We start from the raw sequence: 72089 nt of genomic DNA on the forward strand, positions 1-72089 counted from the left end.
CAAATGATATTGTATCAATTATATTTATAGTTTACTAAAGACAAAATAAATAATATAATTTATAATTTTAATAAATTAAAAGAATTAAATTGAAGTATTTAATGATAGTAATGATATTTTATAATATTTAATATTTAAGATACTCTCTTCTTTAAAAAATATAAGGCATTTTTAATCTTTTAAGATGTAATGATTGTCTTTTTTTTTTCAAAAGTGTCCCTATTGATGAATGACTTTATATTTATTATAAGGTGTTTAATAGAGATAAATATAGGAAGATAAAGTTAGTTTAAAAATAAGTAATTAACTACTTTATCGGGGGTGAGATTTGGTTAAAAATGTCTTGCATTGTTTAGCGGAGTATATGCGTGTTTGCATAGTTTAGTTTTATATATATATATATATATTTAATTATGTAATAATAAATTGCAAGTTCATTCCAGTTTAGTGGCAAAAATGATGAGACGTAAAAGGAGGAGGTCATGGGTTCAAACCTCAGAGAAGGCAACTTGTAAAATGAAAATATAAATTAGTGACATGATGACACGTGACCTAAGGTGATAGGGACGACACATAAAGGGTGAAATAGCACCACGTGGCGTGAGGTAGGGATGACACGAGTAGGGTGACATGGCGCCATGTAGAGATGACATGGCTCCATATGGATAGGTAAACCAGCATTACTTTTTAGTGGTGACAAAAAAGTCGCTGCTGATTAGTAGTTTTTACAGTGACAAATGTCATCATTGATACTTAACATTCAACGGCGACCAAATAGTCACCATTAATGTGTGCTTTCTATAGTGACATTTGTCACCATCAATTCTTAACTTTTAGCAGTGGCTATCTTTTTGAACCTCTAGCATAGGCTCATCCTCAATTGAACACCTTGACACTCGATTATTACATTAATCTCGAGTACCTCTTCTTTTCATTTTCTCTCCTCCTAAGGATGAAAGGAAAAGAAAGATAAGAAAAGGGAAAAGAATGGTCTAATGAACAATATATAAGTTTCCAAGTGCTAAGATGAATGCAACAAACAGATCTTGAAACTTGAGAAACTGATACCAACTATCTGTAATGCCTTTACTGACATTACTATACAATCCTCCTAACCATCTAGTAATAAATTTCAAATCATATAATTTGAAAACTTTGGGATCCCAAGAAAAAATTTTCAAAATCATATAATAATAAATCCGGATAATAAAATAATACACAACAGAAGCATTGTGCAATTGCACTTTAAGGTTAACAAGAAAACATGTGTATTTCACATTAATCAAGTCAAATTTGGGACCATGTGCTGCGGCTTGTGCCATATACTCTGTGACATGTGACACAGAGACCATAGCGTGACTCTCTATGCTGTGCACCTCGACATGTGGGTACATGTGCTATGGCACACACACTTGAATTTGTTGTCATATTGCAAATTCTAGTGCAAACTTTGGATGTGTGTCGTTTTTTCATCTGATGTCTAAATGAGGTGGTTCAAGTGCCCACACAAAGCTTGTCTCATAATCTAACTAATAACACTAGTTTTCGTTTCAATTTAATGTTTTGTTTAAAAATTAGACACTTAAATGCATTTTGATTGTTTTATGTCAAAATTCACCACTTAAGTACCACCAATTGAAACTATATGTCATTAGTTGCTTATAGGGCCTTGACCACATATAAAAGGACAATGCACACCTGATTGACCATTTATATAAACAATATAGCATATATACATTCAATTGGCCTATAAACTGTCCATATCACACATTAGGCCAAATCACATTTCTTCTTTCCAATCTCATACAAGGCTATATACCCACATACACATCGAGTACACCTCATATCCATACATATTCACATTCATTCACTAGCCCACTCTATCATTTCATCATTCAAACATGTACACAGGGCTAGGGAATCAAAATCACGAAACATACCACAATTACAACTTTATGCACATGTATTGAATCCTATGGCAACTTATACACAAACTCATAACTAATAATCAACAAATTCATTACACCAAATTCTTACAAAGGCCTCAATGAGAGATATCTACTCAGCCAATGTCTTTCCCTTTTGAACTACTAGTGTCTGAACCTGAAAAATATAAACAACCACAGTTGAGATAAAAATCTCAGTAACCAAAATAATTCATTTAATGTCTATTAACACAAATAACCATGTCAAAGTAACAAAAATAGAGTAATATCAAATATATATCAAAATATGAAGGAATTTCCTCTTTTTAAAGTATTTCCACATAAACACAAACTAGCATGATCATCTAACTACCAAACCTCCAATACTCCCCGACATGAAATCATAGGCTCTATTGGATCAACTACTCTACGACCTGAGCACACTATCGATGATAGAAATATCTAGCCAAAGGTAATTTATCCTACCTATGGACTATGATTTTCCTCATTTCACACGCTTGTGATAGAGATTTCGTTGACTCCTAACCACACCCAACAAGCACTATAGAATTGTTAGACTGTATGGATGTCCAATTGTAATAATCCTAACATGTCTTTACCGAATTACTAATGGTATTAGCCTATAATATATTGCACCGAATGTCCTGTGGTACTAGCCCAACCACATGAATTTTTCACTCACATCTCTACACACACCTCTATATATCCTGGGTGAACTCTCACCTCCTATGATCATGCTTTTTCACATAAGTTTGACTACTCATTCACATTTTCACATCACACACTTTAATACATAACATGTATATACCAATCAAAACTAATAACCTTTCAAAATTTCATTTCACAAGTCGATTTTTATGCTAAAACCATTTACAATATCAAACCATACATAAAAACTCGTAAAACAAGAAATTCACCATTTCATATTTACTTCTTCACAATTATAATAGTTAATAAACATAATAAACTCTATGGTTACCTTAACCCTTCTGTTTACTAGAAAGGATTACTCGTATTCTAACAACCCTATTCAAGGTCCTTCTTGTAATTCACATGTCACATGCTAGAATCTATACAATTTAGGCACCCAGAGTCAATGACTTTATTGATAAAAAGTGCTATTTACCACAACTAAACCTCAAATCACTATCATTTCCTCTATTCATATTCATTCATATGCATTACTGCTAATCACTGCTTACATCATGCATTAATTTCCTTATAAGATTAGGGCAAATTGTGCCTATAGTTTCAAAGCTTCATTGTTTCGACTTAAACCAGTCACAAAATACTACTTTAGTTTCGGAGAACCTTTCTATTACTATAGGGTAAGAGATCATCCCCTTAAAACTTTTGAATTCAATTTCTCACTAGTTAAAACAAAGAGAAAACAAGGTAGAATTAGAGATTAAGGCAGTATGAGACTTACTCGATAAGTAATAGGTCGAAAATATCATCCTTTCTTTTAGAATCACTTGCCCTAATAGAGAATGGCTCCTCCCCCACATCTAACCCCTTTAACTCTATTTCTCCTTCTGTTTCACAAGCTATTCCATGAAGCCACTTATCAAAGTTTTGCACTATGTGCCACGACACATGACATAGTGAGGGGAAATCCTTACTATACTCATATGCTTTGCTTTAGGACTCCACTCTTTCATTCACATCTATTCATATAACACCCTAAAGAGTTAATATAACACTTTACTATCTAAAACCCTAACCCTACATTAAATCAGTAATTTAATCCCTAATCAGCATTAATGCAGGAATAAAAATTCAGGATGTTACAATTTCTCTTCTTCTTGATTAAGAGTTGCCTTTTGAGTCTCAACAATACTTATATTTAGGGTAGGAGCAAAAGCTTCAATATAATTTGACTAGACTTCTTTAATTTCTATGTCGTAACATGCCTTAATCTCAAAATCAGCAATGATATTACTTTCTAGCACCATTAATATTGGTACATGGTCTTGATTAGGCATATTATCTCCTTCAGAAGTTAAAATAGTAGAGTCTTTATATTTTAAGATACTATCAACAGGATTAGGAGTTATTTCCTTTTGATATAGCTTCTCTTTTTCAACTTGATAGTAATGCCTTTCTTTTAATGTAGATAGAATGGAGCTTTGAAGTTCATCAATTTTATCTTTTGTGAGTTCAAGGCGTGAATATATGAAATCTAAGCCTGATTGATTAACCAAATCATATTAATAGTGACATCAATGATGATTGACATAATCATAGTAATGATGATCATCATAATCATATTGATCATGATAATTATATTGATGATGCTCAATATAAACATATCAACAATTAAATGAGGCCATAACATCACAATTGAATGTGATTTTTTTTTTGTGAATGTAAGCAATGGAAGGTGAGATTTTTTTTTTATGGGCTAGAGGGCTCTAATATCTTATTTGAGAAAAGGTTTTCAAGTTGCCCTCACCTAAAAAGTGAAGACCCTATTTAGCTAGTCTAACCCTCCAAGAACTTAAAAGGATCAAACATGCCAAATAAGTAACAACCTGAGTAAAGCCTTCACAATGACTTCTGGGGGCTTGGAAACCTCTCAAGAAAATTGATAGAAACTTTGACTAGCTTAAGGTAGATTTTTACCCAGGTATAGGGCCAAACTATTTATAAAGTGGATTTTTTTAGGATTAAATTGAAGGAAAAATTGAATGAGTGAATGAAGGGAAGGAAAAATGTAATAATAATTAAAGGAAGAAAGGAAGGAAACAAAATATGAAAAACAAAATAACATCAAAAAGAAGGAAATATGGTAGAATGGCTTGAAGTGAAGAAAAGTGGATACAAACAAGAATATTAAGAAAAAAGGAATTAGGAAAAGAGAAAAATAGAAAGGGAACTAGAATTTAGGATTGAAGAATCTTACCGAGAAACTTAAGGAGCCTTAAGTTATAAACTCATCTCCCAAAGCCTTTTTTCATGATGATTCTTAGTACTAAGAAGGGGTTTGGTAATAGAAGCAGAATGAGAACCTTAGCTCTGATGCTAATTGATGTAGAACGGGGAAGGAGAAAGGGGAGAGAATATAGCAAAGAGAGAAAGGGATCAATAGAGAAAATAGTGAAACGAGAAAACTCAGAGAAGAGGTAAGATAATAATTATTATTCAATCAAATGTGCATCTGCAAAGCAAATGAGCAAATGAGCTAAGGTGTTATTTATAGGCCTCAACCTTAACCCTAGAATTAAATGCGAGGAATTCTTAAAATCTTAAAATTAAATGAAAAGATAATAATAATTCAAATGTTAAGACAATTAAAATAAAATATTCTTAATTAAAAAAATATCCTAATAAAATATCTTCGATCTTTCAATCTTCTCAAATATTAAATATCTTTAATTACTTTTTTCTTTTTCTTCCCATCACCTGGCCTTTCAAGGTTCAACCCTAGCTAATTGATAGCTTTAAACTTCTTCGTAAAAGAAAATTGTGAAAATAATTAACATGTTTGTTATAAGAAATAATGATTTTACTTTTAAATACTAATTATTGTTTAAAATACTTAAAATTTAATTATTTATGGTTTGAAGACTAACTTGCCCATTCTAACTGTGAAATACCAGTACCCCTCCATTAATTTAAGATTATAGTGTATACATAAGATTTGAATTAACTAAATTTTTTATGGGGAATGAGCTCTTTTGAGGGGAAAACTGATTTATTTTTCCCTTTAGGAGAGGAGTCAATTGAAATTTTGTGAGGGGTTCAATTGAAATATTTAGAGTTATTATATGTATTTTTTTTCTAGCCTTGGAGGGGCAATTGTCCCCATAGGCTCTATCCTAGGTATGTCCCTTCGTTTTCTTTTAATGTATGACTGTATGTAGTGCTTTTTTTTTTTATATTAAAAGTTAAAAAATATAAAAGAATTTAAAAGGGTTGGCATTAGTCCTAAGCCCTTTTAAGCTTGAATTATCACTTTATATTCCAAAGCAATAGCCCAATCCTAAATATTTTCAAGCTTAAAACAGCTAATTTGCAACTTTAAAGAAGTTAATTTATTGAGGGGTGTTTGGTTCAACTGGTCAAAGAAACTAAATCAACTAATCTTGGGGTCTCAAGTTCAAGTCCTAGGATATATGTAGTTTCATTAAATAAATATGCTTAAAGCACCCTAATGTATCCATGAGGCCATCATTGTTAATAACAGTTCCATATAGTAGAAGTTTGGATTAGTCTCAGTAGAGGATAATAATATCCCCAAATTTTCTAAGATATATGTAACAAAAAAATAAGTATTTAATTTATGAATTTTTCTTATTATTAAGAGAAAATTTGCTATTGTCATTTTAAAACTTGTTTTTATTTTATAATATTTTGTTGTATATTAACAAAAAAAAACAAAGGATTTAGAGCCGAATGGGAAATATTAAAAAAAAAAGGTTGTAATAACCACTGGCCAATCAATGGGTGGGAACCGGTGATGGAGGAAATTTTATTTTTAAATTTGATTAAAGTGTATATTTAACCTTTAATTTTATACAATGTTTTATTTTGGTTTTTACTTCATAAAATATCTGTTCAGTCCTTAATCCTAATATTATTAGTTTTATTACAAAAAAAATTTACATTAATCTTTTAAATATTGAAAAAATATAATATTCTTAATTGTTGACATATATAAGTTTAATTTTTAAAAATAATAATGATTAATACAAAAATAATAATTTTAAAATAAAAATGTTAAAATTAGAAAACTGAAAATATACTTTATAAAGTTAAAGGAAAAAACTGAAGCCTTATATAAAATTAATAATAAAAGTATAATTTAATATTAAAATTTTAAATAAAAGGGATTATGGTCATTTCTCATTTAAAGTGATTGTCAAAAATATCTCTTAGGATCCAACTGTAGTATCATTATATATATATATATATAAACAAAAAATAAAGGGACTGTAGTGTCATTTCTCGTTTAAACTTAGTGTCAAAATTATCTCATGCGATTTCATTATCATCATATCACCATAACCACATATCGTTTCTCATTTAAATTTGAGATAGTGAAATTTTTAATCTCTTAAATTTACCTCAATTATAATTTGATCCCTTAAATTTAATTATTATCAATTTTTTCCTTTATATTTATTTCAGTTATTGATTTGGTCTTTATTATTTAAATAAGAGATAATACTATTAAAATCTCTATATTACAGTACGCAATATTTTTTTCTTGCCTCTATCGTTGCCCTTACTGTATTTTAATTTTCAACCAAAGTTTATAGGTAAAACTACCAATTATCTTGCACATTTACTTAAAAAATAATTTCTTACCCCCATTAAATATTTATTATTATGTTAAATAATCAATATGGTAATTTTAAAAATTAAATCTCAAATATATTTATTAATATTAATTCACTAGAAAAAAAAATACTGATATAGTAGCGGTAATAGTTATTCAACTTCAGATTTTCTTCTATGAAAGAAGTTGTTGATTTCGAACTTGTAATTGTTAATAATTGAAAACGAAGTTGTTATTCCTCATAGTACACTTTTTACTTAATGGTTAAGAGAGAAAATTGGCTCCTAATTTATAGGTCTAAGAATGTTGGCTACTAAATTATAAGTCTAGAAATGTTTGGGATCCTAAATTCATCTTTTATGCAATGTTTTTCATCAACTTTTAAAAATTATATAATCTGACTCGTACTATTAATAAAAATGAACTTTGATAGAAAAGAATCAAAAAACTACTAAAAATGACTAATAAAATTTTCTTGATCATTTTACATAATTTTCTTGATCATTTGTAGGTCCTTCTTTGTCACTTTTTGGTAGAAACTAATTATCAAAATTAACTTTTGTTAATAGTAGGAGGCAAATTGTACTATTTTTAAAAATTAAAGGGGAATATTGTTGACAAAAATGAATTTAGGGGAAAATTTACTCTTGTATCTTTGTTTGATTGCAAGGCTATTAATAGATAATGGTGAAAATTTTAAAATTAAATTTTTGAAAAAATAGTTGTTAATTTTTAACATGTAATTATTAAAAATTAAAAATAAAATCATTATTTCTATTATATACATGTTATTCAGTTTCAAGCTTTCCTTTCACAAAAAAGTTGTCAATTAATTTATGAAGTTTTTTTATTGTTAAGACAGAAATTGTTAGTCATTCTGAAACTTGTTATTATTTTATTATATTTTGTTGTAGATTGATGAAAAAAGGATTTTTAGCCCAATGGCTAATAATTTTTTGAAAAACAAAAAGGTTATAATTTTTATTTCAGTTTTGTAAGTTTATTTTAGTTATCGATTTAATCCTTACTGTTTAAAAAGTTAACGAACAAAATGAATCCTGAAATATTGCACAAAAAGTTCCATGGACCCTAAACTTTTAAAATGTGAAAAATGAACCCTAAATTTTTAAATTTATAGCAAATTAAATCTCACCATTAACTCACTATCAACATCATTACTGTTTACGCAGTGGGACCCAATCAAAATGCTAATATGGCAATCTCTTGTTAATGTGTCATTTTTAATTAACACCATAAATTCTAAACTATTGCACGAGTAGCATCCTAAAACTTGAATTTTGAAATTCAGATCAAATTACCCCTACCATTTATGTTTACAATGTTGACTATTATATTGATCAGATTAGCCTTAATATGGTTTGCCATAGTAAATGCATTGCTACTCGTAACGAACGACCCATAATTTTGTGTAATGACATTTTTTGTCCCTTTTTTAAATGTTTTTCAAACGATTGGTATCTTCTACTTCCATATACTATATAATTCTGATTTAATCTTATTTTAAATAATATTTATTTATTTAATGGTGAAAACTTGAGATTTTATTTGAAAAGAAGTTTAAGTATTAAATGATTTTACAGACAATGGATGCGAAAGCTGATAATTTTATTAACGCATTTCAAACCTAAATTAACTGATTAATTAAAATATTAAACTTCTTTTATAATATACATGTTATTTAGTTTCAAGCTTTTCTTTCATGAAGAAGTTGTTAATTTACTAAGGGGTGCTTAGTTGAATTGGCTAAGGGAGTTAAATCATTTTATCCTGAAGTATTGAGTCTAAGTCCTGGAAAATGTAGTTGTGTTAAATAAATATGCAAAGTCATCCCTAATGCACTCGTGATGCTATTGTTGTTAATAACGGTCCCACATAGTGGTGCTTTGGATTAGTCTCTAAGTGAAAAGCGATGATACCTCCAGATTTTTCAGGATATTGAGCAATGTAATTAAAAAAAAGAATTTATTATTTTAATAAGTCCACCATTGTATCATTTTTATTTAAATTTTGATTTTAACATCTAGTTATAGCCCATAACAAAAGAAATAGAAAAGAAAAATTAACATCTTAATTTTTAAAAAAATGATAGATAAGGACATGTTATCTAACTCTTATCTCTTGGTGTCTACTTCATGCATAAACGTTAACTAGGTTAAAGCCTATTGCGACAATTGCCCCCACAAGGTCAAAAAAAAAATTTAAATATAATAATTCTAAATATTTAAAATGATTTGAGAGTTTTTTTTTCCTATTTTAGCTATGCATGCTAAGTTATAAAGATATTTTATTCATTAGATTAATTTGAGAATAAATTTGTTTTTTAAAGCTTAAACTACTAACATAATAATTTATGAAAATTTGAGAAATCAAATTAACAAAAATTAGATTTATAAACTTGAAATACTTTTCATTATTTTTTTTTACATTTTAATTTTAACGTCTAGCTACAGCCAATAAGGAAAGAAAGAAAAGAAAAATTAACATCTTGCGTCTAAATAAAAATGATAGATAAAGATATGTTCCCTGAAACAAAATTAATAAAGGCAAAAAAAAAAAAAAAAGCACGTGCATTGTGTGCAAGTGCTTGACTCGCTACGATCCGATACAGTGGTAGGATATTTTTCTCGCCGCCCTTGCTGTCCTTTCTTTACTTTTTATTCTTTTTTACCAAAATTTAAACAATCAATATGGTAATTAAAGAAAATCAAATTTCAAACATATTTATAGTCCTTATTGAATTCTTTGCTTTATGTGAAACGATTTTTTATCTCTTATAAAGAAATTTAAAGAGTTTTTTTAAAAAAACTTATCAACTACATTAATTGAATGTTTGTAGAAAGTACGTAAAGGAAGTTTAACCTCAAAAGAAATGGGTTGTCATGGACATAAATCTAAAAAGAGAGTTCATCTCAAAATTAAAACTAGCATATTAAAAGGGAGAAGTGCCCTTTAAACTTATAAACCTCATTTCACTTGTGAGACTTTTTCATGCAAGATTCATTACATGGGTGTAAATCAATTCCAACTTCTTGAAATGTTCTCAAAAAATTATTCTAATTTTTCCTTGTTCCTTGTTCATATTCTCAGAAGTATCTTGGGCTTATGGATATGATTCTCTTATTTCAGAAGATTAGGGATGAAAGCCAGTACAGAGAGTAGTAAACTAAGTCTAGGTGTAAATTGATGTGATTTTTAACTTTTAACACCTTTTTAGCCAATAAGAGAAGAAATAGAAAAGAAAAGCTAACATCTTAATTTTTAAGGTCACAGATAAAGACATGTTACCTAAAAAACAACAGATATAAACAAAAAGATATGCACATGTAGTATTGGCAATTTCTTGACTCACTACCATAGTATGCAGGATTTTTTCTTGCCCCCTTGTTGCCCTTAGTTTATTTGAATTTTCAAACAAAATTTAATGGTAAAACTACCAATCATGTTTCACTTTTATCTAAAAAATAAATTTCTTATTCTCATTAAATATATATTACATATTAAAAAATGAATATGGTAATTTTAAAAATTAAATCTCAAATATATTTATTAATCTTAATTCACTACAAAGAAATACTAATATTGTAGAAAATTTGTTAAAATGGCTTATTATCAAGATGCTAAAAACTCAATGGGTTAATATATTGATTTAAGGGTTAGGGATCAAAAATATACATAGTGGATTTGTAGTCTGATTTAACGCAAACAGATGATTTCATTCAACCAATTAAGACAGTGATTGAATGATTTATTGGTTCAACTAATGGGTTGACAAGATTTTTAATACTATGCTTATTATACAAAGGGCAAGAGGAGTACATATGGAGAATTAATTAATTTTTTAAATAAAAGCAGTGGGATATATTTGTAGTATGATGCAAATTGTGGGGCCATGATGAAGTTGAAGAGGCGACCAAGTTGACTAAATATCAAAGAAATGCAAGTTGGAGAAGAAACATGATGGAGACTTGACAGTATAGGATATCAAATCTCACATTAAATAATTAAGTAGTAAGGGATGTTCAGTGGATATTCATCGGAATGCAAGTTGGAGAGGGAATGGATGAGTAACAGATAACAGCTAAGATTTGTATAATAAATCTGATGTGGAAAATTTTCAATGTAAAGATCTAAAGAGGGCAAAAGAGGCTTCATGCCGACACAGCTCAGCACGTGACTCTCCCCCTACGATATTTAACCTTCCCACTTGACTGTTGTGTCATTTCTCGTTTAAACTCATTGTCCAAAATATATCATGGGATTTCATTGTCATCATATATCACCATAACCACCACACAGCATTATTTCTCATTTAAATTTGGAATAATGAAACTTTCATTCGTTAAAGTTTATCTTAGTTATCAATTTAATTCTTTAAATTTAATTATTGTCAATGTAGTCTTTTACATTTATTTCAGTTATCAATTTGTTCTTTATTTTTTAAATAAGAAGTAATACTGTTAAAATTTGCTAACATAGATAACATAATATAATTGATGGTAGCCATATAAATTTGATGAAAAGAAGTGTAATTATTTAGGCCAAAAAAGCATGCTTGAATTTTTTTTAAAAAAAATAAAAGAACAAAATATAGGGAAAGAGACTAGATTAATAAAATTTAAATTGATTTGAGAGCTAATTTTTTCCTCTTTTAGTTACATATACATGCTAAGTGATCAAAATATTTTATACATTAGATTAATTTGAGAATAAATTTGTTTTTTAAATAAAAATGATAGATAAAGATATGGTACCTAACAAAGAATAAATGAAGACAAAATGAAGCACATGCATTGTGATAGAGTCGAGAATAAGGGCCAGGCCTGGAGGCTTTGTTTAAATAAGAGTTCGGACTTTTAAAATAATTTTTTTAAAAAGTAATCGGGTTTGAGGGCTTAGCCCTGATAAGCCCTGTAAAAAAAGGCTCGGGCTCGGGTAGCCCTTGAAGCCCTGTTATATTATTATTATTATTATTATTATTTTCTTTAGTGGAACATGTGTTTGAAGCCAATGATCTGCTCACCTGATCCTACATGCATTATATTATTATTAATTTTAATTTATTCTAAAATTAATTTAATATAATTTAACAGATATTAGTGTATTTATAAAATTCATAATATTTTTTTTATTTTTCTATAATTATTATGTTTGTATATTTATAAAAAATAAATTGTTTTTTAACCAAGATTTAAATTGAATTACTAGACTTCTAAATGTGTGTTGTTTAATTTTTAAAAAATTATAAGGATTTTATTTTTTTAATTTCAAAATATTTTAATTAATTTATAATGTTTAATTTTATTTTTATTTTTTTATTTTTTTAAAAAAGGCCTTGTGGACCTGACCCTGAGCCCTTAAGGGTCGGGCCAACTCGTATTCTCAACTCTACACAGCAATTACTTGACTTGCTACAATTCGATAGACTGGTAGGATTTTATTTTATTTTATTTTATTTTTTGCCTCCCGTGCAGTCCTTTCTTTATCTTTTTTACCAAAATTTAAACAATCAATATGGTAGTTTAAAAAAAGTTAAATGTCAAACATATTTATAATCCTTATTGTATTCCTTACTTTATGTGAAACGATGTTTTATTTCTTATAAAGAGATTTTTAAGAAAAATTTGTCTACTACACTAATTGAATAAGTAAGCCAAGGAGGTTTAATTTGAAAAGAAGTGATTCGTTAAAAGCACGTTTTAAAAAAAGAGCTCATCTCAAAATACTAATTTATTAAAGAAAAAAAAGCTTCCTAAATTTATACTACTACAAAAAGGCTTTTCTACTACCCTAATTCACGTCCCATTTTGAAAATATGACTTAAAAAAATAAATCAACATCACACAAATAGGATAGGAAAGTAAATTTAAAAATCCACGTCCCCTATAAGCTAGATGAAGTAGATTCTTTAAAATCCACGTCCCCCAACTGGGAAGGGGACATGGATTCTAAACAATCCACGTCCCCCTCCCCCCTATGGGATCCACGTCTCCTAACTGAGAGGGGGACGTGGATTCTTAAATCCACTTCCCCCTCCCCATTGGGGGATGTGGATTCTCAAATTCATGTCCCCCTTCTAGAAGGGGACGTATAATATGTTGAATTTTTTAACTCCGTGCATACTCACTTTTTCATTTTTCAAAACTAGTGTGTCAGCTCCCTATGCTCTGTCTCTGCCTCCCTCGCAACTCCCTCTCTTATCTCAGCTCCCTCATCTCTTTTCTCTGTCTCTGTCTCAGCTCCCTCCCTTATAGTTCCCTCTCTCATCTCAGGTTCCTCATTTCTTTTCTTTGTCTCTCTTTTCTTAGCTCCCTCCCTCACTCTCTCTCTCAGCTCTCCCTGTCTCTGTCTCTTATCTCTTAGCTCCCTCCCTCGCTCTCTATCTCTTATCTCCTAGCTTCCTCATTGCCTCTGTCTCTCTTGGCAGCTCTGTGGACGAAGAAGCCCAACCACTCACGACTAAGGACCTCTTCTCTTCTCTCCAGGTATTTTTTTTCCTTTTTTTTTATTTTCTTGAACAAGTCTCCATGCAAAAATGTGATTTTTGTTTTGACCTAAGAATGTGATAAATTAATTTTAGTTTTACATGATGTATATGATATTATGATGCTTAAATTTTTTTTGAGCCCATAAAAGTATGTACTTATTATTTTAGATAATTTTATAATTATATAATTATAGATGCAATCGTTTTTTTTTTCCATTGCATTTGGTGTATTTTGTTGTGATAGTGTATAAATGGTTGTAAATAAATTGCTATTTATTAGACTTTTACTGTATGAATTGGTTGTTTCTATGACATATTTTGGCAAATTCTATTTTAGTTGTATAATAAATGCAAATTATATATAAAAAATTTTTAAAAACCACGTTCCCTTATAGGTAGAAAGGGACGTGGTTTGTGAATCCAGATGAGAAACCACGTCCCCCTATATCAAGAGGGATGTGCTTTATCAATCTATGAACTAGGCAATGAGAAACCACGTCTCTCTTACTAGAGGGGGACGTGGTTTCTTTATAAACTACATCCACCACCTATAAGGGAGGATGTGGATTTTGTAGAAACCACCTCATCTATTATTAAAGGGGATGTGGTTTATAATATTCCATATCATAGGCATTTGCGACGTGGATAAGTCGTTATTCTAAGTCGCCCAGTATGATGTTCCCTTCAATTGTGACGTGAAAATGCTTAGAAATGTGACGTGAAAAGTCTATTTTATAGTAGTGTTATAAACCTCATTTCACTCATAAAAGTTTTAAGACTCATTACATGAAAAACTTTATGAATAAAAAAGGTGCTTTGAAGAAGAGGTGGATGGTTTAAAGGAGTGTGTGAGATAAATTAGATGGTTGCCAAATGGATGACTGCGTTGAGGCTTGAGGCTCTTAAATATGAACGTGTCTAAATTAGGGTCACACATAATTACACAACACCACCACCACCACAATTGATTCATAATGGGTGATTTTATGAGAGATTATTTTCTTCTACTAAACTCAATCAGCATTGGTGATTTTATGTAGAATTGATAATATGGATTGAGTTATATGGGTGAGCTCAAATAATTTGATACTTACTATACCTTAAGTTATAAAATATTTTTAGATAAAATCTCACATATTAATAAACTTAATTAAATATATTTAACAACCTTTTTTCAAAATAAAAATATAAAAATATAAAATTAACCTTCATTTAATATATTGAAAAGAAAGAGGGATGGAAATTAAATAAAGAGAAATTTTAATGTTGGAATCAGCCCACTTAATGAAACATTAATCTCCTCAAAATGTTTTATATTTTGAGATGTAAAGTCACCCACGAAAATGTTTATAATTTGGGATGAAAGAAATATAACAATCATGTTGGATTTGGTTGAAAAAAATTGAGTCAAATAAAAAAAATAATATTTTCTGACGTAAACTAAATAACCCATTAACCAAGTGACTAGCCGCTAATAAGTTAATGTTGGACTGTTTAAACTTATAAATCAATTCCAACTTCTTAAAACTTTCCTAGAAAATTATTCTAATTTTTCCAACGTGTCCTTTACATTGTCCATTAACATTGTAAATAAAAGGGTATTTTATTTTTGGTATAAAAAATTTTATTCAACAAAAAAATTATTTGAACTTCTTAGGAGTTAAAAAGTAAAAGTGATTCGCTATGGATTTTATCGTGTACTGTGATGATTATTTTGACTAATGTATATAAACAAAACAAATCAAAACACCACAATAGATATTTTAATTTGGAGGTTGCACTTGCATTATCAAATATTGTTCCTTCCTATGACTTTTGTGTCCCTGTGTGTGTCTATATATATATATATATATATTAGCTCCTATTTCACTGTTAGAGAACACTCTTAGCTTGGCCATGGACAACTCAACACTTGTGCTCGTGCTTACCTTTCTATTTCCATGCCTCTGTATCGTCATCTCCTTCCACCAAAACCAAAACCCTAAAAAATCTCGGAAGCTCCCACCAGGCCCTCCTTCGTTTCCGATCATAGGAAACATCTTGGAAATCGGCAAAAATCCTCACTAATCACTCTCTAAACTCTCAAAAACATATGGCTCTCTTATGACTATCAAACTAGGCGCCATGACAAACATAGTTATTTCCTCTCCAGACATGGCCATAGAAGCGCTTCATAAACACGACTTATCTTTTTCAGGTCGAACAGTCCCTTACATACTTCAAACATTTGACCACCACATACTCTCTGTTGTGTATTTGGATCCTTCAGTTCATTTGACCACCAAAATATTCTCGTCTTCCCGGCTTGATTCCACCCAAAATTTGCGTTTAAAGAAGTTACAGGAAATGCTAGAGCATGTGAATGAATGTTGCAGAAAAGGTGAAGCTTTGGATATCAGTGAAGTTACCTTTACGACAAGTCTTAATTCCATAACTAGCACTCTTTTCTCCGTTGACCTCGCTGGTTTTGCTTCTGATTCATCTCGAGAGTTTAGAGATACTGTATTGGGTATACTGGAAGAAGCTGGGAAACCTAATATTGCAGATTTTTTCCCTGTTATGTGAGTATTTGATCCACAAGGTGCATGCTCAAGAATGGACAATTATTTTGGAAAGTTGTTCAAGATGCTCGATGATATTGTTGGAGAAAGAATGGAAGTGATTAGAGCCTCAAAAACGGAGTCGCAGAATTTCAACGATGTGTTAGGTTCATTGCTCTGTCAGAAGGAAGAAGACAAACCTCAAGTGGGCCGTTTGGACATCGTGCATTTGTTTATGGTAAGTGTCTCCAAGAATTCTCTATGCTCTCTCGTGTCCATATCAATAAACGAACCTGCGTCGTTGGAGATGTGGTGTAGAGATGCACTTTTGGTCTTGTTCAAATAAAACCTTAGAAAGTTTATATTCGTCAACAGTCAATTGAAATCTTCATTGTTTCAAAGCTAAAATATACAAAACACTTTTAAATTTTGAAATAGTAGCACAAAACAGCTCACGTTTAAAAATTTAAAATTAACATCACAGACTCCCTTCTACTATCATTTATTAGTTATCTAACCAAAAAAAATTATCATGTCATATTAAAAAAAAAGACACATAGCAATTTATGCAGTATCCAATGTAAGCTAATGATAGCTTATATCGGATACATTTTTAACTTTTATTAGTAAGATAACTAATAAATAACACTATGGGTAAAATGAATTAATTGGGTGCTCCATCATTATAACCCCTACTATCTCTATAACACTCCATTTCATAAGCTATGATAAGTGTTTGTAACCTCCATACACCTCTAATAAGTCCTTTTAATACCCATAACCTCCCCTGTTATAACCCCATTAATCTCATAAAGTAATTGTAAACCCTCATTAAGTATCATAACCTCTCATTAAGTTATTGTAACCCTTTTTTTTTTTATAGTTTTAAATGCTTTGTCTAGGATCACCTATATGAACTATTATAAATAAAGCATTGTCATTCTTCTCGTTTTCAAAATCAAGGAATAATATAATTTTTTTATCGAAGTGAGAAAGTGTGCTCTCTTTTCCCCAGCTACTAAGCCAAGGGGAGTTTGCATGTGGTAAAACATAAAATTAAAGGTTAAATAGGCTAATTTTAAACTTTTAGAAGTGAGAGGGCTTTGTGCAATTTCTTTAAAATTCAGGGAAGTTTTATATATATTAGAATTGTTTTAATGTATTACTTAAAAATTAAACTACATGCTATTATTCTAAAGAATTGTTAAGTTGAGATGAGTGATATTGTGTGGTGGTTATGGTCAGCCATGTGTAACAATCTGCAATTGATCAACACAATCTCATCAATCTAACAGGATACTAAAAGGGAGAATTTTAGTTAAGGATCACTGTAAAGACTTAATTTCGGGTAGGTCCAAAATAATTTTAAAATTTTTGTTCAATCCAAAGAGAAAAGTCAAAAGAATCTCAAGGTGAAAAGACCAAAACGCCCTTCACTTGTTATACAGAATCACTAGTTGTTAATTTTCTTACTCCACTTGTTAATTTACGAATACGAGTTGCAAATTATATAAGTTAACATATCAATAATTATATAAGACTTGACATTAGTTTTTCAATGATAAGAAGTAACATCAGTTGTTAAATTACTAACTTTACTTATTAATTGATAAACATCAGTTGTAAATTACTGGTAGGTCTTATAATTTAGTAATATCAATAGTAAATTACTGATAGGTCTTCTAATATACAACTAACATTAATAAAATAACAAGTAATGTTAACAAATTAACAACTAATGTTGCTAATTGTCTGACGAACAAATGTAATTTACAAATAGTATTGTTAAATTAACAAGTGTAATAAAAAATTAATAACTAGTGATTTTATGTAACAAGTAAAGGTTATTTGTTGACTTTTCTTCCTTAGACTGAACTAAAATTTTAAAAAATTTTCGGACCCACTTAAAATTAAGTCTCTATGATGGTCTTTAACTAAAATTCTCTCTAATAAATATATTACTATTTTCAGTGCGTACGACATTGCTAATCATGTTACTGTTCTATTCTATAGGATTTGTTAGTTATGGGGACCAATACAACACCAAGTATAGTGGAGTGGGCAATGGCAGAGCTATTAAGAAACCCAAAAAAATTGGGAAAACTGAAAAAAGAGCTCCAACAAGTCATTGGTGAAGAAGACATTAAAATTGAAGAATCACATATTTTAGAGTTGCCATTCTTAAGGGCAGTGATAAAGGAAACTCTTCACTTGCACCCATCAATTCCATTGTTACCTCATAAGGCACTAAAAGATGCAGAGATTTATGGCTTCATAGTGCCCAAGAATGCATAAATTCTGGTCAACACATGGACTATAGGAAGAGACTCGACAATATGGTGTGACTCAAATTAATTCATGCCTGAAAGATTTTTGGAGAGTGAAATTGATTTTAAAGGCCATAATTTTAAGCTGATTCCTTTCAGGGCAGGAAGAAGAATATGTCCTGGATTGCCATTGGCTTTCAGATCAGTTCACTTAATGTTAGCTTCTCTCATCCACAAATATAATTGGAAGCCTACAGATGGTCTCCAACCTCATGAAATAAACATGGAGGAGAAATTTGGGCTTACATTAAGAAGGGTTCATCCTCTTAGAGCTATTCCAACCAAAGTTTAATAATAACTAGAATAATTCCTGTACTAGATTGTTCCAATTATTGTAAAATAATTGCATTACTGCATGTTGGCGGGATCGATGGCAAACGTGAACACAAACTGCTTGAGTCGTGCTCGGAAGGACTCTATTCTTAAGAACTATTCTAGCACACCGAAATGACGGACTGACAGTTCTCCAGAATTAAATAAGTACTTCCTACGGCGGAGCAAGGGAACAGAACAACAGAGACTAAAAAGCAAACACAGACGAACACAGGAGCAGAAGGCAGAGGGAGGAGAGAATTTCCCAGAAAACTTAAGAGGATGGCACCCTGTTCTTTCAACACCCATGGCTATATATAGCCCGAGGAAGGAGACATGAAGGTTGGCTCATAATCACTGGATTAAAGCTTCGGTTACACTCTCGTAAATCACGTTTAAGCAATTGTCTGGGGGTTAAGCAGACGTAAATCAAAATTAAGCCTCTGTCTAAAAATGTTGGCAGACAAAATGTTTAAGATATTAACTTCACAAAATCAGTTTATCTGGAGATGTTGGCAAACAAAACATTAACTCACAAAATCAATTTTCAGAAAAGGTTTAATGCTGAAAAAACTGTCAAGGGTTCAAGTTCAAATTCAAAACAGCAAAAACCAAAGGTTTTCGAGTAAGCTAAAAATAATTATTTATTTAATTATATTTGTGAAAATAACCTGATAAAAAGAACCCATTGCCTCTTGAACTCACGCGCAGGGGGGGCGAATCGACTGATTTCAACTATGATTGCCCTGTGTTAGCCTGTCTCATGTGTGCAAGGCCACTTTTTCTCCAAGCCTATTTTATTAGCCCACTTCATTCCTTAGTATATATATACTAGGAGATTCCTTCTTTTAGTTAATGTGAGACTTTAACACACACATACTTTTGACACACATACAACAATTCCCCACATGTGTCAAAAGGATCTATGTTTGTCTGTGTTATTCACACGGAGGATAATCACTTCGAATTTGGTGTCTGTCGACTTGAACCAAACCTAGACTAATAAAACTTAGTACATAAAAAGTCGATGTAACTTTGTTATTGAACCAACAAATCTTGAGCGTGTGCTAGAGGTCTTATTAATCAAATTATACCCCTATAGTCTCTGCTGTTAATGAGGGTTTTGCACATTATCGACCATGTGCGTGCCTGGTTTTAACAAATGCTTTAGAGAATTTGTCACGATTACATAAGAGCGGCCCCACTCTACATTTATATAGGTGTTTTCATTAAGTGTATCTACAATGAATATACCATTCATAAGGACTATGAAAACACTAAGAGCTTTCACTCAGCCTCCGTTCAATGCATTCTAGTACTTTCTTAGCCATAGGAAGGGATAAAATTCAATGTCAGCAGAACTAACAAGTGACTTGTTCTTACCCATTGAACCTTTTTTATGGGATCTCCAATCACAAAGGTTGGGTTGCCATCACCGTTAATTTCAAACAGGCTTAAGTCCCATTCCCCTCGACGTTTCAATAATAAATTTCTTCCTCAGGGGCTTAATTAATAAATCCGTCAAATTTAACTCTTATATCATATAATCGATTGAGATGACCCCATCTTTGAGTAGCTGCCTTGTAATATTATGTCTCAATTGAATATGTCTACTTTTGCCATTGAAGGTTTTATTTTTAGCCGTTGCTATTGCAGACTGGCTATCACAATGTAAAGACACTGATAGTGTGGGCTTTTCACCTATTGGAATACTTGCTAAGAAGTTTTTCAACCACCCAGCCTCAGTCCCAGCCAGCTCCATGGCAATGAACTCAAAATCCTTTAAGGATTTTGTGTAGATTATCTGTTTTGCAAACTTCCAGGTTATTGCACCACTACCAAGAGTGAATATATAACTACTAGTGGATTTTATCTCTTCTGAATTCGAAATCCAGTTAGCATCAATATATCCTTCTAATACAATAGGAAATCCACTATATAATATACCATAATTCCTGATACCTTTCAAATATCTCAAGACTCTCACCAGAGCCTCTCAGTGTTTACTGGCTAGACAGTGGGTATATTTGCTCAATTTGCCTACAGCATAAGCTATATCAGGCCTAGTAAAATTTATTAAATGCAACAGATTCCTAATAATCTATGCATACTCAGATTGAGCAACTGGGTCACCCTTGTTCTTTTTTTAATTGCACACTCGAATCATAAGGAGTACTCAAAGGAGTATCTTCAAGATGTCCAAACTTTCTGAGAATTTTTTCAACATAATGTTCTTGGAAAAGCAAGATCCCATTTTTATTCCTTATAATTTTTACACCCAAGATTACCTTGGCTTCACCCATATCTTTCATGTCAAAATTTAAAAAAAGAAAATTTTTTGTTTCATTAACAACACACATATTAAAGACAAAAATTAGCATATTATTCACATACAAGCATATAATTACATAATCATTATTCACTAGTTTTGTATAAACACATCTTTCTACTTTAATAGTAAAAAATCCACCAGTTGTCAAAACTTGATCAAGTTTCTCATGCCATTGCTTAAGCGCTTGTTTTAAGCCATACAAAGACTTGACAAGTTTACAAACTTTATTTTCTTGCCCAGGAATCACACATCCCTCAAGTTGTACCATGTAAATTTTTTTTTCCAAATTACCATTTAAAAAAGCAGTTTTAACATCCATTTGGTGAACAAAAAGTTTGTAAATTGAAGTCAAAGCAATAAGAACTCTTATAGAAGAGATTCTAGTCACAGGAGAAAATATATCAAAATAATCCATATTTTCTTTTTGAGTAAAACCCTTGGCCACAAGTCTTGCTTTATATTTATCAATTGAACTATCTAGAAAATATTTTTTCTTAAAAATCCATTTACACCCGACAGCCTTAGCTCCTTGGGGCAAATTTGCCAAAACCTAAGTTTTATTTTTCCTTAAAGAATCAATTTCAATTTCTATTACTTCTTTCCAAAATTTGACATTAGGAGAAGAAATAGCTTCATAAAAATTTAAAGGTTCATCTTGTACTAAATAAATGTAAAAATCATCTCCAAAACTTATTTCTTTCCTTTACCTTTTACTTCTCCTTAAAACCAAATCCTCATTTAAATTTTGTTTAAACTTGGAATTCTCAACAGGATTAGAAACATGTTTAATTTTTAAGGGAAAAATATGTTCAAAAAATTCAGTATCTTTAGTCTCTACAATTGTGTTTTGGTCTAAAATATCACTTTTTAAAACTAAAAACGATATGCTGCACTTTGTTCAGCATACCCAATAAACATACAATCAGAAGTTTTAAAACCAATTTTTCTCTTTTTTAGGGTCAGGTGATAAAACTTTTGCAAGACACCCCCACACTTTCAAATATTTTAAATTTGGAGTAAACCCTTTCCATAACTCATAAAGTGTTTTCTTTGTTTTCTTATGAGGTATCCTATTTTGTAAAAAAAAACATGCAAATAAAATAGCTTCACCCTACAAGTTATCAGGTGCAGAAGAACTCACAAGCAAAGCATTCATCATTTCATTTAACATTTTATTTTTTCTTTCTGCAATAACATTAGACTTAGGAGAATAAGGAGGTATTATCTCATGTATAATTTCTTCTTTTTCACAAAAATTATTTAACAAAACATATTCTCTACCTCTATCAAATCTAACCCTTTTAATTCTTTTGTTTAACTGATTCTCAACCTCTGCTTTATATAAAAGAAATTTTTCAAAAGCCTCATCTTTGTTTCTTAGCAAGTATACCTTAGTATATCTTGAAAAATCATCAATAAAAGTGATATAATATTTTTTACCACCTCTAGTTATGGTTTGTTTTAAATCACCTAAATCTATGTGAATTAAAGACAATAGTTCAGATTCTCTTTGACTAGAAAAATAAGGTTTTTTCCTTTGTTTAGTTTTTGTACATACTTCACATTTTTCAAAATCATTGTTTTTAATTTCAGAAAGTAGTCCAAGTTGTCGCATCCTATTTATATAACCTTTACTAACGTGACCTAGTCTAGCATACCATAGATCAAAGGAATCAACTATATAAATAGGCATATACTCAAAAGATTTAGTCTTATTCATTATATCAATATTCAAAATAGTCCCTGATTACAATACCCTTTGCCCACAAACACATTATTTTTTGTCATTACAATCTTATCAAATTCAAATGACACTACAACTCCAGCTTTCCCTAAAAGAGCAATTGACACTAAGTTTGCTCTAACTTCAGGCACATGTAGAATGTTGTTCAGAGCTAAAGTCTTTCTTGATGTTAGCTTTAAGACCACTTTTCCTTTTCCTTAAACTTTGGCAATTTGGGAATCGGCAAGGTAAACATAGTCTTCCCCTTCCTTTATAGGATTATAGGCGGTAAACATTTCTTGGCTAGCACATATGTGCCTGGTAACCCCAGAGTCTACCACCCATTTCTTCACATCAAAAATCAAGAGAGCTTGTGACACCACTATAGCAATGATGCCATCATCACTGTCACCATCTCATTGTACAAAATTTACATTTGGCTTCCGAGGCTTATCACAATTTGCTCTCTTCCTATACTATGCTGCATAGTGTCCTAGTTTACCATAAACAAAACAGTCTCCTTTCTTGTTGAAAGAGGGGTTAGAAGCATTGGGTTTGTAATCAGATTCTTCTTGTCTTTAGTTTTAGAATCATACCTCTTGTTGTGAGGCTTTGTCTCTACCAGGTTGGCTTTGGATGTCATTTCTCTAGTTTGAGCTACATGTATTACCTTGCGATTGGTGTCTGTAATGATGATGTGAGTGATCAGGTCAGTCAAGGACAACTGCTTCTGTTTGTGTTTCAGCTGTTGTTTGTAATCAGACCATGATTCTGGCAGCTTCTAAATCAGGATCCCAACAATGAAGTCATCTGGAAGGTTGATGTTTTCAACACGAAGCTCCTCCAGTAGCTTATGATATTCATTGATTTGCTCCTTCATATCCTTGTTCTTGGTCATCTCTCATTAGTAGTTGTCCACAGCAAACTTTTGTTTGTCGGCATCCTTAGCAATGTACTTTATCACTAAGGACTCCCATATCTTACAAGCTTCCTTGTAGACACAATAGACATCAAACAAATTATTAGATAAAGTGCTAATGATAGTGTGTTGGCATACCTTGTTTGCATGAGTCCATGCAACTCTCTGGGCTTGATCAGTATCAGTAGGAGGCTCGGATTGATCAAGAGTAGCGGCCACACCATGCATGTCAAGAACAGTAAAGACTCGTTCTTGCCACTATTTGAAGTTCCTGATGTCAAAGACTTCTATCTTCGATATGTTTGGGAACAGCTTCGGTAGGGGGACGGCAACAGCGGCAGGGACGTACTGACCTCTAGCTGAACCACTAGGCATACCTTCGAGAGTGACATTCTCAACACTATTAGTCGCCATTGGGTTGAATAGTTCTTAAGATTGTTGGCTGGACCGGTGACAGACGTGAACACAAACTGCTTGAGTCGTGCCCAAAAGGACACTATCTTTAATAACTATTTCGGTACACCGAAACAGCGGATCGGCAGTTTCCCAAGATTAAACAAGAACTTCCTACGGCAGAGCAAGGGAGCAGAACAATAGAGACTAAAAAGCAAAGATAGATGAACACAGGAGCAAAAGGTAGAGGGAGGATAGAATTGCCCTGAAAACTCAAGAGGTTGGCACCCTGTTCTTTTCACACCCATGGCTATATATAGCCTGAGGAAGGAGACATGAACGTTGGCTCATAATCACCGAATTAAAGCTTTAGTTACACTCTCATAAATCACATTTAAGCACTTGTCTGGGAGTTAAGCGGATGTAAATCACAGTTAAGCCTCTGTTTGGAAATGTTAGCAGACAAAACGTTTAAGATATTAACTTCACAAAATTGGTTTATCTGGAGACATTGGCAGACAAAACATTAACTCACAAAATCAGTTTTCAAAAGAGGTTTAATGCTGAAAAAACTGTCAAGGCTTCAAGTTCAAATTCGAAACAGCAAAACCAAAGGTTTTCAGGTAAGCTAAAAATAATTATTTATTTAATTATTTTTGTAAAAATAACTAGGTAAAATAAACCCATTGCCTCTTGAACTCGCATGTAGGGGGGCAAACCAACTGATTTCAATTGCGATTACCCTGTGTTGGCCTGTCTCATGTGCTCGAAGCCACTTCTCCTCTAAGCCCATTTTACTAGCCTACTTCATTCCTTAGTATATATACACTAGGAAATTCCTTTTTTTCGTTAATGTGGGACTTTGACACACACACACTTTTGACACACATACAACACTGCATCCCCCAAGAATGGAAATAATCAACAATACCAAAAAAAAAAAGGAAAAAAGAGAGTAGTAAATGATTCTCAACCCCTTGCTATGCATGTAATAGACTGAATACAACCATATGTCTTTAGATTGTCATTCTTGTTGGCTAGTTCATAGAGATCAAATAGATTGCCTTCAACTCCTCATTGTTCTCATGGTGGCAATGGAGTTTCTATTCCTATGGATTAATGCTTCTCATGCTTCATACTCCGTTGGCTCCTTGGAGGATTCGAATGAAAGGAGGTTTTTCCGTTTAGAAGTATTACCTGCCTAGTATGCTTACTAGGTCCTCTTCACTAGCACTCGCATTTAATTTCAACATAGCAGTTGGTTGTTCAGTCATAGTTATCGTGTTTGTTGTTTTCGTTTTGTTGTTTTTTCCATGTGCTTTTTAATTATGGATTGTTGTTTCAGTGTGCTAGGCGAGGAAATAGCTTTCCTATTTTCTTGGAATTTAACGTTGTAATTCTTTTACTTTTTTTTTTTGAATCAAGTTTACTTCTTGACAATAAGAAGAAAAAAATACCATATGCCATTGTTTGTCTCTATAAATACCGTATTTTGTCTAAACATTTTAAAAAATTAAAGAAATTCAAAAGATGGAAAAAGATAACAATATAACAAAAAATGGAATGTGATTTTTTTTATTCATTAGTTATTTAAAAATATAAAAAAAACCAAAAGAGTACAAAGACAAAAATAAAAAATAAAATCTTATCTTTTGTTTTGAATTTTGAGAAGTAAAAAAATCTAGGATTAAGAAAAAAATTTCTATTCTAGATAATCTTTCTTTCTAGATCAAAATTTAAAAAAGCTGGTAGTTAAAAAAATAACAAAATTTTAAAATAAATTAAAAAAAATTTCCTTTTAAGTTTTAAAAAGTAGGAAAAATATAAGATTAAGGAAAAATGCTTTATTTTAGATAATTTTTCTTTTTAAAATTAAAATTGAAAATGTGGCACAAATAATGACTAATATAAAAGGGAGAATCGCATTTAGGGTCCTCAGGAGGAAATAAATTACACTAAAGGCCTAATACATGCTTAATTTGCTCTATAGGCTCAAGGAGAGGAAAAAGACCCAAATACCCTCTCATTTTCTTCCCTCTCTTTGCTTTTCCTCTTCCTTCCCTTCTCTGTGCTTTTCGTTTTGTCCAATGGTATTGTGTCGGTGCTGTACTTGACTTGCTCTCAGTGTTTTGTTTGGTTTTGATTTTTCAATGTTGTGATTTGTCTGGAGAACAAGATTCACTCACTAAAGAAACTGAATCACTGCAGAAAAAACATTCAAGCACTTCTCAAGGACCAATCATTTCAAATACTAGTGTTCTAGATGCACCAATCAAGAAAAGAAGGCTCCCTTGGTTCATGCTTCATCTTCTTTGCCAAACTAACATGACTTGTTTGCTAAATTTTAAATTAGCAATGGATTATTTCTTGTGAAATCATGATGTTTTGCTTGTTCACATTGGATGTTCACATGTGAATATAGGAACCTTTGCCTATGAATATATTCACTTGTACTTATAAATATTTGAACGTGGACTTGTTAATATGTGAACCTTTTGTTGTTAATACGTGAACATGTAGTTGTATAAATCAAAATTTTTACTTGCTATCACTAACTTTATTTTTGAATAAAATTAAAAATTTTAGACTTTGACTTGTAAATTAATGAATCTGTACTCGTGAATGTTAGAACTTTAAGTTATAAATTAATAAAATTGTCCAACATAGACTTGTCAACTTTCAAAGGAATTTCATTACTAATGAACAATTACTTGTTAATATAATACGCATACATAAAGTTGTGAAATTATGAACATGTTATAAAAATCAGAACTTTTACTTGCTATGATAACCTTATTTCTAAATATATGAAATTAAAATTCTAAACTTTGACTTGTGAATCAATGAATCGATACTTGTGAATAGTTAAACTTTAAATTGTAAATTTGTAAACTTTTACATTGTTAATTTATGCATGTGCTTCAAGTGTGACATTTTGTGTTGGGCAAGAAAGCATCCCAATAATGTCAAGGCTCAAAGTGTCCTTATACTCACAATAAGAACCAAAGGAAAACCAAAATGATAGGATAATTAATATTACTCTAGGATTGAGTTGTGCTATCTTAAGTTGGCTTTTTTTGTCCATGGGATTGGCTTTTTGTACATAAATGAGTGTCGGATATAGCAGTGCGTTCGGAGAACACTGGTTGAGGTGTAAATTTCATTTATTTGTAATGAAAAGTACAAGTTGGAGATTTCAAACTTTAGCTTGAAGAACCATTTGCCACTCCCGTCAATGGCAAAGCCACGTTATATCATGAGCATAAATGCCCCAACTTAAAAAATAATATATATATATATATATATATAAATAGGAAATGTAAATTTTATAACTTTACATCCTTCACTCTTAATATTTTGCACCCTAACTAAAAAAAAAAAAAGCTCAAAAACTTATATATATATATAAAACTTATATATATATATATATAATATGTTAATGATGTAGATAAGATATAATACCATACCAACTTATTCAATTTAATTTGATGATCAATCTATTTATATTATTACAAATTTAATCCTGACATTATTATTTAAAAAAAAATTATTTTTTTTATTAAATTATCTTGCACTCACTTCCGGTTGGCTCCACGACTGCTCTTGGCTGGTGAGCTTTTCTCCGATGGGAAAGCTCATGCCGCTGCAACTCTCATAAGTTAAACCTTCTTCCCCAAACAAGTCGACTTATGTGGAAAGAATATTTATCCACACACTTTTATAAAGTAATTTAAAAAAAAAAACAACTCTCCACTATAATTCTCTCTCTCTCTATATATAAAGGCAATTACAAATAGAAAAGTTCACAAAATACAAGGTAAAAAGAAAGAAAAAGAAATAAAGAAAAAAGAGCCTTACGTATGAAAAGATAGGAATAAAACTTCAGCCTGGAAAAAATTAAAATTATTAGAAATGAAAACACTATAATTCTGAATTAAGCTGATCAAATTTTAATAGATTAAATTTATTTATTTTCATTATTTAACGTTTTGATAATAATTGTATAAAATAAAATACATCTAAACCACCTAAAATTAATCTCATGAAAGGAAAAATGTACAGAAGAAAGATGAGAGAACCCTTGATATCCTTGAACAAGAAGCTGTTACAAATATTTCAGGGAGAGATGCGGAATGATATGTATTAGCCTAACACGTTCATTGGAACTGGATTGTGCTTCAAAACTGCCTACCTACCTGGAATAGCACACTCAAAAAGCACATTTTACACCCTGAAGTTTATCCTACTTAGCATTTTATTACATGAAATTGAAAACAAGCCAACCCCAAATTAAACTCAATTCAAACAAGATAGGAAAGAGTACTAATGTGTTTCTAATTCAGTAAGGTAACAAATCATGCAAAATTTTCAATGGAATGTAAAATGTATAACTAAACTGGCCAACAATCTGGATCCAACCCATTTATCATAAGCCATGAACATGCAGTGTCATAGCTCTAAACCCAAGAACCTCTAGAATCAAAGCATATATAAAGTCTGCATAAATCTCCCATAGCCGGGTAGGAGGAGGATGGGATTATGCAACACATACAAAGAAAAATTTGAAAACTTCATAGGGCCCCGTCCCCTCTCCCTCCATCACTGTCTAGACTGTAGAGATTCATTTTGTACATCATCTTACTTCATCAAAAGGATTATCTACAACAGCTGACGGTATAAACAGCACTCATTGAATTCTAGGTTCCCGTTTTCAGTATCAATTTGTTAGATTAAGTTTTGGAAATAATTCATTAAATTTTACAAAATGCAGATCTGCAGAGTTATGTCTAACCAGCAAGCGGATTAGCATGTATTGTTACTCGGTTCAGCCTTATCTCTGCGAGAGGACAATCCCCTGGGCCCGTTTGAGTCTGCACAAACAAATGAGTATATTATCATTTTCTCCGACCACTTCCCTTTCCTATGCTATGTGGTTAAAGACTGAGGAATATAGACATGGTATGGTAGCCAAGTTAAGCCAACACCATAAAAGTTCACACTCGTCTTGAAATTCAATGCAAATTTTTTTTTTTTTTTAGGAAAAATGATGAGAAAATTGAACTTGGAAGTGAAATACAGAATATACCTTTTCCATCAGATCAAGTACTTCAAATCCATGAATTACTTTGCCAAACACCGTCTACATTCCATTAAAATGTGGCTGCTTTGCGTACGTTATGAAGAATCGGCTTCCATTAGTATTCAGACCACTATTAGCCATTGACAATATCCCCCTAGCATTGTGCTGAAAATGCAAAAATCAGAAGTTAGAAAGACTATCAGACCATCATATTTCATTATTTCTACAGAGTTGCAAACAAAAATTCTGTTATCTAGCTATAGCTACCAGCGGGCAGACAGACTCCAATATCCGATGCTTGTGTTGATATTATCAATAACGTTTCCATAAGACGCTACAATGTAAAAGGATTTGGGAGATAGTGTCACTTGAATATTTTCCAGTCAAGTTTGCATCATGGTAAGGAGGGCGAGCCACCATGACACCATCCCATTTCAGCACTTATCGGATTATCCACTATAGCTATAAAGCTATATTAATTCATTAGCTTTGGTACAGATATTGCATGGGGTGAGACAAAGAAGTAACATTGCATTCAAAACATGACGGTCAAACTCAAATCAAAATAAATTAATTGTCTAGTCATTGGTGATCTCAACTTAACAATTTCAAGTACTTGCATAATAGCTAATGTGAAGTATATAAAGGTGAATGACAATTAGGTCTTGAAGGGTTGAACTAATGACAGGATCCCAATGAAATTTTCTAAAAAAAGACATGTAAATATCAAATTCAAACAGTTACAAACAGAAATTACTATTATAATCTAAAAGTTACATTTGATACTTAAATATTTATTTACAATTGAAACTCCTAAGTTTGCAATTATCTAGACTAACATTTCCAACTTATTTTTTAAAATTTTTTATCGGAAATCTAATTGTCATTAATTTAATGTTCTTGGACCTAACTGTTATTCTTCCAATATATAAAACCATCATTATATCCAATTAAACATAAATCAATATTCAAATAAAGAACAAATGTTCAACAACCAAAGAATTGCTGCAGAACCAGTGTAAAGGTCAAAGAGGCAGGCTGCGTTCTGCAGATTAAATTGGAATTTTTGGTTACTATAGAAAATAATGCGCAATTATTCATACAGAATTTTTCTTCACTTTGAGTCCTGCCAAGAAGGATAAAGGAAGGCCAAAGAGAACACTTTTGAAAGTTGTTGAGTGAGACATTCTAATTAATAATATTTCTAAAAGTTTAATAAATGATAGAACACAATAGTGTCATATAATCCATGCAGCCAACCCTACTTAGTGGGATAAGACTTGTTATTATTGTTGTTGTTTACAGCTTGGGCAAAGCAGAGCATTGAACCAAAAGCTGGCTAGTGATTCAATAGTCACAAACTATTAAAAAAAAAAAAAACAAAGTCCAATTGCATGTCTCATTGAACTTATAAACTCTGACTACTCCATATTTTTAATATAAGAGAAACCACCGTAGTTTTCTTTGTTTTTATTTATAAGCAAAATTACAAATTTTAAGAAGCATCTATTGCATTTTTCTAAAATTGTAAAGTCAATGTTTATTTTCACTATACAAATTTATTTCACTAATTGCAGGGACAATTTAGTCTATTTTTTTAATTTTAGATATAATTATTATACTTAACCAACTTTTTTAAACTGCATGAGTTGGTTATTTTCTCATGCATTTAGAAATGGAGGGAGCACTAATTTACCAGTGTTTACCACAAAACAAGTTTATTTGCAAATACAACTAAGATTACAAGTTAACTTGAGTTTAACAATCATTATTAGATGAAACTAAGTTGCTTGAAAAGCCTCCCAATCTCAATAATAATGATAATTTTGGCTAAACAGGTTAGGGTTAAAAGCTGAGAGATTTGCTAGCCAAATAGCTGGCTGACTCATCCCAGTACAATAGGAAACTACAGATTGGAAGCATTGGCAAACAGACCAAAAACATGGTCAACAATAGGTAATAAAAAACATTAAAGCAAGGTCCATAAAAACACAATTACTAGCACTCCATCAAGGTGGACAGTAGAGATTCAACATTCCCATATTGCTAGTTAGATTCTAAAATTTAAGCCATGGAACTGAAGAAATGCCAATATAGGAATGAGTATCAAAGATAGAATGGCATGATATGGTAATTTTTTAAATTTTAGGATATGTATACACACACATATTTATATATGTACAATTGCATACACACATTTATATTCACACACACACACATGAAAGCAACAATCCAACTAATAAAAATGTCTTTAACAATTTCAAAATGTTATAAATGCCAAGACAGAACAAAATATAAATAACTGTTGCAAAATACATTTCAAAATACCAATGTGCAGATGAAATGAATTTAAATTATTTCTCATTTTCAATGGTATTACTATATTCTCCTATAAGTTGTTTCGTTAAAAATAACTCACCAAGAGACAAACTCTCAACTTCAACACCATCAAACGGCTCCCAAGTGTTTCTATTGATATCCCACATTCTATTTTGTCCAATAGAATATTTCACTCTTTCTTCATAAAAAGCAAAGATTTGCCCAAAAATAAAAAACTAGTTTTTTTCGCTCTTGTGAGAATTATTTAGTGCCTCTACAGTGATTGAATAAAAGAGAGAGTGCTCCAATTTCTTTCACAACAAGACATGGTTCCACAAGACCAATTTATGATATGCTTCGATTTGCTAATACAAATAGACCTCCACTTTATTTGATTTATGAAATGTAGGACTCAAAGATAGAAGAAGTGAAGGAATCCTTTTATAAGCATGAGAAGAAATTGCTTTCTAAGCATTCAAGTTTTCATGAAGTTGTTTATAACATCATTATTGATCATTGGACAAAGTGTTTCACTCCTTTTCATTGTTTTGCCCATTCATTGAATCCTAGGTTAGTTATATTACAATGCTTATCATTCATGTAACTTTTATATTAAATCTTGATTCTTTTTTCCATATGTTGTAGATATTATACACCTCAATGGATTAATGGTGCACCCAATAAAGTTCCTCCTCACAAAGATGTTGAAATGTAAAACAAGAGCGCAAAGTGCTCTAAGCAGTACTTTAATGATACTAAGGAAAGAAAGGTGGCACCAAGAGTATTCAAACTTTTGTGGATGAATGTTCAGAATTTCATTCATCATTTGATTCCTCAAGATACGTAGAATTTAGAGTCTAATGAATGGTAGCTGAATTATGATTATTCTACCCCTGTTCTTTGAGGACTTGCATTGAGATTTCTTGACCAACCATGCTCCAAGAGTATTCAAAGTCTTATGGATCAACGTTCAGAATTTTATTCATCATCTGATTCCTCAAGATAGGTGGAATTTAGAGTCTAAAGAGTGGTAGCTAAATTATGGTTCTTTTACCTCTATTCTTCAAAGACTTGCATTGACAGTTCTTGATCTACCATGCTCATCATCTTTTTGTAAAAGAAATTAGAGCACTTACTCTTTTATTCAATCATAGGAGGGAAACAAAATAGCTCTCAAAAGAGCAAAATACTTAGTTTTTACATATACAAATCTTCACCTTTTATCAAGAAAGGGTAAAAAATATTCCACTGAACAAGGTAGAATGTAGGATATCAATCAAGAAGCTTTGGAGAAATTTGATGGTGTTGATAGTCTTGAAGTTGCAAGTTTGCCTGTTGATGAGCCAATTTTAGAGCAACAACTTTTAGGAGAATCTAGCAATACCATTGGAGATGGGGAATAGTTTAGACTCATCCTCATCTATGACTTTGCTATTTTAACAGTGATTTGTATTTTGTTTTGTCTTGCTATTTATAACATTTTGAAATTGTTATGGACACTTTTATTAGTTGAATTGCTGCATGCACACACACATACACAAAATAAAGTATACAATTGTAAACATATATAAATTTTTTAAAATATGCACCTATGCAGGTGTATCCTAAGATTTTAAAATTTATAACATCATGCCTCACCATATCTAATACTCATACCCATATTGATGCCTCTTAGGTGCTCACACTATGGCTGGCCCTGGTTTTTCTGCTCCCAATCCCTCATTTGGGAGCTTCTGACCTATAGAGCAAAGCAGACAGAAATCTCCACTGCATGATTTGGAGTGCCTAAGTTTTCTATTGCCCTCCCTCTTGACTATAAATGATACTACTCTATGAAAAAAAAAAAAGGATCCTTACTCATTTCTGCTTCTAATATCTGAAAAAGCAACCCAACTAAAAATTAATAAATCCTTCATTCCTCCTACAGAAATCCAGACAATTTGCGTGTCTCCTACAGATCAAGTGCATACCAACGTTAAATGAGAGTTGATATGACATGATGAGAAAGAGAAAAAGATTCAACATTAACGTAGTAATTTGGCCTTAATGTCAAATAGAAGAAAGATCAGCCATGGGTGGCTCTAATACTATGTGCATGGTAAAAAAAGAAAAAAGCTCTCTTCCATTTCCTAGCCAAATAGCCAACCTAACATAGCCTGATAAAATAAAACTCTAACAAAAAGAAACAGTGAACAAAGCCCAAAAATGGAATTAGATAAGGAAACAAAACATAAGGCAGAAAGGGGGGAATAAAAATAAAGGCCAGTAAAAAAATTACCAACACATTGTCTTAATTATTGTAAATAACATGGCAGATAACGTAGTATTTTTTTCCACAACAAAAAAAAAAAAGGAGTGTTCAAAAGTTACTAAACTTAAAATTGCATCAGTCCTAAGTTTTTACCACAACAGGCTGGGCTTTCTTTAGCTTCACATTGCACTTACATGCAATATCATAGTCCAAACTTTAAAGTCATTCGTGTGTATGATCCAGAAAAAATAAACACTTCCCTTTCTATTTTTTCCTCCTCACTTTTCCCTGTTTTTATTTTGCAAGAGCATGACAGGTATGAAGATAAAAGAAGACATTAAACTGATGATGTGGCTTCAGGGTAATTTGCCAAGTAAGTGAACTAACCTTAAGAGATTTTCTAACCTTATCGTTAAATTTCTTTCCCCATATACTAGTGCCCCCTTTGCCATACCAGTTGGATCTCCACCTTGAATCATAAAACCTTTGATGTTGCGGTGAAAAATCATCCCATCATAATAGCCACTTGCACATAGTACTAAAAAATTCTGGATCGGAATGCGCCAAATGAAAATCATTAATTGCTGTCCTGATGGATAGGACTTAACAAGAGCCAGATTTTCTGCACATGATTCAAGAGTTCACAATCATCAAATTTATTTTTCTCTATCCAATGAGGAAAACAAGGAATAAAATTCAAAATGAAGACTCGAGCTCAAGCCATATGAAACGTGTGCTGTAATTGAATGGTTTCAAATAACTGGTGATGAAGCAAACAAAACCACAAAAGTGAGAGGACAACCGATTAAGTGAAAAATAACTGATCTACATCAACTCTGCCATAGCTTTTGTCCCCCGAGAAACTTAGCCAAAAAGTATGATGATTACCCCAATAGAGTTGGATACTTCTAATCTTCAACAGAATTCAAATGTCCTTTTTGGCATTGGTATTTCAAACAAAATTTATCGTCAAAGGAACCGTTATCTTGAGAACTAATATACTAGCTATATTTACAATTCCGTTCCGCTGAAGTCGGGAGAATCCATATTATTATCGTACGTGAAGTAAAACAAGTTGGATAATTTGAAATAACCACTCAAATGAGACATACTGCTTCCGAACTGATACTCTAATAACCCCACAGATTGAGATGGTCAATAATCTGCTTCAAGGACAGAAACCTTAATTTCTCTTGAAGCGGATGACTCCTGGTTAAAGTATATATGGAAAAGTTAGAAATTTACACCAAGCCCACCAATAATCAACGAAAAAAGAAGAACATGGCAGAATTCCATTTTGCCATCAACCTAAAGGAAGAATAAAAACACGGAAAAATAACTAACACCAAGTAGTTTCCGTTCGCACCGCACAAAAATATTGCTCAACAGTTTTCATTCAAGAACTGACCTCGGAGGCCTTGGGCACCTCGTCGCAAAAGATCTCGCACTTGATATCGCCGAGGTTGGTATGCAGAGTGACCGACTGATATGTAAAGCTTTAGAAAAGGAGAGAGATACGAAGATTGTGAATGGGAGAAGATCAACAAAAGAGAGCCCACCATTCGATTTCTGGTCTATTGCCGCGAAATGAAGCTGTAGAATTTCTTAGAAGCTCCAACACTGATCCTCGAACCTCTCGGGTCCTGTATTATTGATTTGATCCGATTTATGCCCGCGCCCGGGGAGATTAAACTCAGTTTGTACAGGGAATGAAGAAAAAACTAGATAGTTCCCTGCATTGCAGGAATTGAATTTAAAAAATTTGAAGCAAATACATTAAATAGTATTGATATCGATACATTTAACATCGTTAAATTTTTAAAAGTTATTTAATTTAATTATTTTTACTTTTTAAATATTTCGTTCGTACATATTTTATTTTTATTTCTTGAGTTTATAGTAAATTATAAATACAGTTTGAAAAAAATTAATTTTTTTATGATTCCATCATTAAGGCATGAGAATTCTTGGAGAAGTATCCTTACATTTAAAAAAAATGATACAGAAAATGTGAATTATATACATTTTTTAATATTTGAAATGTATACGACATAATTAAATTTTTTATTTTGATTTCATGTTTATAACATATTGTCAAAGAAATTATAACACAAATGTTTTTTATTGAAATTGTATATAATTATATATCTAATAACTTAAAATTGAGAGAATTAATTTTTATAAATTGTTAAGGTTTGATATAAGAAAATTGTAAGTGATAATATAGATGTAGCCAAGTAATATAAATAAACACCCATCAACAATATAAAAAAATTTTACAAATTGATATATTTTTATTTCATTTTGTGGTAATAAAGTGCAAGATAATTTTTTATCATTCAATACAAATGATGATAAAGATGCTCACCAAAAAGTATAACAAACTTTTTTAAATATTCAAGCTCATTTCATTGACACTCCTTCAAAACAAAACAAAATAGAAACCCAAGATTCATAAATCATAAGACACGCTTGAGGACTCTCCTTTGTCAGCATTGAAAAAGTGAAGAAACTAATATATCCCAAGTAATAACATAAGATTCCATGCTTTAATATTGTGCTAATTCATGTCCCAAATTAATCGTATACGATATACATATTTAATATTCAACAAATAAAAGAGAAAGAGAACTTGCAGACTGAATAATTGACAAGGGAAACTCTTAAGGATCCTATCGTCTATCTTGAATGAAGAATCCAGCATAAAGATAGAAGAATCCTCTTAAAGTCCTTAATGCTCCTCTTGCCTGAATGATTGCCAAGGAAAACTCAATTTCAAATGTGACTGGTAATACCATCAAAAAGTGTCTTCATTTATAGCAATTATAGAACATAAAAATTGAGACAATTGGTGAGTATGAAAAAAGTTAAAATATAAATTGAAATGAAGATCAGATAGAAAATTTTAAATTTGAGTCTAGAAATAATATTTGAATATTTTGTACTGTTTACTACTCAGGCTATCCCCACTTCCATCACTTCTCAACTACATGGTGAGAATCCTACCTCCTTCTCAAGCATATGCAGATTTATAACTTGTTTGGTTCTAATCCAGTCTAATTATCAACCCTTGTGTAGAAATGAAATTCCTTTCAAAATGTGTTTATATTAATAACAGGGGATTGTAGTAGTTATACTATTATATCAATTTAGAAGCAGATTTTTTGTTTTAAGTTATTGCAATGGAAAAAAATATGAATTGAATCATTGACAACAAAAACAGAGGAAATATGTAATCAAGTGTTAATTCAAAATTGTTACTTTGCCATGGCCATTCATTAATTGTTCATCACCATCAGAACGGCAGAACCCTCATGCTATGCTAACATTTACTTCTTATGGAACTTCTTGGATGTTCCCATAACCTAAGAAAAGAAAACATGAAGTAGCTATAAATCAAATGAATGTATATTGTATTTGCTTGCTTGCACCAATGATCCTTTTTCTAAACATTTACAAAACAAATCTTGGCGTTGTTTATAATACAAGTCAAGATCCTTGTTATGTCCAATAATTTCTGAATCTCAGCCACTCTCATCATAGTATGAAGACCTCCTAGTCTTTCAAGGATTTAAAAGAAAAAAAAAAAAAAAACTTAGTCTCAAATGTGAGAGAGATTGAAATTGAAACTGTTATTGAAATTTAAAACCGTTATTTTGCCTTCTCAACTTCAATCTAAAGCTATATATTAACAATAAATAATTTTCCAGATTTTTCATTAATCTCATTCCAATTTCAACAATAGTTTCATGGGGACGGAAAATGACGTACCACTTGCTTTCATTAGACTCAGAATAACCACCTCTATATTTTTAGGCGGCCACTATACTTTTCTTATATCATGCCAATTTCAATGTCGTCCAACTTCAAACTAAATGCCTCTGTATTACAAGAAACATATGCAATTTATCTAACTAACCCACCAATATCAAGAGCATAATAAGACTCACCAATCAATCCCACTTGAAATTGTAAAGACTGAACTTTTACAGAAATCTTCATTCCCCTAAAATATGCCAAAATTGTCACCACATTAGTACATGTAATTCTGGCTTCTCTAGATTTCACACATAACAGTGCTGCCAAGTGTACTATACTTTAATGATCAAGTAGCGAGGGATATACACAACAAAGTCAAATATCATTGCTCCAAATCACACAAAGACTTTCAATGCAGTATCTCTTCAATTTTAAAGCATAATTTTAAGACAAGCATTAACTTCCTGCACCTTCTAATTTTGATAGTTCTCTCAATTTCCACAATCCACCTTTCCTTCTTGTGAGTTCGATCCCAATTCCTCCCTCTATATGAACTTTTGGACCCCTTTTTCCCCTGATCACTTAACTGACTCATTCATAAAATCACAATCTAAGCATCTATGCATTTACATTCTATCACATGGCAACACCCTTACCCTGCAACGCAGACACCTATTTTTATAAAACTAAATACTGTGTAGCATATCACATACTTGTACTCTTATTTGCTCCTCTACAACCAACATAATTCGATTAAAATATATCTATTGTTTATATATGTCAGCAGGTTGAATATAAGTTTTTTTTTCCTCTCTTTTTCAATGCATGCAACAGCAAAAATCGTTTGTTTTACTTCAAGAAATCAAATTAGCAATTTGTTCCAATTTGTTTTGCCATTTTGTGGCTAAAATGCTAAGTGAAAGAAAAAGAAAGGAAAAAATGCAAAAGCATACCTAGAACAGCAAAGTAGGAGATTCAGCTAAAAGAAAGAGTTGAAGCAATAGTGAATGAGACAAGAAAAGAATTTATATGTACTTTAGGAATAGCACCTTATGAGATACTTTAAATTAAACTTGGTTGGGGAGAATCAAAGGACCTAGATTATTATTGCCTGAGCATCCATTTGACTACTCTGAAAAGTCACTATGGCTAAGCAATATTCCGAAGAGTCTGTAGAAACTACTAATGAGACGTATTTGATTTTCTTTTAAAAGTTAATGTATAGGAAAATTATAACTGATAAATGTTTTCAAGAGTGTCAGTCGCGAGAAAGAAAGAAGAAATTAATAAGGGTTGATGCTGAATGACAAGCTTGTGAACTGCACCTACCTTCAACCAAGTTTAGAATACATGGCTTTAGAGTAACAACCTCTACCCTGTCGTTCAATCTCTGCCCTTTAACCTAACAGAGTAAGATTCAGTCATTTGAATTGTTGTAACCCAATTTATAAAATATTGCAGAGAATTAAATAATAAGTAATTATTTAACTAAAAACAAAAAATATTGCATTGAAGAGGTCGAGAATTAAACCTACCTCGTGAGATAAAGAGAAATTAGCAAAATGGTAGGTTTCCATATTCACAGCTAATAACCTTCTTACATGAACCATCTTATCAGTAGAGATTCCCTTCATAAAATTTCCAACAAAGGACGATTTAATAATGGTAGATTTTGTATTCTCAAAGACTAAATTTATCTGCTTTTGATCATTAAAATCTGCAAGTAAAGATATTCCAACTAACCTTTCTCTTACTTCTTCTTCTTCTCTGCCTTGGCCTTATTGGATTTCCCTCTCCCAGATCTTGGCGCCATTTTCTTTGAGACGAAAGGAATTTAATTTGATTAGGAAAAAGAGAAGAAACCCAAAAGCCTCATTTGAGAGCTATGAAGCACCAATATTTTAAAAAGTAAACGTACCTGCATCCGATACGATACATGTAGAATACTTTTGTATACGTGTCTTATATTTTAATATTTGTAATATAATTTTTTAATAATTTTTTACTATATCACTTAAAAACTTAAAAAAAATACTTAATATTTTGATTGATTGTTAAAAATATCTTTATATTATTTTATAAATTCTTGTTTAAAAATTAAAATACATATACCTATATCATAAAATATTAAAATATATTATAAATATCCCTCTACCCTCATCCTATAAAAATGAGACAGAAATAAACAGATATTTAGGAGAGGTCTAGCTCTTGCTATGGTTTTGCCATGCGAAGAAGAAGAAAGATATTCTCTCTCTCTCTCTCTCTCTCTCTCTCTCTCTCTCTCTCTCTCTCTCTCTCTCTCTCTCTCTCTCTCTCTCTCTCTCTCTCTCTCTCTCTCTCTCTCTCTCTCTCTGGTTCCAGCTTTACACCAAACTGTTGGGACAAATCCATGAATTCTTAAATATAAAGATTGGAAAATATTGAGAAACGTGAGATAAATGAAAAAGTTGAGACGGATAGAGTTATTGCTCTTGTAAAATATAAATTTTATATTTAAAATTTAATAATGAGATACATGACAAATAAAATGAATTAATGAATGAAGAGAATTCAAATTTAACCAAAATTAATTGATCAATAGCATCAAAGAGATTCTAACCAATTAGTGACTTTCTACAAGATATATATATATATATATATATTGATATTGATGATATTGATATTAATATCGATTTTCATGAGTTTAGATTTCTTTTTTTTTTAAAAAAAGAAGGATTAGTGAGGTTGAATTTTTTTTGATTAATTAAAAATTTAAAACCACACTTTTTAATTTAAACATTAATAAATAATTATGGAATCGATAATTTTCTCAATAAATGAAAATTTTTATCATATATATTAAATAAAATTATATAAGAAATTACCAGTAAATAATAACAATAAAAATATAAATGAAAATATCTTTTATTCCATGAGTGTAAATAACAGTGACAATAAAAACATAAATAATAATATCTTTTTTTATTTCATGGACAAGCTTTTTTTTGGCATATAGAAGATATAAATAAATAATAATTTGTTTAATCTTAAAATTTTCAATCGTTATTTATACTCGAAAATAAATAACAGTTAATTTTATATCATAGATAACAACTTGTTTTATTTCCATACAAATTATTTATTCCAAATGTGTTATTTTCACATGAATTTAAACTATTAAACAAAAAACATAAATTAAAATTGGGTTAAAGAGAGAATATGTGTAAGAATTTTTTTCATTATGAGTACCTAGTATTTTTAATTTTTTTTTTGGTTAGAGTAATATCACTATCATTCTTTCACAATCAAAGTATTACCACCTCTTTTGCTCAAAAAAAAAAAGTACTATCACCTCAACATTAATCCTTAAAAATGTTGACCATTAAATTTTTTTTTTTAATTAACAGATGCACAAGTGGCAGGTTTTCTGGAACTTGCGGCTTCTTTCTTTTAAGGTGCCCCTCCATTATCCCTTACCATCCAAATTTAATTCACATTTTGACCACAATACTATATTAAAAAATATTTATTATTAAAATGCTATACATTGAAAAGTATTTATCAAAATACTATAAATTAATGATTCGGGCTGCATTAAACCAATTTCTAACGGGCTTTTTTCACCCGTGTGACACGCAACTCGATCTTGGTGACACTGAGCTGTCTGGGCTCCAGTTGTTTTACCATTAAGTAGCAGTTCTCCTCGCCCTCGCCCTCGCCCTATTACCCTTATCTCTTGCACCCGGATCCAAACCCCCACCATCATGACACCCCTTCCTTTTTACGCGTTAATATATAAGGTTGATTATTTATATTATAAAATAAATAAATATAATTATTTAGATATATAATTAGAATTAAGTTTAAATCATTTTACATTTTTAATTTAAAAACTACAATTTTCATTTAATACTTTTTTAAATTAATAATATATATTGAATAATATTTGTGATGTAATATCACCCTCATAATACAGACCCCTAATGAAAACAACTATGATAATCATAGTGCTAATCCAAATGGATTATTATATAATAGATAAATCATTTTTAACTGCAATTATACAAAGATTAACTATAGTAGAAAGAAAAAAAATAACAAACCAGTTGTTGATTCCATTGCCTTTTGCTTTATTTGTTACGGAATGCTTTTTTGTATTTTAGCAATCCACTTTATAACTGCTTCTTTATTGGCAAATCTTTCTATATATTTATCCCATCATTTTACTCTAAATCTTTTGATGAGATAAAATATTGTAGGACATGGTTGCTTATCATTAATCACTGCAAAGCACCAACTCATAATCCATGGTACTCACATATGATAAAAGAACCAAAAAGGTTTTTTTGCATCTTTAAAATCTATTTTTTCTTTAAAACATGCATATCCCTCTACTACCACAGGAGGCAATTTTTTTTTACTAGTTCAAAAATATGAAACCATTCAAGGAACTACTTTGAAAAATTATTTCGATACTTCTGGTCAAACTAAAAAAACAGGAATGGTTATAATTTTTGTAATATAAAACATTGAATCAAGCTTCTTATAATAATTATAAACTTGGTTATTGTAATTTTTTGCTAAATTTTTGTCTATATATGGAGAATACCCCAAGTGGTGGGAGTCAAGACTTTTAGTATCTTTATCTGGCTATATGGATTGCCATCTTTTTCTTTATGCTCAATTTTAATGGATTGCGATGCCACTATAATATACTCATAGTACATTTTTTTTTATAAATTGTTTGGGATAAAATTACATATTTCCTTCTCTGGATGGGGAGGAGATATTGCTTGTATAGTTTTAACAATAGAATCCCTTTTAAACTCGGGTTTTACAGGGCAAACCATCATGATGTATTCTTTTGGAATATATGGACTAAATTCAGGTTGTCTTGAGGATGTGGATTTAGAAGTGACTTGTTCAAATGTCTGTAGTTTAGAAGATTTTTCTAACACATAATCTTCTATAGTTATTAGTCTAGTTGGCTTTTTTGGTGTAGATAGCTGCATAGCTATTCCTTTACTACGATCTTTCTTACTCATTTTGAAAATATTTACTTTTTCCCTGTAAAAATTCTCTAGTTAGAAAATCTGGTAAATACTTCTCTTTAAAACAAGATAAAATAGCTTGCTATCTTGCAAAAATCATTTTGATACCAAATTTTTAACAAATTTTTTGTAAACTATCTTTTGTTGCTTTACAATCTACTTTAATCAAAAGCTTTTAATTTATCAAATTGTCTTGAAATTTTGTAACACTTAAAATGATAGATAAAATTTCTTTTTTGATAGTAGAATATTGCTATTGAGCTTTTGACCATACTCTTGAATAGAATCTCACTATTTTATCTTTATCTTCTTCTAACTGTTTGAGAATTTATCTATATCCTATTTTTGATACGTTAGTTTCCACTATTTAAAAAGCTATTGTGTTAACTATTCCTAGATAGGGTAAATTTTTGACTTGTGACTTTACCTCTTTTAATATATTTGTCATCTAGTGGGTTTTTCTATAGCCTTTTAAAAAGTAAAGCCGTCTTTATTCTAATCTTTGGAAGGAAGTCAGTAATATAATTAATACATTCTAAAAATCTCTGTAATTGATTTTTATTTGTAATTTTGTTTGGAAACTTGTTGGCAAACTCAATTACTCAATTGGTTGGTTTAATATTTCCTTGATATAGTTCTACACCTAACAAATTGAATTTGACTTAGAATAGTTTCATTTTTCTTGTTGAAACTACAAGACCATTGGCTTTAATAATTTCATAAAATTGATTCAAATGTTTAAAGTGTTCTTCAATAGAATTAGAAAACACTAAAATATCATTAATATAAACTATGATGAATTTACTATAAGGATTAAATATATCATTCATTATTTGTTGAAATTTTGACCGTGCATTCTTTAATCCAAATAGCATTACATTCCATTCATAATGACCAAAACGAATTGTGAATGCTGTTTTATATCAATGCTTTTCAGCAATTTGAATTTGGTAATACCCAGATTTCATATCAAATTTTGAAAATATTGAAATATTAGATAATCTTCCTATCAAATCTTTTTTGTTAGGAATATGATATCTAATCCATCTTAATACTTTATTTAATAACTTATAATTATTTATGATTAATCTTGGAGCTCTTCTTTCTATTTCTACAGAATTCTGCACATAAAAAAGATGAAGAACTCCAAGGAGACTTACTAGGTCTCATTAATTTTTTTTCAAGTAATTGTTCTGTTTTACAGTATTCAAGCAATCCTTGATTTATTTATATAGGTCTAACTTTTGTTAGTATCTATTTTTCACTAAAATTTTCTTCACAGGGGTAATTCAACTATATGCTTTTTTCTATTCCAAAAAGCATTTGGATGTTTAGAACAAATATCTTTTTCACTTTTTTCTTTTAAATTTTTTATTCTTCCTTTTACCTGTGAGTTTTCTATTTGTTCTTCTATTTTCTTATAATGAATTTATTTATTAAGAAAATTTATTTGTTTTCTTTTTCTATATATAGAGTTTATCCAAAAAATAGACTATTGTTTTAACATTTTTATTTATTTAATCATTTGAGGTTTTACCCATTCAGAAATTATTTTCTTTCTAGCTATTTTGTTATTATTCCCTCATAGCTGGCTTTAAAAGGTAATATCTATTCTAAAAAAGATATCCCTAAAATGGCAAGTTGTTATAATATTTTTGTGAAAATTGTAGCAAAATCTCCCTTATAAATAGGATCTATCAAAATTCTATAATACAAGTTTTCAAACAATATTATAACAACCAGGAGCTCAACTCCTTTCAACTAGTAAACAAAGTATTTGACAAGATAAGGACCCTAATCATATAGCTTATGTGGAGCACCTATAACATTTATAAAAGTAAAATATATAAATTAAAATTTTACATAAAAAATAGAAATTAACCAAAATGACGTCTTAACTTCAATCTACTAGCAAAATTCCTTGAATGATTTGACAGAGGCATAAGGTATCTGAGGTCAAAAATATTTTTTAGTAAATAATGTCCCAACCATATTTGCAAAACTAAAATGAATAGTTTACAATAGTTATGGAAATTAGAGAAAGCAACTCAACATAATAAAATTAATAAACTTGGAATAAATTTCTATACAATTTCAATATTATAAGAATTTAAATCTTTAATAACAAAGCAACTTTAATAGTTAATCTTGATGAGTCAAATAGATTAAATGATTAAATAAAAATAGCATTTACTAAATAAAAACCAATAGAGTATGAAATCATCAATTAATTAAAAATTCATATTGTTTGGGAATTTATTAGAATAATTTACAAAAATGAACACACAGTCTATACGAGTAAATAATTAAATGTAGCTCGAGCTACGAAGTAAACATGAAAACACAGTTTACGAGGGTAATAATAACCCTATGCAACCTGAGTTATGAAACAAATACAGGTATGAGACCCATAAATAACAAACATGAGAATAAAAGCTTACAAAAATCAAACTAGCTAGTCATTGATCATGGCATGTCAAGGACTAATGGAACTGCAGTTAGCAACTAGTGTCCTATATAAAATCCCCTTCAAATTAATTTTCAATCATGCGAGAAAATCATCACTATAAAAATATAGTTTCAATTCTCAAAGTCAAACTCGAATGAATAGTTTTGACATCAAAAACTTACCAAAATAAGATTTCATAACCAATGTCTATGTTTGGTAATTATTGAGTAACCCAAAAATAAATAGATTTGATACAAATAATCTCATCTATTTTGAAAGTATCCTTCGTAAAGAAAAAAGACATACACATGTCATAATTCAAATATCCTTCAACATCTCTTTATAATTGCCCAAGATAAAAATAATTTAATTAATAAAGTATTAAATACATAATATAATTTTTATTAAATGATCTATATAAAAATATTTGGAAAAAAATTAATAATAAATCAGTTGGGACACTATCCACTTACCTATAGTGTGTCCAACTATTAGAATTCATTTCTTAGGACTTCAATCAACTCTTCCTTACCACTTCAATTAAGGTTTCCTTTCTCTAGATCCCTTATTCAATAACAATAATAAGATATAGTGACCTTTGCCCAAGCTTAACAAACTCCTTTCCAATGATAACAACACCATAGTCACCAAGTTCCTAAATCAACTTAATTTATTCTTTTGATCAATCCATGCCTTCAATATTTTTATATGTACATGTCACACTTTACAACCCAAAATCTACCATCCAAATTAATTCAAAGGAATAAAATAGATAAATCTTAACTTCAATATTTCTTAAATATTGCATCAAATATCCAACTTCTACTAAAGAGAAATTTTATTCTAATGATGATTTAGTTAATCAACAATAAAATCCTTGTATATAGGAAACCATTAAGTAACAATACTACCTCTTAGTCATTTTATCAAACACCTTGTGGGCATAAAACCTCAACTATTACCAAGCTTCTCCTTATCATATTTCCATTTTCCAAAGATACCTAAATTTTTAATTTAGTCAGCTTCCCAAATTCATTCACTCAATAGGCAAAGCAACACTACTACAAAAATGAATATAAATGACAGGCCTTATTAGACAGTTATAATTATAACCATCCGATAATTCACCATATTGGATGATTCTTTAAGAAATCGGCTATCTAATATGTGTTTCTTCTTTACAATTTTTTAAATTTTTTTAATATTATTGAAGGGTTATTAAGTATTTAATATATTGGATGGTTCTTTAAGAAACAGTCTAATATGTGTTTCTTTTTTACACATTTTTTTTATTTTTTTAATATTATTGGACGATTATAGAATAACCATCTAATAATGTTCAAGTATATTGGACGGTTAAAAATATAACCGTCCAGTATACTCTTTATATCTTCTTCCCTATCCGATAATCTAAATTAGTTTCGATGCCTCACTAAACCAAATCATCAGTTCTTGCATGGCGCCTCCCAACTTTAGATCTACCACCGATGACAATGCTTGTGTTCTCTTCCTCTCCCATACTTCTCTTCTCTTGATCTGCCATCGACAACAATGCTCTTCCTTTCTTGTACCGTCATCTCTCCTCATGAGCCCTACTCCATAAGTGTTTACGTTTTCACTTCTCATTTTTTCTGAATCTCTTACTCTCTAAAACGATTTAACTTGGTTTTTGTATTTGATTATTGTATGGATTACATTGGGCATGTTTGATTCTTGATTAGGCTTTGATTTGTTAGATTATATTATATTGATTTTATGTTATTGTTTTTGCATGCAAGATGTTTGATGAAATGATTCATAGAAAAAAATAACCTTTGGCCAGAACCCATATGAAGTTTAAGTTATGGATAACTTAAAAATTCATGTTAGACTAATAATATATGATTAGATGAGAGTTATATTTATTTTTTATTTTTATCCAAATTTATTGTCTATTTTGTATGTATTTTTTGTTTGAGCAACATTTAATTAGTTTGAGTAAAAATATTTTATCATTTGATTCTTTGATTGATAGTTGGGTAGTATATGAAGTTTCATAGTCATTGAAATTGTGTATGAGTACTTTTAGCTTACTCAAAATTGTTGTGTGTAATTTTTAGCTTTAAATAGCATTTATATTGTTGTTTTTGTTGATGATGATGATAATGTGATTAAATAAGGGCAAAATGCCTAGTGAAATTCTATATTTATGCCGTTATGCCGTCGAATTTTAGTTTGAAATTAATAGTTTGGCATTTTAAGGCCTTTTTGTTTAAGCTTTTTTTTTTAATTGAAGGGAATTTTTTTTCATATGAGAAATTTTTATTTGTTTTGAATAGGGATGGAAAATTTCAATGAAAGTAGCTTTTATAAATTAATGATATATAATTTTCATAACAATTAGACTTATTTATTAATGTTAATATTAATATATATATATATATATATTACTTATTATTATAAGTAAAGAATGATTTTTTATGATTGTTACCAACATAAAGTAATTTATAATTTTTTTAAATAACTACAAAATAAATCACTTTTTATAAATTTTTTGAAGTTCTTAAAAATTATTTATTTAATCTTAAACACATGGGCCCTAATGTTGTTTGGATTATATATATATATATATATTCAAATACAATGCCTAAAGGAATCATAAAAATGTTAGTTATAAATTATTTATAATTTTAAATAAAAGAATTTACTTGTTCGTAAGTTTTCGCATAAGATAAAATACTTAAAATTAGTTTAATCTAATTGTAAGCATTACCTTAAATTTAATTTGTTTAGAGAGGGATAATTTGCTTAGAGAGGGATTGGGGGTGCGTGTGTGAGGGATAATTTGCTTAGAGATGGATTGTGTGTGCACACATGTGCATGCAAGCATGTGGCTCATGATTGATTGAGTTAGTAATTAATATATTCAGTAAACTAACTCTTCCAATATGATTGAGTCACTAATATCATTTTCCTCAACTATTCTTGTAGATTGAGAGAGATCATAGACAAAAAATGGATGTCTAAGAATAAGTCATAAAAGAATATGTGGATCAGGTGAAGAAGTTCATTAAATTTGTACTAGAACATGAGGCAAATCATAATAGCATTGTGTGCCTTTGTGTAAAATGTGGCTTCTTGAAATGAGTTAGTGCGAGCAATTGGAAGATCATTTAGTGTGCTTTAGAATTGATCATACTTATACTTGTTGGCATAAGTATGGTGAGTCGAGGGATACAATTGATAGATGCTGTGGGTATAGCAGTATGTATGTGTCACATGATTTCAAAAACAAATATAGACGATGATGACTGTGTTGAAGAGATGACAAATGCTATTGAAGAGGAACTTCGGGATTGTCCAGGAATGCTTGAGAGATTGAGAAATGATGCGGGGACACCTTTATACACCGATTACACATAATTCTCAAAATTGACCGCTGTGCTATGATTGTTCAACTTGAAAGCGAGAGGTAGGTTTTGTAATAACCCAAGAATTTTAAATAAAATTAAAATATATAATAATGTGTTTTAATTGTATTTGTATTAATTTATGGTAAGGTATCTTAATAATATATATATATGGTACATAATTATCAAAAAGGAGAGTTAGACTAGTGGAATTAAAGCTCATTTAGCACTTGTTAGGTCTTGTGTTTGAATCCTAATGACTTAAAAGAGGAGTTTCGTCTTAGCTTTAGCCTTATGAAATTACAACTATGCCCCCTCTACCATCTCCATTTCCTCATCTTTCCTTCTCCATTGTTCTGTCCTTATCATTGGCGATCGTGGGTGCTCAACGCTACCTTGCAAAAATGCCTAGGTCCTCCGTGATTCTTCTTATCTTTGTTTTATTTTCCTTGTTGTATTTGCATTATTGGTGTACATGAGGGGCTGAGATACTAGAAGCTGTGGATGATTGGAAACGTCCTCCTTGTTCTTTCTTTATCAGTGTGCCTCTATAGGTAAGCGAGTTCCTTCCTCCTTTGTTTCATCAATTTCTTTCTTTTCCCCTTTCTTGATTCTTCTTCAGTGACACACATAAGTAGACACACACACACACACACACACACACACACACACACAGAGAGAGAGCTCGGTCTCTTCCCTTCCTCTTTTATTTAGTTGGTGACTGTGCTTTCTCCATTATTCTGTTCAGAGTTAAGTTGTGCGGCCTTCTCCTTCCTCTTTTGAATTAGTTTTCGTGTGGGTGTATGATGGATTTTCTTTTTCTTTTTTGCATAGTTATATGACTAGCTGTGACTTCTTGCTTCTGCCACCACTAATTGAAGGTGAAGAGCTTCAAACTCCCTCCTCCTTGTTGGTCTTGCTGCTATGTGCACGTGTTTAAATTTTAGATATTTTGATTTCCTCTTGCTTTGCTACTGTGTATGTTCAAACAGAGGAGAAGGGGCTTTGGCAAGCTAGAATTTTCAGATTTTTAGAGCTAGGTGTAATATGAATTTGAATATTATTTAAGCTTATTTTTTACTCAGTTGAAATAATGAAATTTAGGAAGATATGTTAATCTAAATATTGATATTTAGAATTTTCAGGAAAGGGTATTAAGGAAAAAGAGGCTAGGTATTTGTTTGAATATGGATGCATATGAGATGTTTGATAAAATGCTTGAAAAGAAGTTGGAATTAGAAATAAAGATTTTGAAGAAAAATGAACTTGTTATTATGGTTTAAGCAGTGGTGCCTCTAAGACGTTTGAAAAAATGTCAGTTAGAATGAGTCTTGCTTGGTTATGAACTTCTTGAAATTTCATTAACTTTTATAAGGACATATTTGGTTTAGGTGTTAGTTATCCATGTATTTAACTTGAGTTTTGTGAAGAATTTTGATTGTGAAGCTACTGTGAGACAATTGAATTTTGGAAAATTGCATGGTTGATGATTATAAATGCTAATGTTATTTGAAGACTTGATTTTGGGAATCCAACAACATCTTTCTTGTTATATTTGTCACAAAATTAATAAAGACACATTTAAAATGCCTTATCATAAATTTTAATTTGAATTAAATTTTAGGTCATTATAGTTATTTATATACTAGTTTTGACACTAGTGATGCTAAAGGGAAAGACTTGGGTCGAGATTAGAGATTTCTTTTTAAAGCCCATTAAAGGGTTGGTGTAATGAATTTATGATATAGACTATGATTGTGAATATGAGTTGCCATAGGAACTTGTATATGTGTATAGTTTTGTGAATATGTATGTATGTATGACTTTTGAATCCTAGCCCTATCTAGTATATATGATTGTAACGTTTAGGGCTAGAAGTTGAGTATATGTATATGTGAGTAGAATGAATATGTGATGAATGAGATAGTTTGGCCAATCATGTGAAATTATGTGAAATAATATAGTAATGCCCAAATGTGTGTGAATGGGCAATTTATTGGCCAAATTTAGATATATGTGTGATATCACTGATATAATTGGTTAATCAAGTACAGATTATCCCATTAGACATGGTTAATGCCCTAGAAGTGGTTAATGACTTATGGTTTCAAACGTGATACTCAAGTGGAAGATTTTGACTTAAAATGGTCAAAACACACTTGGATGTCTAACTTTTAAACGGGATACCTAAATGAAACTAGTGTCATTTGTTAGATTTTGAAACAAGCTTCTTGTGAATACTTGAATCATCCTAATTGGACATTGGATGTGAAAATAGCACACGTTCGAAGTTTACATCAAAATTGCTTTTTTGATAGTAGAATCTGATGTGTGTGTTGAAGGCATGTGTCAACATATTGTAGCGCATGGCATAGAGCCAATGCTAGTGGTATGTGGCACATATCATGATGCATGGCTCATATTTTGCCCAAATTGTGTTGATTGAAATCAGTTTTCTTTGAGATTTTTATGCACATAATTTGAGTGCTTCTGCTATGTACTGCTTTACAACTTGAGTAGAAATAGTTTTCAATTATTTTAACTTGGGATCCCAACCATTCTTAAAAGACTTTTAATTGTTAGATTGTGTGTTGAAATGTCAGGAAGGCATTGTGATGTTCGTAATGGTAATAGGGTTCAATTTTGGAAAGACAAGTGGCTTAATAATAGATACCTTGCTTGACTATTGTATTAGGCCAATTCCTACGGAGATGGCAAACATGAAGGTTTCAGAAGTTATGAATGATAAGGGAGAATGGAACTTAACTTTACTCTCTAATTTTCTTGAAATTAGTGATTTCAATTTAATTATGGAACATCATCCTCATAGGTAGAATGATGATAAGGGCAAAGTTGGGTGGGGGTGGGATGAGGACAATAAGAATTTCACTGTCTCTTCCAAGTTTGAATTTTTATGTAAAGCTCCTAATGAAGACCTAGATCCAATTTGGGATTTGATTTGGCACTGGAAAGGTCCCAAAAGAGTGCAAGCCTTTATTTGGTTGGCAATTCATGGGAGGATAATGATGGTGTAATGACCTAAAAAAAATTTAATTAATTAATTAAATTATTTTTCCTTCCCTATTGAGATTTTATTTAATTATTCTATTTATAGCACATGAGAAGTATTAGCCTAATAAAATTTTACTGGTTACTTATATGGAGGTTTAGAGTTCAAATCCTTCATAAGCTAAATGTTAGTTTATTTTCCTTTATATTGAGAAAGTACTAAAGTACCCTTGCTTTTAATTTATAAAAATAGTATAATATTAATAATAAAATCTGGTGGGGTATTATTTTGATATTTTCCCCACAAACTTTAGGTCTTGTTTATAATTTTTCCAATTTAATTTTTTTTTTCAGAACCTTTGCTTTTCAATCAAATGGTAGAGGCTGAAACAGAGCACTTTAGTCTTCCTTTTTTTCCACCACCATAGAACTTCCCTAGTTGTTAATCATCAGTCCCCCCTCTAGCCCTTCTCGTCAAGTTCTTTTGCTCGCTGTTGACTTGTGTTTCTTTACTGTTGCTAGTTCATCTGTCGCCTTTTTTTCACCCATGTTTGTCAGCTATGACGGGGATTGGATCGTTGGAATTCTCTTCCCCTATCATCATTTTTTGCTGTGTTTCAATGTGAGGTGAGTAGTCTTTAACTTCTCCTCTTATTGTCACGTTTCTATAGCTAGAAGAGTTAAAGTTGTCAGACTTTCCCTCTTTGGTTTGCTATTATTTTCTTCTTGTTTTGTGGCTGACAGTAGCATCCCTGTGTTTAGTTTCCGTTTACTCTTCCTCCTTAACTGTTAGCATCACGTGAGTGCTTGATTTTTCATCTTTCCTTCCTCTTCAACTAAGGGTGCCATGGGCGTGATAGTTGTGCGCTGGAATTCTTCTCTTTTGTAAAAAAAAAAAAATTCTACCTTTACCCTTCTTGGATTCCATCATATTTGGTTTGGGACATGTAATTGTTGATTGGTCGATGTTATGCATTATTTATTTTGATGATTAAGTTGAGTATGATAATATAGAGTTAATGTTGGGAATTGATTAAGTTGTTAGATATTTATTGTGAACTAAACTTTGATGCATTGAAGGTGATTATAAAATGTGTGAAAGAAGAATGTGGTGGATTGAATGTTGTTAAGCTTTCATGTTATAAATTGGAGGAGTATATGCAAGTTGGCTTGAGTTATAGATTGGAATTTTAAAATACTAAAAATAGAAGAAATGATTGTATAGGAGGCTTGTATAGTATTTTATAGTCTAAAGGAAGCATAACAATGGTTGATATAATTTATTATGATTTATGATTGAGAATGGGCTACAAGAAAGTATGAGGATAAATTGAGATTTGTCAAATGATGTAACCAACTCAAGTGTACTTGAAACATAATTGGTTAGAGTATTATTTTTTATATGGTTTGGATCAAATGTAATGTCACTGAGTGCTTGGAGAATTTCTTGATAAATGATTTTTGAATTGTGATTTCTTTTGCTAGGAAATTAATGGCACCATTAGAATTAAGGTAAGAAGTTAAAGTGAACATGGCGATTTTTTTAGTGAAATCTTGTAATTGTATTTTGTAAATTATAAGTTATTGCTCCATGTACACCATGAGTAGTTTCTAGTCTTTTTTTGTTATTATGTAAATTACTAGAATGGAGCTAGTCTCCTTGCTGGTTTAGTTGGCAGGTTTTGTTGTTGTTGTGAAAATTTCAAGAGGTTTAAATTATAGGGGAGACTCTGCTAAAATTTCTACAAAAACTATAAAACTTTATGAACTTTACTATTGTATATAACTTGCATATATTGCTATTTTATCTTAATTTCTAGTTAATCAATGCTCATGGGATGTGAGTTCACCTCAAATTCTATGCCGATTATGCCCTTAGTATTAGGATGTGACATATAGGCCAAAGGAGAAACTTGATTTTTTGGAGCTCCTAATTATTGCGATCTTTGTCATAACATTGCTGAAGATGTGCTTCATGTGATTAGAGATTGTACCCCAGTAAGAGGTGTCTGGAATACTTTCATTCCATCTAGTGAAGTAGGTGAGTTTTTCCCCTTAAAATAAAGGGAATGGTTTTCAAGGAATCTGAGAAAGGGATAAAAGCATATTAATATTGATTGGGATACCCTCTTCACACTCACAATTTAAATTATTTGAAAAGCTAGGAATGAGAGGATTAATAATAAAGATAATACGCCTACATCACAGTAGGGCTTATTCTAAAAATCTGTCACTTGTCTAGATTTGTGCTATCAAGCATTAACAACAATGTAATAAAGTTGGCTATCCTAAGATCTGACTAAGGTCATTGGGATCTTCCTCTGAAGGACTAGATAAAGCTCAACATTGATGGCACTATAAAAGGGCACCTAAGACCAGCCAAATATGGTGGCATCTTTCGTGACATAGAAGGGAAGTGGTTACGAGGGTTTGTATGTAATCGTGGCATGTGCAAAAGAAGTTGAATTTTGGAGCTTTTATCATAGCTTAAGGGTGGCACACAGTCTTAATTTGACTAAACTCATTGTGGAGAGTGACTCCTCCTCTATTGTGAATGAGTTCCAAATAGCATTAGATGATAATAATTCACATCAATGGTAGATGCATGATGCTGTCAAATTCATTAATGAGGATTGGTAAATTATGGTATGACATGTGTTTTGCGAAAGTAATATGTGTGTTGACTGGATTGCGAAGTATGGTTTGAATCAATGTAATGAGTGTAAGATCCTTATTGAACCTTGTAGAGGTCTCATACATTAGTTGTATCACTACTACAAAAAGGCAATTTACTAACCTAATTCATATCGTATTTTGAAAACAAGACTTATAAAGAAGACAATCCATGTCACCCAAGCAAAAAGAGGACATGATTAAACAAAAATTTATTTTTTTTAAATTTTAATATGCCACGTCCCTCTCTTGTTTGGAGGGACGTGGCTTCTGTAGTTGTTCACATGATTTGTTATAGGATCCACGTCCCCCATAAGTTAAGGGCATATGGCTATTATAGCAGTCCACATAGATTCTATAAAAGAATCCATATCCCCCATCTATGAGGGGGACATGACCCATCTGTGAGGGAGATGTGGATTCACAAATCCACATCCCCTTTCCCACAGGGGACGTGGATTCATTACAATCCATGTTCCATAGCTAGTTGGGGGATGTAGATTATAGAATCCACGTCCCCCTCCAAGGAGGGGGACGTGTAATATGTCCAATTTTTGGTTTCCGCACACCTATTTCTACAATTTTCAAAACTAGTGTCAGCTTTGGGTCTTATCATTATGCTCTATCTCTACCTTAACTCACAACTCCCTCTCTTATTTCAGCTCCCTCATCTCTTGTCTCTCTCTCATCTCAGCTCCCTTTCTCATCTCTGTCTCTCATTTCCCAACTTCCTCATTGCCTCTGTCTCTCTTGTCTTTTCCTTATCTCTCTCAGCAGCTTTGTAGAGGAAGAAGCCCAGCCACTCACAATTGAAGAAGAAGCCTAGACACATCTTCTCTTCTCTCCAGGTGTTTCTTTCCCTGTCTAGACAAAGCCTGATACATTTCTAATATCTGGAAGCCCTTAAAATTCCATGGAGCTAGCATGATATCTGTTGTTTCTTACACTGATTTAATACTGTATGTGGGTAAATGCCCCCCTAAAGCTTAGTTTTTGAAATTTGATTACATACAAGTAGGAATCTAAGGAACAGATAGAGTGGCAAAGTGTGTGAGGTGTTGAGATTGGGTTAGGATACTATTGTTTGATTAGGTTAGAAATCCAAAAAATAAACATATTATGCTGTATCATCATAAACAAAATAAAAATATGAAACAATGTTATTGCTATTTTATTTTTTAAGGGAAATTAAAGAAGCCTATATTGTTCTTGTGTGTGTCAATATATGTTATTTTTATTTGAGGATATGTTTTTTATTAAGATATGGTTTTAGGCATGTGACATTCAAGTAAAAAAAAAATTGCCTAACAATGTTATATTATATATTTCCAATGAATTAAACATGATTTATGATCAATGCATGGTTTATAAATTTTTTTATATTTTGAATTTGAATACAAAATAAAATAACTTGATAAAAGAAAAATAATATCAAGATCAATATAAAATATAAGATACATACTTATTTTAAACTTCAAGCAAATTCATAAGATTTTCTCAACATTAAATAAGTAATAATAATCATTTAAGGCTTATAAATCAAATTTTTTATAATATTAATTTATAGAATTTTTCATCAAAATAAAAAAAGTATACAATTTATTCAATTTTATAATATATTCTTACAAATAATTTGAATAGTTATACAAATAAATTAATGTTTATATAATTTTAATATCTTTGTATATAACTTCACATGGTTATATAAGCATAACCATTCTTAGAGGGGAAAAAACAAACTTGGCCTCGCTAGGTACAGGTCTTAGATTCGCCATTAGTTATGCCCAATTTATTTTCTCTGATTAATTTATAATTTATTGTCCTACATTATGTCCTTTTTTTTCACTCTCCACTTAATTAATTTATTTGCTCTAATTTAATTAGATAGTTTAACAAAAATTTAGATAATATTGCACCTGAGAATTTGTAATAATGGTTAGGTCTTGTTTGCATTGAATTTAATTTGAGAATTAAGTTTGAGAATTAGTTTAGTAGGAAATATTTATTTAATTGCTTGTTGTATCTATTGGTTCATAATTATTGTAATTTTAGGATGTTTGATTTTTAAGGGGAAACTCTACTGGTTTTTATTTTTTTATAAAAATGAGTCTAATTGAAGCACAAGTAAGGTAGTGAATTGTTAATTTGATAGACTGTGATAATTTGTTAGGTTAAAATAGAAAGGATCATAGTTGGATAAATGCAAGTAGAATGACTGAGAAGTATGAAAATGGTCTGGATCAATTTCTTGAATTTGCTAGAAAAAATGTTCCTAACAAAAATGAAAAGTATTGTTGTCCTTGTGTCAACTACATGAATAAGATTGAATTGGGTATTGATGAAACAAAAGAGCATTTAATTTGTGATGGGATAAATTTGAGGTATATAAGATGGATATGGCCTAGGGAGGTAGCAGGAACAACTTCTATGTCCCAAAATGAGACAATTGTGAATGATTGGGATGATAGAATAGAGGATATGATTCGTAATGTTAAGCTGATGTCATTTGCATAATCTTATGTATATGACAACTTGCGTAGTGATGTAGAGAAACCTTTATGCCTAGGGTATACTAATTTTATGCTCTTGACAGCTGTGTTGGGATTGGTTAACTTAAAGTCTAGAAGTGGGTGGACTGATTTGAGTTTTATAGAGTTACTTGAATTCTTGAGTAAAATGCTTCCATCCCATAATTTGCTTCCAAAATGTATGTATGAAGCAAAGAAAATCTTGTGTCCAATGGGTATAGATTATAAAAGGATTCATGCTCGTCCTAATATTGCATACTATATAGAAATGAGTATGAAGGGCTACACAAGTATTTGAAATGTGGGACTTTGTGATACAAAGTGAAGAAGGATGATGATATTGATCATGATGATGAGATCATAACTAAAGGCCTCTTATGAAGGTGATGTGGTATCTTCCAATAATACCACGATTTTAATGCTTGTTTGCTAATCCCATGGAAGTAAAGAATTTGAGATGGCATTTTGATGAGAAAATATCTAACGGGAAACCTTAACACCTAAATGGAAGACAATAGATCACATGTTTCCTCATTTTGGCAACGATCCGAGAAACCTTTAGTTTAGACTTCGTACTGATGGAATCAACCCATATGGCAATCTTAGTAGCACACATAATGCATGGCCAGCTTTATTAGTTATTTACAACCTACCTCCTTAGTTGTGTATGAAGTATAAGTATATAATGTTGTCTTCGATGATTTCAGGACTAAAATAGCCAAAAAACAATATTGATATCTACTTGGCACCTTTGATTGAGGACTTGAATGCTATGGGAGAAAGGTGTAGATATATTTGATGCTTATAAGCAAGAGCACTTCAAGGTGCGTGCCATGATTTTTATGATAATAAACAACTTTCCTACATATGAAAACTTGCTAGGATATAGTGTTAAAAGCCATAATGCATGTCCTATATGTGAAGAAGGCACACACTCCTACCAACTTAAGCATGGAAGAAAAATAGTCTACCTTGGTTATCAAAGATTTTTTGATTGGTATTACCCTTATCATAGATTGAAGAAGGCTTTTAATGGCTTTCAAGAATATGAAATGGCTCTAAAGAGGTAATCACAGCCATTTTTTGTAAGAATAAAAGGAATGCAAGTGAGAAGATTGTATAGAAAAAGAGGTCCATTTTTTTATCTTCCATATTGGTAGAGTCTAAACATAAGGCATAGTCTTGATGTGATACATGTAGAGAAAAATGTGTGTGATAGTCTTATTCGTACACTTTTGCACATAAGTGGCAAGATTAAGGAAGGAATAAATGCCAGACTAAATTTAGTTGAAATGGGAATAAGAAAATGCTTACATGCACAACAAAAAGAGGGAAGAAAGCTTATTTACCCCCAACGGCACATACATTATCTAAAGAGGAGAAAAGAAGTTTATGTGGATGTTTGCATGATATTAAGGTGCCATAATGGTATTCTTCTAATGTTAAAAGACTTGTTTCAATGAATGATTTGAAGTTACCAGGCATGAAGTCTCATGATTGCCATGTGTTGATGCAGCAACTATTACCAGTGGCTATTTGAGGGATTATGAAAGATGATGTGAGATGTACCATAACTAGATTGTGTATGTTCTTCAATGCTATATGCAGCAAAGTCATAGATCCTGACAAGTTAGATGAATTAGAAAATGAGGGTTATGTTATTTTATGCCAATTAGAAATGCACTTTGTTCCAGTATTTTTGACATCATGGTACATTTGATAATTCACTTGGTTAGGGAAGTAAGACTTTGTAGTTCTATTTATCTAAGATGGATATACCCATTCGAGTGATACATGAAAATCTTAAAAGGGATTTTAAGAATCCATATAGGCTGAAAACATCTATTATTGAACGATATATGGTGAAAAAGGCTATTGAATTTTATACTACATATCTAAAAGGATTGAAGGCTGTTGGAGTCCCTTAAACTTGACATGAGGGGATAAGAATTGCTGGTAAGGGAACACGGGGGGTTAGAGTGAAGTGTACATCTTGAATAACATGGAAGAAGTTCAACCTTATTTGGATGCTCATAAAAAGTTGTTGAAAGACAAATACCTTAGAAAGAATGAAATGTAGCTGGCTAATGACCATAACAAGACTTTCAAATGATGGTTCAATGAAAATTTTATGAATGATACTGGTATGTCTGATATAATAATATGGTTAACTGAGAGACCTTGTTTTGAGGTCATGTGTTAGGGTGGGTATGATATAAATGGATATTCTTTCTATACAAAAGCCCAAGATGATAAAAGTACCATGCAAAATAGTAGGGTAATGGTAGAAGCTGAAGCTTAACATTTTTTCAATTCAAAAGGTAATAACCTATTATTAGCTCACATGAACTATTATGGAGTGGTTGATGAGATATGAGAGGTGAACTACACTAAATTCAAAGCACCTATTTTCAAATGCAAGTGGGTTCACTTTAATGCTATTGAAGTAGATAAGAAATTTGGATTTATTTCAGTTGATTTCAAGAGGCTTGGTTTTAAAGAAGAGTTCTTTATTTTAGCAAGTCAGGTAAAACAAGTTTTTTACATCACTTATCCAATGAATAAATAGCATTCTATTGTACCGTAAGGAAAAAAATAAATTATTGATGTGGAGGATGTTGACTCAACTTTTAACCTTGATAAAACCTCACCTTTTACTATAAATCTACCTGGATCAACTGACATAGATTTGGTTAATGACGAATATGCAGTTAGAGATGATCATTATGAAGGAATTTGGGAGAATGAATATAGTAAGAATTAATTAGTGAAACATTGAAGTAATTGATTCTTTATATTCATATATTTATTTCATTTATTTATTTCTATATATTTAATTATAACTTATGTGACTTACTTGTATTATTTTTTGATCTTCACAGACACATGGAGGGTTTTAGTGAAGATGTAGTTGACACGTCCAGCGCAACTTACAAGAAAAGAGGTAAAGGAAGTACAAAATTGAAGGAGTAAACACTATGTTAAGGCACTATAGAGAGAGTTCATTTAGAGTTTGGTGGTTGTAAAAGACTACTTGGTCCAAAAGTGGACAAGTTTGTAACTTACATAGGTCTCATAACTTGGAGTAAAGTTGGCATCTTGTATCGTAATTGACAAGAAGTACCAGAAGCTAAGAAGGACATGATTTGGAGTGATATTTTGGCATGTATATTTTTTCTATTTTTTCTATTGTTTTAATTATATTAGATACTATCATCTTATTTCATAATTATGACACATTGTAGCTTACTTATGATATCACTCCTATTGATAAGATGAAGAGATATTAGCTTTAGCAAGTATGTGATAGGTGGAAAGAATTCAAGTAATCACTTTCTAGAGAATACATTCGAGGAGCAAAGAAGAACAACAATCTATGTTTGGAATATAATTTCATTAATGAAGACATTTAGAGAGAATTTGTGAGGTCACGAGATAATCTAAAATTTTAGGGAAATTTTGATATAATTAATAACTAACTTAGATTATTTTTGTTTAGTTTACATTTGACTTACTTTGTTTTTATTTCATTATAGGAATTAAGTTCTGTAAATAGAGACAGTTTAAAAATATATATCAGCATTACTTGTCTTGAGGGGATATAAGAAGCTGGACCAGAAACTTAGGGAAGTTGATTTGAAGCAATTAGAGGAAGCTGCAAGATTTGACCCTGGTATTGCTGATCATCCCCCAGCTCCTCCAACTCATCAAAGGAAATGGAAAAAGGCCAGAATCAAGAAAGGCTAATATATTACTCTGGAGGTTGCTGAAATTGCTCAACAGATTGTAAGTAATTATACTGAATGGATTAAATTAAATTTTATATCTTGTATCTCTTAAGATAAATTCATTAATTGTATATTGCAGGATTCACTTGAGGAACAAGCTTCCTAAGGTTCATTTCAATCCATTGAAAGAATAGATATCTTGGCATCAGAAATTAGAATGCCAGATTATTCTAGTCGTGTTAGGGGTATAGGAAAAGGAGTTAGTCTAAAGGAGTGTTTTGGACCAATTCCACGAGGCTTGTCAAGATTTGTATCAAGAGCTAAGCTTGATGACCTTCTGGTAAAGGTTAGAGATGAATGTGCTTGAAAGTATGAGCAAGATAATTTGTTGCTCCATGAGAAGATTCTTTAAGAGGTTAGATCCATGGTCACCAATATGGGAACCGCACAGGATAATAGGCAGAGAACTAAGCAGCACGAACCCTAGGTTTTCATTACTTTTAATTACTTTAATATTAGTTTTGTCTATTTTTTTTAATTTTCTTTCATTGTATTTACTTATTCCTCTAGACTTCTCCCATACTTCAAAGCACCAAAGATAGTTGTAATCCACCAAAGATGGCACTACATGCCTCTAGTCCCTTATTAGAGCAAGAACAAGTTTGTTTTCTTTATTTGGATCATCCTTGGAAGAGGATTGTTGGTTTGGCACAGCTATATATGTTCACAAAAATAATCCATAACATGAATATTTTGAACGATCAAGTAAAGGGGACGGTTGAGATTATTCTTGAGCCAAACACGAATGTGTCATTCCCTACTAATGAGGTTAGAAAATTAGGTAAAGCATTAGGACAATTCATTTTATGGCCTGAAAGACTTGTTGACACAGAGATGACAATTCCAATGGTAAAAAGATTCTTCATTATTTTTTGATTTGATCTTTTGATTACTTATATAACTTTTGTTCATTTCATGTTTCATTAGTATTTTGATGATACTGAGAACTACTTTGCTCTGCTACAATTAAATGAATTTTTTAAGGCAATAACAAAATTTGTCAATTTATTAATGCTTAAAGGAATAATTGTGGGTATAGACAAGTCATGACAAAATTCTTGTTGATGAAGGAGTTGGATATCTCATGGTGTATGTTATCTATCTTGTAATTTTATTATCTATATTCTATCTCATTTTCATTTATTTTAATTTATATGCAATAATTTTTATATCCTTCTATTAATAAGTTTCTTAGTAATCTCTGCACTGGACCATGAAAAGATCAATTTGGATTTTTGTGTCCAGTTTCTTTATCGTCGATTCACAATGATATCAGTGATAGGATGAGATATGTGGGCAATACTATTTCATAAACAAGATTGCCATGTTATCTGGCCCCAATTTTTGAAGGGCAAGTTCTTTTATATTCATTTATTTTAGTTTGATAATATTTTTTTATGCTTTTATGTACTAATTTCATTTGTCTCTTTGTAGTTACCATTGGTCCTTTTGTGTTGTATGCCTGTATTTGCACAAGATCCATTGATTTTGTTCCATGGGCAAGTAACTGAGTGCTGAAACCAAAAATATATTCAACACGTAAATTAAGATTCTTTTTATAAATATTAGATATTTATTTTATTATAATACTTTATGCTTTATTTAAATTTCATGGTAAGGCGTTGAAGATATATTGTATAACTGGGGGAAAGTGCTGCCCAGCAAAAAATGTATCTCAAAAAAATCCCTTGCTGACTTAGAATTTTTCAAAGGTAAGTAATTTCAATTCAATACTTTTTAATCACAACTTTTTCATATATATTTTTGTTTATATTTATCATTCAATTTTTAATTTTTAGTGCCATCGCCAGATAGGGAGTATAGAGTGTGGATATTATATTATCCATTATATGTATGAGATTATTCAATTCAAAACTAATAAAAATTTACACATGGTAAGTTACGTTATTATTTATTTTAATAATATTAGTTTTGTGAGGCTTTAGAATTTGGTTATCTAATGAACCAATATTTTGAAACCCAGATCGGACTTCGAATTGGAAAGAGCAGTGAGTCATGATTCTCACGATTCAGTGACATAAAAATTAAATAAAAAATAATATTTATATGCATATATATATATATATATCTATATATATAAACAAAACATTAATTTAACAAAAAAACAATAATATATCCAGCAACACCACAAATCCACATTATATAACATGTTTTAATTGCTCAAAATCTCAAACAATACATCATATATCCAAAATATATGTCTCAAACATGTTCTAATTGATCAAATTTTCAAACAAAGATACCACAAATCCAAAATATATGTCTCAAACATATCATTGCAAAGTTCACAACATCATAAGTTTAAATTTTCTTGGCTTATCAAATATTGGGAGATCTTGGTTAATCCAAGCATGTGCAGGCTCAAAAGCATCAACATCTTTACTAAAGCTATCAACATCCTCTCAAGAAAATAATTGTAAACCAAGTCCACCAATGGTTTCACCATTTGCCACGTTACCTCTTTGCTCATTATCTTCACAAACAAACATTTAATGTATATAATCAAATTAATGAGAATCACATGATAAGTGATAAAAAAAGTGAAAACATTGAGTAAAGAACACTAAACCTTGCTCATCCTCTTGATGAATGATAGCTTTTGGTAGCACTGTGTCATCATAAATGAGATCCTGTTCTATCTCATCAATATTGAGTAAAGAACAATCATCTTCTTCCATTTCCTAATATTCAATCTTATCAATACTTTTATAATCAACAGGGTCCAAAGTTCTCTTCTTGTTAGCAACTCTAATAAAAACACATGATAGTAACAAAGCTTAAGGATTCATGTAACTTATTTTTTATAACTACAAATGAAAGCAAAATTTTGAATAATTTACCTATTCCTTAATCGAAAATTGTAATGAATATAGACAAGATCATTCAATCTTTCATGCTCCAACTTATTCCTTTTCTTGAAGTTTATTCTTTCAAAGGCACTCCAATTCCTTTCACAGCTTGAGGAAGATGCAGTTTGTCCTATTTTAGTTGTAAAGTAAATGCAAATTGTATAACAAAATTAAAAACCACATCCCCTTACTGTTAAAGGGGGACTTGGATTGTGAAAGTGGCTGGCAAACCACATCACCATTATTATATAGCGATGTGGTTTCTTAAGAAACCATGTCCACATCCCTATTACTATGAAACATGGTTTCTTAAACTGGGAAATGAGAAACCATGTCCCCTATTAGTAGTGGGGGATGTGGTTTCTCATCCTAGTATATGGTTGATGAGAAACCACGTCCCTCTAACTAGATGGTGACATAGTTTCTCTATAAACCACGTCCACAACCTAGAAAGGGGATACATCCCCATTTTGGTTAATGGGGACGTGAGTTTTGTAAAAACCACAACCCTTGTTATTAAAGGGGATGTGGATTATCTTTTTCCACGTCACATCACTTGTGATGTAGATAAGCCATTATTCTAAGTTGCCCAATATGATATCTTCTCCAGTTGTGATGTAAAAAGGCCTAAAAATGTGAAGTAAAAAGTCTGTTTTGTAGTATTATATCGAGATAACATGGGTCATAATGACCTTGGGACTATTGTTAGTTAAATAGAGGTTTGAGCTTTCCCTTGTTTTTGAAAAAAAAAAAAATCAAACACAGCCCACTTTGTACCGAAAAGAAGATGATGATTTTCAAAGCATGTGATTTAAAATACTTATTTCCAATTAAATTCATGAGCCTTCTAAAAAAACTAGTTGAAGTTATTGTGAATAGTACAATAAGACTCAATTTTAAATTCTTTACCAAGCCCGAGATAGGTTATGCAAGAAAAAATTTATATACTAAGTACAATAAGATTCAATTTTAAATTCGTTATCAAGCCCGAGATAGGTTATATAAGAAAAAATTTATACACTTAATCTTATATATTTATAGTGCTTGTTTTTAATTAAATCATATAGATTTTTATTCTATAATAAACTCTTGCTACTAATATTATTAACATAATAAAATTCACTTATTTTAATTTGATATGATACAAATATATTTTAAGTACATAAAACTAGGTACATGAATCTTCCCAATTATATAATACAGCTTTCTTTGGACCTAGTTATAATGCCACTAAATTATGTTGGGCACGCGTTTATGATGAACTGACTCACTTTCTTTAATTTATTCATAATTATTATTTTAAATTATCAAAACAATTGATTAATCGTATAGTAATAATTACATTAAAGGTTATGATTGATTATTGTGATGTAAAACTAAATACATTTTTCCGCATGTTGCTCAGCTCATAGTCAAAAATGGACCTAATTTTTATTTAATGAATCATGTCTCTTATATAAAAATGATCTTATATAACAGCTACCAGTAGGCTAAGTCAAACTGTAAGGGTTTTAAAAGCTAACCCGCAACTTACAAGGAAAAAGAAATTCTTAACATGCTTAAACACAGTTAATTTTCTCTTGACTAAATATCGTTACAACACATTTAATTAACTGGATTATGAGTTACGCCCTATTCATTACGTAAAAAAGAAAATAGTTTTGACTGGATCTTAAGATTGAAGTAACAAAAATGATAAATTATACAAATTCCAACCTCTTAGAAAAGACTAGCAGGTTAGGATGAACACTATACTCATATATTAATTAATATGTTATAATCAACATGAGTGATTTGAAGAGAAATTAAATAATGAAATATTAGGAAATAATAAATGCGAATCAGATATGTTACAATAAAGCAAGAGTCTTTTTTGTTTTTTTTTCTTGCCTACTTTGCATTTTAAGATTGTTTAAGGCTGTGTATCTACATTGGCTAGACTCACTAGGTTTTGCATAGCATTAACCATTAGGATGGAGATGATGTGTGGTGTGGCTGACTTTTACATTGAAAAAAAATAAATTCATTGTTGACAATAGGCTAGCTGTTCATTAGTGTACATCAAATTATTACTTCATGTATACACACACACAACTCTGTAGTTGTTTAAAAAGACCGAAGAGATAATATTAATCTCTCACATCCGATCGCTTTGGAGTTACTTTAAACATGTTGGCCATTGGTTTCTTGTGAATCATGAGTAGGAACTTGTGTGCCAGGAATTTCCAAAGACTGCGCTTTTATCTTTCCAAATTTGTTGTCATTCGTGGTCAGAAATGATGAGCCTCTAATTCTACAACACACCTTTATTATAAAAAACAGAGGGCTATTAGAATCGAATATAATTTGATGTTGTTTACACCCAAATTGTGAATTTGGAAGCCTGAGCCCAACTTAACTTAATTGGCTTTAAAATAATTATATAAAAAAAGAATATTTATGAAGTCTTAGCTATTAAATCAAGACCATCACCCATGATGAGTGATCATGATGGAGGAAGTGCTTCTTAAATCCAAGGAAAGTGGCGATCATGGGGCTTAGGTACCAAGCTAGGATCATTTATAAATAGAGGAGCTCTCTCTCAACAGTCATCAACAGCATCAGCAAACTATCAATCTCAGACTCCTTGTCTGTTGCTTTATTTTATTTTTCTTTTATTATGTAGTTTTAGTCTCTATTTTTTTGTTGTACGGCCAGCATAGCTCGTCACCTTTTTCTTTAATTAATATATCTCTGCTTCCTTGCATCTCCATTAGTGTTTTTCACTTTATATTCTCACATCTGGGTGAATTGTGGTAAGGGAGCCCGAGTTTCCTATGTTTGATTAGAAGTCAAGTTCTTCCATCCTCTTGAAACCTTGTGTCTCTAACACGCCTCACGACACCACACCTAATTAATTGTTTTTTACGAATAGATACTATACACATGCACACACATGCTAAAACACATAAAACTTTTTGAATTGTGAGGTAATGGCATAGAACTTTATGACACTTAAAAGTTTAAAATTATCCTTCCTAACATTTTGTGCCCTTTGGTATGATGAAAATGATTTTAATGGAAATGAAAAATGGGTATTGAAATGGAAATGGACATGAGATTTAAAAATATATTTGATATATTCATGAAATTCTGGCATAAATTTTATCAAAAATATATATTCATAATGTTACACTTCTGCAAAATTAGGCATAAATGACGGTTATTTTAGCCTATAAATAATTATTTTTCTATCATTTAAAGTTTCTCCAATAAATGATGGTTACATAATCATCATTAAAATATATTTATTAAATCTTTCATGTAAAGTGGGAAAGAATAAATGACAAGTATTTCAAATACTCATCATTTATTCCAAGCATAAATGACAAGTAAATAATTTACTTATCATTTATAGTGACAATAAATTATGGATATATTATTTACCCGTCTTTTATTGTTTAGTAAATTATGGTTCCAAGTTGGTTGACAGAATTTAATAAAGAATACATGATGAATAAATAATTCACCTATCATTTATTTGTCACTATAATGACGGATAATTATTTACCCATTATTTATTCATAAATAAATGATGGTTATTGAAATAACTGTCATTTTTTCTATAATTTTTTAAAATAGGTGGGCTACTATTTATAGTAACCCTCTACAACAACTACACAAAATAATACCCAAACATCAATTCCAAAATTTCCAAATGTGAATACCCATTGAATTGGATTGTTATCAATTGCAAAATGAATCAAAAACACGTATCTTATTATAATCTATCAAGTAATCAATGTATAGAGTTTTTCAAAGTAAGCTACTTTCTAACGTAAACTAGTAAAACTATAAACACTAATCCTACTTTTACTAACTCTATTGATTTTTTTCTTTGTATGAGGACCACACTTGTGATATGTACCAGCACCACTTTTCAATTACCTACTTTATTTGTGCATTCTCGAATTCTTCAATGTAAGAATCATCATAGTACTGCAATGTATAAATTATCCATCATAAATTAATTTTAATACATTAAATTCTTTAGCAATTGTAAGGTGAATATTGTGGACATACCATTTTAGGAATTACTCTCGTTATGGATAATGATGTCTTTCATGAACCTCATCATGTAGAAGCCACAATCTAAGCTATTTTACATTTGTCTTGGGCACTACAAATTAATGAATCAATGAATATTTAGTTCATGTCCCCTCTTTTAATTGCATGAGGCAAATTGAATCAAAGAACATCTTATATTAGAAGGTCGATGCATAAGCAAAACAAGATGTGCTGGTTTTTACCAATTATTGAGAGGTATTCAATTTTTAATCCATCTCTCAATTTATAGAAAATTTGATTAATTATGTGATATTAATAAAAATTAATGTATTGTAGAAATCATTGGCCACTTCCTGTTATTTGCTCATATAAAAATACTATGTACTAGTTTTGTTCGTTACAATGAGTGACAATATGATATTATTGATTGAATGATAAGTTTTTGAATAACTCTATTTTGTCTTAATATTAGCATATATTTATTATTTTATAAGTGTTGATATTTGATAAATATATTTTCAACGTCATATTGGTGGTATTATTGATCTTTAACCAAGTAAGTTTTTCAAATTTATTCCCTTATTAGAATAAAGATTATATTAATAGTTTTCTAAATTTAATTATTTTATTTTCTTAATAATGCCTTTGACAATCAAGAATTGTAGAGTGTGGTTATTTTGTGATTTTTTTATGAATGAAATCACCACTAAAAGTATTTTCCACTCATTTGAACAAATAATAATTTGTTAATAATGATTTAAATTTTGGAGCTCGCACCATACTTGAATTATTATTCATACATATCTTATTATTGAATTTGTAGCAATTCAAAAGTTTAGAGCTATATTCTAAGCAACAGTTGAGACATATACATAATATTTGGTGTAATTTTTTCATAGAATTAATAAGATTAGAGTAGATGTTTTATAGATATTTGTATTGGAAATGTTGACTTTTAGTTGACATGTTTATGCTGGATATGTTTGTACTAGTCTCTAGAGTTGTTATTTATATATTTATGCAAGTTTTATAAGTAAGGCATGCATATTTATGATAGCTGAAAAAAAAGCAATTACAACCACAATTATTTACCATAATTGTTGTTGTAATTGGCTATTCGCACTAATCATGACCATAGGTTTGGTAAATAACTATGGTTGTAATTGCCTATTCACACCAAATCTAACCTAATTGTGAAAACTAATTGAGAGCATAAACATGAATCAAAGTAAGATTGCATCACATAAGAAGTCATAGGCTCACAAGTCCTTTAGGCCAAAATATCTCATCCATGCAAGGACAAAATATGTCCACGCTTGATTGACACATGGATGCATGCACTAATGATTCACATTGCTTCATTCATGCTTGAATTGTACATGTCCATCATGTGTTTGATTGTCTTCTTGTGCATATAGGACTTAGATGATCTCATTCAAGCTAACTGGACCTTGCTTGAATTAGATCATTAGAAGTGAACACATAACTTTATATGTTGATTCACACTTGGACATTTTTGTGTCCATACTTGATTGGAAAGTTGGAATGAAGAAATGTCTTGAATAAGATTTTGTAATTTGATTCATGCTTGGATGACATTTTCACCCATGCTTGATTGATCTCAAGTGTCAGATTGAAATGTACTTAAGTAGTAATTCACGCTTGGATTTTGTTGAGTCCACACTTGAATGGATGAAACACTCATTAACTTTCAAGTCTAACTTAGAGAGAGCCTTAACACTAAACAAGCTATTCAAGCTTAGTTCAGAAGTTGCTTGAGTGTGTTTCACATAATAGTAAGGCAAAGTGACTCTGTATACACTCATCCATGCTTGGACCATAATTGCCCATGTGTGTTTAATGACTTTAATAAAGCTTGGTGTTTCAATCTCTTCAAATATGCTTGAACCCAAATGATCCACACTTAGATCAATTGAAATGATAAAAGTAATCTAAAGAGAATATAATTCATCCATGCTTGGATTACTCTTGTCCATGCATAAATGAAGAGCCCAACAAAACTTAGTGGGTTTCATAGAAAAGTGATTTTTATGTCTTAGATCACTCCTATATGTGCATAATGACTATATTCCATATCTCAATCCAATGGTTCAAAAACATTGTCCCATATATAAGACATCATTTAAATAAATGGGTAATGGTCATATTGGATTGAACTTATAGAGTTTGCATTAAATCTCTTCACCTTACAATATGCTCATGTAAAAAAATTTCAAACTAGTTCTTAGGATTATATTGTATTATCTACTCCTTTGATAGAGTTTCTTGTGTGTACCTAAATTGTTTATATCATCTCTTTAAGAGAGAATTTATTTGGAAACACCTTCCACTTATACATAAATGAATCAAGGGCTATTATCCCTTCTGTTGTATAGATAACACATTTTCTCTGTGAAGGAGATTTTAGTAAGGAGTGATTTCCTTGCTGTTAAGAAAATTGTTCTCTTGAGATTGAGGGACTCATAGGTGTCATGAGAGATTCGTAAACAACATGCAAGTGTTAAAGTAAACTTGTGGATTATACTATGATGGCAGGCACCCATTAAAGCTTGTAATTTTAGTTAAAAATCTCAATTGTGAGCTGAGAGACTAGATATAAGCCAAGTGGTTAAGTTAAATTAGGATAAACTCACTGTAAAATATTCTATTCTTCAACTTTTTATATTCAATGTAGTGGTGGAGCCACGTTTAATTGAGGGGGCCAAATGCATTCCCTCAATGTGGCTAAAATTACAAGTATATGGTAGAAGATTTAATACACAATCATACCTTATATCTTTACACTTTTATCCTTAATTAATGATTTGAGATCAATCAAGTCTTGATCAAGATCTAAATATATTAATTGCAAATTTTCCAAATCCAGAATAATATAGTTTAAGCATAATAAATTTTAACACAAAATATTAAACTCTTAGACAACCTTTAAAAAAATATCATTATTTACCTTTTAATTATAAAATTAAATCCAAAGTTTTCATAATGATTTTGTTTTCATTATTTACTTTTTATTTCTTGTTCAACAATATAATTTTAAAGCATAAAATCAAAAATACTAAATTTTTTGTGATCATTTTTCACCTCTATTATTTTAATGTATATACTTATTTTTCAATTATTAAATTTTTATTTTTATAATATTAATATTTTTAAATTAAGCCGCACCCTCTAAGCTAGGGTCCTGGTTCCGCCATAGATTTAGTGTATTTATATTATGCTCTATCTCTCTGATTCATCGCCTTGAAGTTTTGAAATTTGAGTTTGAGCTACTATTATTTGTACTTTCACTAAACTTGATTTTGAAAATCTTTAATTAGTTGGAAATTTTCTAAACATCCAATTTACACCTCTTTTTGTTGTTGTTGCCATATATAATATATTTTGGCTGACAGGGTAGGCAAGTGTCTTGGACATGATTCTGTATTATAATTCACACTCAAATAGCCAAAATGTACGTTTATGCTTGAATTGTAGCTTGTGTCAATTTGAAGTGTACTTAGTTTTAATTCGTGTATGACTTTAGTTTGAATCACACTTGAAATGGATTTTATACTTAGAATCTTTCAAGCCTAACTTAAATAGCCTTGGACTAAACAAGTCAAATCAAACTTGTTTTAGAAGTGAGTCAAGCATGTTTTATCCAACAAAGAAGCAAGGTGCTTTTGTATTGCATTCCACACTTGAACCCATATCTTAAGAACTTTGTGTTTAACTTAACTAATTTAGTTCACTGTCTTGAAAAGAAATTTTAGAAACTTGTTTTTTTTTTTTTTTTGTTTTCTAAATCAGTTTTCACAAGTTCTTTTTTATTTCCATTATTTCATACACTTGGTTTTGAAATTTTGATTTAATTCTTACTTCAAGTGTTTTTGATAGACCTTTGCAACAAAAGTACTTGAGTTTTGCTCACTAGTTCTTTGGTAAACTTTTAGTTGCACTTTCAATTTGTGTTAAAGTTTGTGATATGTTTTGTTTAGTAAAAAATTTCCTACACACCCAATTCACTCTTATCTTCAGTGTTGATGCCTGACCTTACATTGCCAATTTCTTCAATTAGTACTATAGTATGGAAGCTTTTTTTCTTGCCTCCCTCGACACCCTTATTTTAATTTTGAACCAAAGTATATTGGTAAAACTACCAATTATCTTGCACACTTATTTAAAATAATTAATTTCTTTCTCTCATTAAATATAACTTTTTAGCAAATAAGAGAAGAAATAGAAAAGAAAAATTAACATCTCAATTTTTAAATCACAAATAAAGACACGTTACCTAAAAAAGAACAGATATAAACAAAAAGATGTACATGTAGTATTGGCATTATTTCTTGAGCCACAACTATGGTATGCATGAGGTTTTCTTGCCTCCCTTGTTGCCCTTACTTTATTTGGATTTTCAATCAAAATTTATTGGCAAAACTGCCAATTATCTTTCACATATATTCAAAAAAAATTAATGAGTTACTCTCATTAAATATATACTATCATTTCTCATTTAAACTTTTTGTCAAAGATATCTCATGGGATTTCATTGTCATCATATCACCATAACCACCGTTGTATCATTTTTCATTTAAATTTTGATTTTAGCA

The 72089-nt window shown here is 30.7% G+C and overlaps 1 protein-coding gene, 1 long non-coding RNA gene and 2 pseudogenes across 2 annotated transcripts; 3 read left to right on the forward strand and 1 right to left on the reverse strand.

The window, feature by feature from the left end:
* The first annotated feature begins 15859 nt into the window (after window positions 1-15859).
* LOC129289212 (geraniol 8-hydroxylase-like) lies at window positions 15860-16300 on the forward strand. Its single transcript, XM_054926010.1, has one exon. It carries the CDS (start codon window positions 15860-15862, stop codon window positions 16298-16300), a length of 441 nt encoding a protein of 146 aa, XP_054781985.1.
* Window positions 16301-16330: 30 nt separating this feature from the next.
* LOC129287429 (cytochrome P450 76T24-like) lies at window positions 16331-19358 on the forward strand (annotated as a pseudogene).
* A 9288-nt stretch (window positions 19359-28646) lies between these two features.
* LOC129287680 (peptidyl-prolyl cis-trans isomerase CYP18-1-like) lies at window positions 28647-35647 on the reverse strand (annotated as a pseudogene).
* A 13397-nt stretch (window positions 35648-49044) lies between these two features.
* On the forward strand, window positions 49045-59913 carry LOC129287961 (uncharacterized). Its single transcript, XR_008587855.1, has 4 exons — window positions 49045-49115; window positions 49396-49442; window positions 52093-52197; window positions 59654-59913. It is a non-coding gene; the product is annotated as an uncharacterized LOC129287961 (long non-coding RNA).
* The last annotated feature ends 12176 nt before the right edge of the window (window positions 59914-72089 follow it).

This window comes from Prosopis cineraria, unplaced genomic scaffold (genome assembly GCF_029017545.1).
Source record: "Prosopis cineraria cultivar Desert tree isolate PC_DT_omini unplaced genomic scaffold, ASM2901754v1 PC12, whole genome shotgun sequence".
Taxonomy (NCBI): Eukaryota; Viridiplantae; Streptophyta; class Magnoliopsida; order Fabales; family Fabaceae; genus Prosopis; species Prosopis cineraria.

Coding starts and splice junctions, on each gene's coding strand:
- LOC129289212 (XM_054926010.1), top strand. CDS start 15,860: ATGACAAACATAGTTATTTCCTCTCCAGACATGGCCATAGAAGCGCTT.